The sequence below is a fragment of the Choloepus didactylus genome, chromosome 6 (assembly GCF_015220235.1).
Source record: "Choloepus didactylus isolate mChoDid1 chromosome 6, mChoDid1.pri, whole genome shotgun sequence".
Taxonomy (NCBI): Eukaryota; Metazoa; Chordata; class Mammalia; order Pilosa; family Megalonychidae; genus Choloepus; species Choloepus didactylus.
In genome coordinates, this window is record NC_051312.1 from 12,565,224 (window position 1) to 12,637,312 (window position 72,089).

Sequence of the window (72,089 nt, forward strand, 5' to 3'; positions counted from 1 at the left end):
TCCTCTCTTAACTTCTCTGGAGCAAACGTCTGCTTTCAAAGGCCATCTCCAAAACGTTTCTGCATCTCCTCTCTCAGCTCCTGTGCGTTCTTCAAAGTGTCCCTCTTGGCTGTAGCAAGCTCGCTCCTTCTGTCTGAGCTTATATAGTGCTCCAGTAAACTAATCAAGGCCCACACTGAATGGGCAGGGCCACACCTCCATGGAAATTATCCAATCAGAGTTATCACCTATAGTTGGGTGGGTTACATCTTCATGGAAACACTCAGTCAAAAAATTACAATCTAATCAACACTAATACATCTGCCCCCACAAGATTGCATCAAAGATAATGGCATTTGGGGAGACATAATACATTCAAACTGGCACATTGGTTAAATTTAAATAAACTGGTTAAATTTATTCTAGATGTTTCATTTTTTCAGTTGCTATAATAAATGGATTTTTTTCCTGATGTCCTCCTCAGATTGCTCATTATTAGTGTATAGAAACACTATTTTTGCATGTTGATCTTGTTCCTGCCATTTTGCTGAACTCGTTTATTAGGTCTAGTGCTTAGTTGTAGATTTTTCAGGACTTTCTAGGTATAGGATCATATCATCTGCAAGTAGTGAAAATTTTACTTCTTCCTTTCTGATTTGGATGCCTTTATTTCTTTTCTTGCCCAATTGCTCTTGCTAGAACTTCTAGCACAATGCTGAATAACAGTGGTGACAGTAGGCATCCTTGTCTTGTTCCTGATCTTAAAGGGAAAGCTTTCAGTCTTTCACCATTGAGTATGATGTTAGCTGTGGGTTTTTCATATATGCTCTTTGTCATGTTGTGAAAGTTTTATTCTATTCCTATCTTTCAAGGTGTTTTCCTCAAGAAGGGATGCTGGATTTTGTCAAATGCCTTTTCCGTGTTAATCAAGATGATTATGTGGTTCTTCAATTTGTTAATGTGGTGTATTACATTAAATGATTTTCTTGTGTTGAACCATCCTTGCTTACCTGGAATAAAATCCACTTGGTCATGGTGTATGTGCCGGTTTGGATATATTATGTCCCCCACAAACCCATGATCTTTTAATCCAATCTTGTGGGATATTTGGGTTAGGTTGTTTCCATGGACATGTGACTCACCCAACTATAAGTGATACTTTAATTAGATTATTTCCATGGAATTGTGGCCCCACTCATTCAGCATGGATCTTGATTAATTTACTGGAGTCCTTTAAAAAGAGCATCACAGACCCAGGCTGCTGCAGCTGAGAGAGACATTTTGGAGATGGCAGTTGAAATTAGACTTTTGCTAGTCCGGAGTTTGCCTGGGAGAAACTAAGTGAACACCCCCAGACACTTAGAGAGAAACATCCTGGGAGAAAGCCATTTTGAAACCAGAACCCTGGAGCAGAGCCAGCCACGTACTTTCCCAGCTGACGGAGGTGTTCTGGATGCCATCAGCCTTTCTTCAGTGAAGGTACCCTATTGTTGATGCCTTAGTTTGGACACTTTTATGGCCTTAGGACTGCAACTTTGTAACCAAATAAACCCCCTTTATAAAAGCCAATCCACTTCTGGTATTTTGCATAATGGCAGCATCAGCAAACCACAACAGTGTATAATTCTTTTACTGTGCAGTTGGATTCAATTTGCAAGTATTGTATTTTGTTGAGGATTTTTGCATCTATATTCATTACAGAAATTGGTCTGTAATTTTCCTATCATGCAGTATTTTTATCTGGCTTTGGTATTAGGGTAATGTTAGCTTCATAGAATGAGTTAGGTAGTGTTTCCTCCTCATTTTTTTGGGAAGAGTTTGAGCAGGATTGGTATTAATTCTTCTTGGAATGATTGGTAGGATTCACCAGTGAAGCCTTCTGGTTCTGGGCTTTTCTTGTTGGATTTTTGATGACTGATTCAATCTCTTTATTTGTGATTGGTTTGTTGAGGTCTTCTGTTTCTTTTGGAGACAATGTAGTTTGTTTGTGTGTTTCTAGAAAATTGTCCATTTCATCTAAGTTGTCTAGTGTTTTGGTGTACAGTTGTTCATAATATCCTCTTATGATCTCTCTTTTTTTTTAAATTTCTGTGGGGTCAGTAGTAATGCCTCTCTCTCATTTCTGATTCCCTTATTAGTTTTTTGTAGTGTCTTTTATTTTTTGCTAATCTCTTCATCCAAAAGTATCATCTCATTGTTAGAATAAAAATTTCAGTTCTTCATCACCAGGAAATTGTCAGTGATTTGTATTCGCAGCAAGTTCACATTTATAATCATAATACCATTTAATGCTGTATTAGTTTCCCTGGGCTGCTATAACAAAATACCACAAATGGGGTGTCTTAAAACAACAGGAATTTATTGTTTCACATTTCTGGAGGCTGGAAATCTGAAATCAAGGTGTCGGCAGGGTCATGTTTCCTCTGAAGGTTCTAGGGAAGAATCCTTCCTTGCCTTTTCCAGCTTCTGGTGGTTCCTAACAATCCTTGACATTCCTTGGTTTGTGGCTGCATCTCACCAATCTCTGTGTCTTCACCTGGCTTTCATCTCTGCATGTCTCCTCTGTGTCTGTGTGTCCAAACTTTCTTCTCCTTTCTCTTACAAAGACACCAGTCACTGCATTTAGGGCCTCCCCTAATTCAGCATGACCTCATTTTAACTTCATTACATTGCAAAGACCCTATTTCCAAATAAGGTCATATTCACAGGTACAGGGTATTAGGGCTTAAACGTAATCTCTTTGGAGGACATAAGTCAGCCCACTACCAATGCTACGTTTTCTGTTACTTAGTGACTTTTACATGACATGAGTAACTAATCAGGTCTCTACCCTTTTTGATAGGAATGGCGATGTGTTAATTTTCTCCACACCCCTACGGTTTCTTTTAGATATAAAACCCGCACATCTGGGGCCTTGGAGGGCCACAGGGGAATGACCTCTTCTCTGGAGTGGGTCCAATGAGCTTTTCAGTGCCACAGCCGGCCCTTCCACCATGTCCTTTCCTGCCACATTGTGGCCGTGTCCTAGAATGACGGTGCCAAATCGTCCAACCTGACGCTGCGGTGCATTCTTGGACCCCAGCCTCTGGGTTTCTCCTTCGATCAGCTCAAATCATGTCAGCTGAGGTGGTTGGTCTTGTCCTTTGCTTGGCTTTGATGATGTCAGGCCCACCTTCAAACCTTTTTCTGGTACCTCAGAAACTATATTACGGGGCTGGATCCTGCCTTAATTTTTTCTAACCTCACATATCACCGAGTACAATGTTTTCCACAGAGAAATGCATTTTAAAAGGGAAAAGCTCTAAGGACATTCAATTTCATGGCCATTTTCTCCCCCACCCCAACTTGATGTCATTTTAAAAATAAACATATTTAGAAATAATTTCAAACAGGGCAGTTGCAAAAATAATTTGAAATATAGAGAACTCCAATATAACCCCCACCCAGATACATGGACCTACCAACTTTTAACATTTTGCCACATCTTCTCTTTCCCCCTCCCTCCCTTCCTACCTTCCTTCCATCCATCATGTATTTATCTATCCCTTATCTATCTATCTACTCTATTTATCAATTCCTCTGTCTATTTTTTAAACATTGTGTCATTGGTTCTTTCTTCCAGTTGTTATCATCCTCTGTATAAAGATAACACCAAAACGGTGGCAGTGAAAGGATTTTTCTCCCTGAAAGTTTTCTCTGGGCATGGCTCTCTGTCACTAACAAGATTTCCCTTCTTCCTGTTTGACGGCCTCAACCTAGCTTATTTAGTACTTTAACATTAATCTCTGTTGACTGAATTGGAATCACCACCCAGAATGGATGGATTTAATGATCACTTCCTCCTAAAGTTTACCTTTTAGAGAGAGCATAGGATGCATTTCATGTTTGTTCAGTGTGCATTTAAAGGCGGTGTGACTAATTTTGGTGGTTTCAGATTAATATCTTATTTGAATTGGAAAATGATTTGCTTGATGACTTGATCTTTTCATTTTCTAAAGTAAATTGAAACTGAATTAGTTTCCTCCTCCTTTATTCAGTCTAGCTACTAAATAATCTTTGTTTTCTGATTTTAGTAATATTACTGTTATTTCTAAAACATTTTTTTGGCCACGAGTTACATTAATGGAACAGTGTGAGACTATCTATGTAGACAGCTTAAAACCATAGTTTTTTCAGAATAATTTCTTATAGGTATACACTGGCAAATTTGGCTTGGACCTTTTTCTTTACCTCTCGTATAGTCTAATAAATGCCACAAAACATGAATGGATGGTTTAGTGGTTTAGAGTGTTGGCTCATGAGTCAGATGACCATGGTTCAAATCCCAGCTCTGCCACTTTCTAGCTGTACAAGCTTGGGCAAGTTACTTAAGTAAGCTCTCTGTGTCTTAGTTTCCTCTTGTGTAAAATGGGGTAATAATAGAGTTGCTGTAGGGAGTTGACATATGAGTTAAAATAGTAAATTCTGTTTGTGTTTGCCATTATAATTCTATCAGTTGTTTCCAAAAGAAAAAACATTCCTTTCTTCTCTGATTATTTGGACTTAATTTTGAGTTTCTCTTTATAACTGAAAACTGAAAGTGAAATAGAAGGAAGAGTCACCGAATGCTTAACTACTCAAACAAACCCTTTTTGGGAAAGGCAAGGTCATTTTTGTAAAAGAATTCATACCTGATTAATCTATTAGAATTTTCGAAAATTTGTGGGCAAAGGAAAAAATTGGTGAGATGAGATTAATCTTATGTGCCTTAATAGTTTTCATGCTATTGGTTGTTAAAGAAATGCAAATACCATTCAATTGAAAGATTCATTCATTCATTCATTCATTCATCCATCCATGTTTTATCTCCCCAAACCGCAAACATTTCCAGAGTGCCTGGGACACTGTACTAGGCTCTGAGATGCAATGAAAGAGAATTCATTGTCCCAGTCCTTTGGAAAGTCTAATAAGGGATTTGCTTATTACGTATAGAGAGGAAAATTTTGACATCTATCTGAAAACTTGGCACTGAGAATACAGTCCATCGTTAAAGAAGGAAGCATGAATAAGATTATTTACCAGTTTGAAGCTGAAGGTCCAGACTCATTCCATTCGTCAACCTTTGAGTAACTGTCTCCTGAGGAGAAATAATTTCTTGGGATGACATTCAACTGGAGCCAACACATGAAAAGAACAGCCCTTTGAAGCTATCGGTAGCAATCATGTTCTCCATGGAATGGTTTCCACATTGCTGCCAGACAGAATACTGGAATCCTGAGACCAGGTGGGTTCTTCTGGATGGGACCTTCCCTCCTAGTTGACAGTGACATCTGGGTTTGAGATCTACCACCGAAGGCTTCCGGAACTCCTAGTGGATTCCAATATGGTGGGAGCCCTTGGCCCATGGCGTCCCGCTCAGGGCTGGGCAGAGAGAAGGCGCTCAGTGACAATAACCGAGGAGCCCCTGGTCCCAAACAAAGCCCTGCTTTCCCACACCTCGTTCCCTTTCCAGTACTAGCTTATGTTATCTCTTTTCTTCACCTTTTGTTATCTGTTCCTCAGGTTCATCTTCAAGGTTCACCCATGTTGTCATATGTTTCACGAGATCGTTCCTTCTTACTGCCGTGTAGTATTCCATCGTGTGTATATACCACATTTTATTTATCCACTCATCTGTTGAAGGACATTTGGGTTGTTTCCATCTCTTGGCAATTGTGAATAATGCTGCTATGAACATTGGTGTGCAGATATCTGTTCGTGTCACTGCTTTCCGATCTTCCAGGTATATACCGAGAAGTGCAATTGCTGGATCGAATGGTAACTCTATATCTAGTTTTCTAAGGAACTGCCAGACTGACTTCCAGAGTGGCTGAACCATTATACAGTCCCACCAACAATGAATAAGAGTTCCAATTTCTCCACATCCCCTCCAGCATTTGTAGTTTCCTGTTTGTTTAATGGCAGCCATTCTAATCGGTGTTAGATGGTATCTCATTGTGGTCTTGATTTGCATCTCTCTAATAGCTAGTGAAGCTGAACATTTTTTCATGTGTTTCTTGGCCATTTATATTTCCTCTTCAGAGAACTGTCTTTTCATATCTTTTGCCCATTTTATAATTGGGCTGTCTGTACTATTGTCATTGAGTTGTAGGATTTCTTTATATATGCAAGATATCAGTCTTTTGTCAGATACATGGTTTCCAAAAATTTTTTCCCATTGAGTTGGCTGCCTCTTTACCTTTTTGAGAAATTCCTTTGAGGTGCAGAAACTTTTAAGCTTGAGGAGTTCCCATTTATCTATTTTTTCTTTTGTTGCTTATGCTTTGGGTGTAAAGTCTAGGAAGTGGCCGCCTAATACAAGGTCTTGAAGATGTTTTCCTACATTATCTTCTAGGAGTTTTATGGTACTTCCTTTTATATTGAGATCTTTGGTCCATTTTGAGTTAATTTTTGTGTAGGGTGTGAGGTAGGGGTCTTCTTTCATTCTTTTGGATATGGATATCCAACTCTCCCAGCCCCATTTGTTGAAAAGACCATTATGGCTCAGTTCAGTGACTTTGGGGGCCTTATCAAAGATCAGTCGGCCATAGATCTGAGGGTGTATCTCTGAATTCTCAATTCGATTCCATTGATCTATATGTCTATCTTTGTGCCAGTACCATGCTGTTTTGGCAACTGTGGCTTTATAATAAGCTTCAAAGTCAGGGAGTGTAAGTCCTCCCACTTCGTTTTTTCTTTTTTAGAGTGTCTTTAGCAATTCGAGGCATCTTCCCTTTCCAAATAAATTTGGTAACTAGCTTTTCCAAGTCTGCAAAGTAGGTTGTTGGCATTTTGATTGGGATTGCATTGAATCTGTAGATGAGTTTGGGTAGAATTGACATCTTAATGACATTTAGTCTTCCTATCCATGAACATGGAATATTTTTCCATCTTTTAAGGTCCCCTTCTATTTCTTTTAGTAGAGTTATGTAGTTTTCTTTGTATAGGCCTTTTACATCTTTGGTTAAGTTTATTCCTAGGTACTTGATTTTTTTGGTTGCTATTGAAAATGGTATCTTTTTCTTGAGTGTCTCTTCAGTTTGTTCATTTCTAGCATATAGAAACATTACTGACTTATGTGCATTAACCTTGTATCCCGCTACTTTGCTAAATTTGTTTATTAGCTCTAGTAGCTGTATTGTCGATTTCTCAGGGTTTTCTAGATATAAGATCATATCATCTGCAAACAATGACAGTTTTACTTCTTCTTTTCCAATTTGGATGCCTTTTATTTCTTTGTCTTGCCGGATTGCCCTGGCTAGCACTTCCAGCACAATGTTGAATAACAGTGGTGATAGCGGGCATCCTTGTCTTGTTCCTGATCTTAGAGGGAAGGCTTTCAGTCTCTCACCATTGAGTACTATGCTGGCTGTGGGTTTTTCATATATGCTCTTTATCATGTTGAGGAAGTTTCCTTCAATTCCTACCTTTTGAAGTGTTTTTATCAAAAAGGGATGTTGGATTTTGTCAAATGCTTTTTCAGCATCTATTGAGATGATCAATTGATTTTTCCCTTTTGACTTGTTAATGTGTTGTAATACATTGATTGATTTTCTTATGTTGAACCATCCTTGCATGCCTGGAATTAACCCCACTTGGTCATGGTGTATGATTTTTTTAATGTGTCTTTGGATTCGATTTGCAAGTATTTTGTTGAGGATTTTTGCATCTATATTCATTAGGGAGATTGGCCGGTAGTTTTCCTTTTTTGTAGCATCTTTGCCTGGTTTTGGTATTAGATTGATGTTAGCTTCATAAAATGAGTTAGGTAGTGTTCCATTTTCTTCAATGTTTTGAAAGAGTTTGAGTAAGATTGGTGTCAGTTCTCTCTGGAAAGTTTGGTAGAATCCCCCTGTGAAGCCATCTGGCCCTGGGCATTTATTTGTGGGAAGATTTTTGATGACTGATTGGATCTCTTTGCTTGTGATGGGTTGGTTGAGGTCTTCTATTTCTTCTCTGGTCAGTCTAGGTTGTTCATATGTTTCCAGGAAATTGTCCATTTCCTCTACATTATCCAGTTTGTTGCCATACAGTTGTTCATAGTATCATCTTATAATTTTTTTAATTTCTTCAGGATCTGCAGTTATGTCACCTTTTTCATTCATTATTTTGTTTATATGGGTCTTCTCTCTTTTTGATTTTGTCAGTCTAGCTAGAGGCTTGTCAATCTTGTTGATCTTCTCAAAGAACCAACTTTTGGTGATATTTATCCTCTCTATTGTTTTTTTGTTCTCTGTGTCATTTATTTCTGCTTTAATCCTTATTATTTCTTTTCTTGTACTTGGTTTAGGATTGGTTTGCTGTTCATTTTCTAGCTTCTTCAGTTGATCCATTAGTTCTTTGATTTTGGCTCTTTCTTCCTTTTTAATATATGCGTTTAGTGCTATAAATTTCCCCCTTAGCACTGCTTTTGCTGCATCCCATAGGTTTTGGTATGTTGTGTTCTCATTTTCATTCGTCTCTATATATTTAGCAATTTCTCTTGCTATTTCTTCTTTAACCCACTGATTGTTTAGGAGTGTGTTGTTTAACCTCCAGGTATTTGTGAATTTTCTATGTCTCTGATGGTTATTGACTTCTAATTGTATTCCATTGTGGTCAGAGAATGTGCTTTGAATAATTTCAATCTTTTTAAATTTATTGAGGCTTGTTTTATGTCCCAGCATATGATCTATTCTGGAGAAAGTTCCATGAGCACTAGAAAAGTATGTGTATCCTGGTGATTTGGGATGTAATGTCCTGTATATGTCTGTTAAATCTAATTCATTTATCAGATTGTTTAGGTTTCAATTTCCTTATTGGTCTTCTGTCTGGTTGATCTATCTATAGGAGAGAGTGATGTGTTGAAGTCTCCCACAATTATTGTGGAAGCATCAATTGCTTCCTTTAGTTTTGCCAGTGTTTCTCTCATGTATTTTGTGGCACCTTGATTGGGTGCATAGACATTTACGATTGTTATTTCTTCTTGCTGAATTGCCCCTTTTATTAGTATGTAGTGGCCTTCTTTGTCTCTCAAAACATCCCTGCATTTGAAGTCTATTTTATCTGAGATTAATATTGCTACACCTGCTTTCTTTTGGCTGTAGCTTGCATGAAATATTTTTTTCCATCCTTTCACTTTCAGTTTCTTTGTGTCCCTGTGTCTAAGATGAGTCTCTTGTATGCAACATATTGATGGTTCATTTTTTTTGATCCATTCTGTGAATCTGTATCTTTTAATTGGGGAGTTTAATCCATTTACATTCAACGTTATCACCGTGAAGGCATTTCTTGAATCGGCCATCTTATCCTTTGATTTATGTTTGTCATATTTTTCCCCTCTGTCTATTAATATCCTTTATTGTACCCATACCGAATCTCTTTAGTACTGAACCTTTCTCCAAGTCTCTCTGTCCTGTCTTTGTTTCTCTGTCTGTAGGGCTCCCTTTAGTATCTCCAGTAGGGCAGGTCTCTTGTTAGCAAATTCTCTCAGCATTTGTTTGTCTGTGAAAAATTTAAGCTCTCCCTCAAATTTGAAGGAGAGCTTTGCTGGATAAAGTATTCTTGGCTGGAAATTTTTCTAACTCAGAATTTTAAATATATCGTGCCACTGCCTTCTTGCCTCCATGGTGGCTGCTGAGTAGTCACGACTTAGTCTTATGCTGTTTCCTTTGTATGTGGTGAATTGCTTTTCTCTTGCTGCTTTCAGAACTTGCTCCTTCTCTTCTGTGTTTGACAGTGTGATCAGTATATGTCTCGGAGTGGGTTTATTTGGATTTATTCTATTTGGGATTCGCTGAGCATTTATGATTTGTGTATTTATGTTGTTTAGAAGATTTGGGAAGTTTTCCCCAACAATTTCTTTGAATACTCTTCCTAGACCTTTACCCTTTTCTTCCCCTTCTGGGACACCAATGAGTCTTATATTTGGACGTTTCATATTATCTATCATATCCCTGAGGTCCATTTCGATTTTTTCAATTTTTTTCCCCATTCTTTCTTTTATGCTTTCATTTTCCATTCTGTCATCTTCGAGGTCACTGATTCGTTGTTCAACTTCCTCTAGTCTTGTACTATGAGTGTCCAGAATCTTTTTAATTTGTTCAACTCAGGTTCATCTTCTAGGCAAGGGATATGATGGGGGTTAAAGGTAGGGCCTCCGTTTTTTTTTTTTTAATGTGCCTATAATAGGCATTTGAGAAATGTTAATTGATTCAATGATTTGATGAGTGACCCAGCAATAATCTTTGTCCTTGTTATTAGAATGCTCCACGGCCATCAGCAGTGGAAGCCAAAGACCCGAGTAAACCTGAGGATGCCAGCAGCCAAGCCAGGGCAGTTTCAGTCTCCACCCCAAATGCAGGTGAGAGAAGGTGGTGGTGACTGAAATAATGTTAACCTTAATTACAGTGATGATCCCCTCCATCCAGACAGGAGGCTCCCAGGGGCGTCCACAGCTGAGCATGTCTTCCTGGGCATGGAAGACATGCTTCTGCAAGGGGCTGGCCCAGGACCCCACACACCCAGCCCTGCCCTTCCTGGGGCCCAGAAATTCAAGTTCCCCTTCTCTCTTTTCAGCTTTTTTGAAAAGCTTGTAGAAAACTCATTGACTACAGAAAGATTATTTACCTCTTCAGAAGGATTCTGAAGGGTTTCTTCACACATAGGGCAGCTGTGGGACTTTTAAGTGCTTATAGGACAGTTATTTTTTAAACTCAGAGTCAAGCCTAGGGTAGAGACTAGAGTCATAGAATTAAAGGGTTAAAATCTACTTCCAGTGACAATCTATTGACGCTTAGGAAAATTTTTTTAAAAATTTAAATACAATTTTACTATGGTAATATATATGCTATATATATATAACATAAAATTTGCCATTTTAATCATTTTTAGGGGTACAGTATGTGGTATTAGTGACATTTACAGTGGTGTACCACCATCACCACCATCTCAAACACCATCTCTGAACCCATCAAGCCATAACTCCCCCTTCTGCCTTCTCCCTGGCTCCAGGTAACCTCTAATCCACTTTCTGTCTCTAGGAATTTGCTTATTCTAGATATTTCATAAATGGAATCATACCGTATTGTCCTTATGCGTCTGGCTTATTTCCCTTGGCACAATGTTTTCGAGGGAAAAGGTGTTTTCGATCACATAAAGGAAATGCTTTCTCAGCCCTCACTGGAGGGAGACGCCCACTCGACAGGAAGATGTAGCGCGGCTGGGTGGAAATCCTGAAACACAGGGCGCTAACCGGGGGCCCATTGACTCGGTTGGAGTGACCGCCATGTTTTTATCCTGCACAAAAATCCAACCTCTTTTGAGGTACTTGCAACCATTTAAAAATCAGGGGGTTTCACTGAAAATGTTGCAAGTGTGGCTGGTCTTGAAGACTTGGCTGCCTTGTCGCTGGGGAAATGCATCATGTCAGCTCCCTCCCCCTCCCCACCTCAGGGAACCCCTTGCCTCTAGGCCAGTGTCTGACAGTCATCATAGCAGGGGTCCTGTGGGTCCACTTTCCTGGCCACATTGCTCATTCCTTCTCTCCCCAGCACCCCACCTCTCTCCCGGCACCTCCCTTCAGCAAATACATATGCACAGGTCTCTCCCCACTTTAAAGAAAACAACTTTCCTCAACCCCACCCCCACTTGCTTGGTGCTACCCTTTTGGGGTCACCCATCGTTTCAGTCCCAGCCCCTGTCCCCTGGCTTCCAGCCCTCCACCAAGCTGTTCTTGCTTCTATTTTCTTCTGCCCAAAGCCATCTCTGGGCACTTGATGCTGTTGCTCTCTCCCTCCTTGAAACTTTTCCTCTCTTGGCTTGGGGACGTCTCTTCTGACTTGATGTCTCCATGATTAGGAAGACTTTGCCCTTCCCAGGCTCTTCGAGGGCTCCCTCTGGATTCTTCTCTCTGGGCAACCTCTTGGGGCCATTCTCAAGCCTGTTCTCCAGCCAGCCTTCTCTTCCCAGCTCCAGGCCTGCACATCCGGGGCAGCCCTGGGCTTACGTCCGCCCCTTTCTCCCCGGCAACCCCAGCCCCCTCCTGCATTCTGGGCCTCTGATCACCTCTGCAGACCATCACCACACCACTCCCCCAGCTCCCTAACCTCTCCCGTAGCTTAGCCTTTCATTACTCACCGCCACCGCCACCGCCTTCTCCCTGGTCTGCCTGCCTTAGCGATTTCCTCCACCACTGGTAGAGCAAGTTTTATGTAGGGGTCTAACATGAAAATCAGATCATGTTACTCCCTCGCCTGAAATTCTTCAGTGGCTCCTCTCGGCTTCCAGGGTACAGTTCACACCCCTTAGTTTAGCACCCAGGGCTCTGTGGTGTGGTCTCCATATCAGCACCCATATCTTCCCACACGCAGCCTTCACTCCAGCCGAACCAGAGTGTTTGCATGCCCCAAATTCATCATGCTGTCCTGGCCCCTGTGTCCTCACGAGGCTCTTCCCACGTCCTCTCTCCTCCCACCCACACTCCTCTTTACTGGGCCTTTGAGTTACCATGCCAGGCCCATCTGAGCCTCCAAGCCCGGGCCTCGGCGCCTTCTTTGGGCACCCCTTTGTCCCCTCCCACAGTGCTGGGCTTCCAGATTCATCTGCCTCCCTTGCTGGACGTCACACCCAGTTGAGGCCCTGGAAAGTCCCCAGCACGGTATGCCTGGCACGTAAAATGGACGGATGATGAATTTGCTTATTCTAGATATTTCACATAATGGAATCATATTTGTCCTTTAGTGTCTGGCTTTATTTCACTCAGCCTCGTGTTCTGAAGGTACATCTATGTTTTAGCATGTATCAGAATTTCATTCCTTTTTACTGATGAATAATATTCCATTGTATGGATATGCCATGTTTTGTTTATTTGTTCTCTGATGATGGACACTTGGGTTGCTTCTACCTTTTGGCTGTTGTGAATAATGCTTCTATTAATATTTATGTACAAATATCAGTTCGAGTCCCTGATGTCAGTTGTTTTGGGAATATACCTAGAAGTAAAATTGCTGGATCATATTCTATGTTTAACTTTTTGAGGAACCCCCAAACTGTTTTCCACGGTGGCTGCACCATTTTACATTCTCATCAACAATGAACAAGGGCTCCAATTTCTCCACATCCTTGTCAACATTGTTATTTTCTGTTTCTTTTTTTTAAATGATAACCATTCTAGTGGGTGGGAAGTGATATCTCTCAATGCAGTACCTTTATCTTGTGCAATTTAATTCAACGTTTGTTAACTTAAGTGTCTTGGGATTTAAAGATGGTTGGAATTTGACTCCATTCCCTAAAGAATCTGTTTACCCTTGGAACATAACGTCTTTTCATTCATCTCACAAAATGCCCATGAAGATCCAGGCACTGAAGAGATTGGTTACAGCCAGCAACGGATTCAGAAAGCTGCAGAGCTCAGAGGAACTTGCTGTGGTTTTTTTTTTTTTTTTTTATCTCCACGTGGTTTGGTTTAAACTGCCAGAGAAAGATTACAGTGATCCTTGCCAGGGACTAGTCTACAAACTATGTCACAATCCACCCCTCCCCCCCGGCCTGATTGTGGACGTTTCCTTAGAAACCAACTTGCCTGTCATCCCTCATTTTCATGAACTTTGAAGCTGGAGTTTCATGTAAACATAACTTTGTAGAAACGCCAGAAATGAATCTTTCCTGCCCTAGCCGTTAGCCCCCCAGCTTTCTCTAAATCAGCTTCTCAAGGGGATCACAGCATTTCCCTTAATATTTAAAAGCATGTGAACAGGACAGAGCTTGCATTTGTTTTCTCACAGCGTCACTGCGGTCAGCTGTCGTCCTAAAGGGTCATTTTGGTAAATAAGAGGAGAAAAATCGATGGGTCCTTGCTGGACTTTGTGATAAGGCTGTGCAGTTCAGACCAGCGGAACTTTCAAAAAAAGCTTCTGCCTTGTCACACCATACCCTAAATGCTCGAGCCATGTTGAGGGGTGAAATGGTGGAAAGGTGAATCTGTGAGTGCAAACCCATAAAGTCGAATCTGTGCTTGTCAACCCGAAGTCAGATGTCCCACAGCCTGGCACCGAGAGCCGGGGAGCCTGCCGTTGACCGCCCGGGCTCTGCAGGTGGATTGCCTGGGTTCAAATCCTGTCTCTGCTCCTACAACCTTGGGCAAGTTCCAGCTTCCGCACCTGTGAAATTAGGATGAGAATAGTCATTTCCCTTATATGGCGGTTGTGAGAATTAAGCCAGTGGAAGTTCCCGACACATAGTAAGTGCTCAACAAATGCTAGTTGTTGTAGTCATGCCCCTTTCCCAGCGTGATCGCAGTGACTCCCTCTTGCTCACCAAGGCTGTCATCGGATCTTCCCCAGCAGTTACGGCCCACAAGATTCCTGTTCTCATTATTTCAACCCCTTTTGCTTCCTTTGCTTCCCCAACTATCTTATTCCCATCCTGTCCTGTCCTCTTTCATACCAGAATAGGCTTCTGATTTTGCAACTGCCCCTGACTCCATGATCTTCCTTTCCCTATTCTAAAGCCTTCTTGGTGGACTAGAATCATATTCCTGGAGCTAAAAGAAATACTCTAGGACACTTTCTCATTTGTGTTTGTATTCATACATTTCTAAAGCCTTATATGGCCCTTGTTAGTGGGCTAACATGTGCACTCTTCATCTCTTACACCATGTGGACCTGATAAATCAGGAAAAGAGTTGGGCACCTGCTGGGAAAATTCTGTCTTTATCCTACCCTTCTGGCAACCCCCCACCCCCATCCCTTCCTGCCTATCCCTTCCCCGCCCCCATGCCTCCTACAGATTTTATCTCAATGAATGTCAGCCCCACCCTCTGGGTTGTTCAGGCTAAAACCTTGGCGTCATCCTGACCCCACTTGTTCTTTTACATCCGATATTCACTCCATTAGCAATTTCCATCGGCTCCACCTTCCATATCCCGAATCCAGCCACTTCTCCCCGTCTCCACCGCCACCACCCTGTTCCGAGCCTCCAGCCTCTGTCATCTGGATCACGGCAGTTGCGTCCTCACTGGCGTCCCTGTCTCTGCCTTGGCCCCTGTGGTCTCTTATTAGCCCAGTAATAAGATTGACCCTTGTCAAACGTTAGTCAAAGAATGTCATTCCTCACTCAGGAGCCTGAGGCCAAGCTCAGGTGCCTGCCGTGGACTAAAGGCTTCTGTGAGCTCTGGTTCTCACCGCCCTTCCCACCCCATCTCTCCCTCTCTCACTGAGGTCCTGCCTGAGTGTCCCCTGCTGTTCCTGGGGCAGTTAAGCTCCCACCTCAAAGCTTCTGCATTTGCTGAGACCAGTGCCTGGAAGGTTCTGCCTGTATCTATATATCTATATATCTCTACATATAATATGTATCTGTCTCCGAGATATATTAGCTTCCTAGTTTGTTCATTTCTTTCTCCCTCACTTGAACAGCAGCTCTGGGATGTAAGGGTGTTTGTTCTGTTTCCTGCTGTGTGTCCTCAGTGCCTAGAACAGTGCCTGGCACCCGGGAGGTGCTGTATTAGTATCTGCTGAGTGAATGGCTGGATGGATGGTGCTTTGGGGTGTCCACCCTAATGACATGTTTCCATGTCTCCGACGACTACATAGAGGTATCCAGGCCCCACTTCTGTCAAGACCCAGTGCCATCCTGGTGGCCCAGGGTGGCTTCAAAATGGAGGGAAAACTGGCGGATCCGACTTGCAGCTCCTTTCAGCCTTGGTGTTCTCTGTAAGTGCCCCTGCTGGCTGCAAGGATTTATCCTAAAATAAACAGTCCTCCAGAGACGTGTTCCATATGTGGTGTTTCTCAAACTGGGCTCTGTGGACAATTTCTCAGGGACTCAAGAGTTCTGCAATAATTTAGAAGTTGCTTTTACATTTTGGTGACAATCTAAGAGAAAGAAAAAAAGAATAAAATCCTAGTTTTGGTCTTTCGATGACTGCTTGACAACTGAGGAGTGCCACATCACTGGCTTTAGTGCTGTGTTTGCACTGATGTGCATTGTGTTGTTGCCCCGATGCCCCTTAGAATGATGGTCTTAAACTCTTAATGCTGCATTGCTTAGACTGGGGAATGTAGATGTCTTCTTGCAAATCTATGATACTTTCTTTTTTTCCTGTAAGAGGTGCCTGAATAATAAATACTCAGACTCTATCACCAATAGCCACAGGCTGGTGAAGGCCCTAATGCCACACCAGGAGAGAAAGCTTCAAGGCTCTAGGCAGGAGTTTTGCAAGGGTCTGAGACAGCCTGGGGCAATGGGGTACCCCGTGGGGTGAGACCATTATTGGCCTTAGAATCAGGAGACTGGAGTTTCCATTAAACTCTGTCTCTAAATGAACTGTGTGACTCTGGCTTGGTTGGCTCACCTTTCTGGATCTCAGTTCTTTATCTATAAAATGAGCTAGAGAACCTCTCAGTGCCCTTCCAGCTCTGGCATTCTGTTTTGTGAGATTCCTTGGGCAGAGAATCCCATCTGGACACTGAGGAGAACACTTTGTTAGTACCAAGCTCAGACAATGAGGATTCATAGTGAACACTTTTCCCGAGGTCTCCGTTCAGCACTCGCCTTCTCCGAGTGACCTTCTCCAAAGACTCTTCGTAAAACCACACACCCATCTCCATCTCATTTACCCAGCTTGATTTAAAAAAAAAAATTTCTTTTTAATTTAATTTAATTTTATTGTTTTATTATTATTTTTTATCAGAGAAATTGTAGGTTATGAGAAACCCTGCTCGATTTCTCTTTATGTTTTTCTCTATGCTTTGAGGAAGACTGATTTTTATTTAATATTGGTCTGTAATTGCTGAGAAAACCGAGGCTTCTCAGAGTTACAGAACTCGCCCGTAGGAGCTGGGGCTTGAGCCCGGGTCAATCTGCCACCTCACTGTTTGGAAGGCTCCATTACAAAATCATAAGGGCACAGATCATTTATATTGAAGCTTCTGTTGGTTTTTCCTCCCTTCTTTCTAACACTGTCCATGGGGGAGGAGAAAATCAAACCCACCGAGTCCTCCTTCACTGCCTTTTTCTTACTGTGATTGTACAGAGGATGCACTGGGCACATCATTTTGGCACAGAGCAGGATTTCAGAACTGGGTGGTTTATTAGCCAAAATCCTCTGGTTTTACCCACTCCTTTCATTTCTTCTTTTTTTTCTATGGGGGTAAAATGTATATAACAAACTTTACCACTTCAACCACTTTTAAGTGTACAATTCAGTGGCATTATGGATATTCCAGTGATGTGCAGCCATCACCACTATTTCCAGAACTGTTTCACCATCCAGAACAGAAACTTGGTCCTCATTAAGCAACACCTCCCCAGTGCCCCTTCCACCCAGCCCCTGGTAACCTCTATTTATCCCTTTGATTTTAAAGCTGAAGGTGGGGAGGCCTGAAAAGGTTGAGTGCCCCGTGACTCCCATCTTGAGCGAGAAACTGCCTGATTCTGGAGCCTTCCCCGTTCTGGGTGGGAAACCAGAAGGCCCGTGGCAGGAGTGCCCAGAGCCCACCGTGCATCGCCCACCACCCCACCCAGCCCCGCCCTGACAGCAGCCGCCTAACGGCCCTCGGGCCCACGGGTCCTGGGCATCCCAGGTTTCTGTAATCTGGGTGCTGTTCGACTTCAGCAGATGCTGGCAGAGGTTCTCACCTCCTCCAGGCAATGATTCTTGACATGAAAACCATGTCTTTGAAACTGTCGTCTTCTTGGCGTTCCAATGCAGCAGGAGGATGGGTTTCAGGACCATTCTGCGGAGATTTCCGTGTCTTCCTGTTCCTGATGGTTTGTCTTTTCCCTCCTAGGTCTCTGAGGGGTTAAATGCTACTAGGAAGAAGTGGGGCAAGTTCTCCTGCTGCTTCTGCACACTAGGAATGAGGAATATTTCACATTTATGACTAAGCAGTTGCTTCTTGATGTCTCGATTACAGATCAAATGTTCTGTTCCTCTTCTTTAGACGTGAAACAGCAGCGAGCAGTACAAGATGAACTGTCACTAAGTGCTTAAGTGGTGTGGTCCGTACTGCACTAGGTGCAGAAGTTCAGGGGGAAGGAGTACTGGGGAGGGACGGCAGGGTCAGGGAATAATACAAATACAAATAAAATAAGAACTAATCCTTTTCGCACACTTTTGCTGTTTCAGGCACAACACAAATGCTTTATGCATCTTAATTCATTCCACCCTCTTGATAACACCATAAGGAAGGTACAATCCTGTCCCCATTTTACAGCAGAGGAACCCGAGGCTCAGAATAGTTAGGCCATTTGCCCAAATTTGTAAAGCTGCTAAGCAACAGAGCCAGGATTTGAATTCAGACCTGCTAGCTCCTCTGACCTGGAGGAGGCCTTTGCAAAGGAGAGACTTGAGCTCGTCTTTGGGATGAGCTGAATGATGGCCCAGGGGGTGGAGTGGGCAGAGGAGACTGGCCTCGCTGGGCAGAGGGTGTGGTAGGGAAGAGGGCCGGGTAGGGAGTTGGGAACTACACCGTAACGGGTCTTATTGCCCAAGTGGAGGGTTTAGACTCAGTCCGGAAGGACACAGACTTTGAACAGCATTGTAGGATGACTTGCCAGAAGCAGGAGTTCGGGGAGGCTTTTGGGTGGCGGTGGTAAGTCTGAGGGGGAGGCACTGTGGAGATGGGAATGAGATGCCGATGGTCTGGATTGGGAAGGAGCAGAAGCAGTGGAAGAAAGGGAGAGTGGTGCATGAGAATTCACAGAAGGCATGGGCAGGTGGGAGACGGGAGGACAATGTCCAGTTGGCCTCGAGAGTCTGGCAAGAGTGACTGTGTTGGTGCCGTGGAACTTTGTTTTTGGCTCAGACTGATAGCACGTCGGGGCGAGTCCACGAAGAGTTAAACATTTATTACATAGTTGGGTTATTGATCTTAAACTCTTAACTCTTTGGGTAGCCTAATAAGATAGATTCTTTTCTACTGGTTGTTATAGCAGTTGGGATTTGATCAGAGAAGTAGAACCACCATGAGCGATAGGGAACAGCATTTTATTATAGGGATCAGACTTCTCGTGCTGGTGGGAGCTGGTGGAGCCGTCTGGGTAAGGTGCCCTCTCCGTTTCTCTGCTGGCCTCAAGTCCGCTGGGCCGGCTCAGGGAGGAAAGATGGATGTGAATGGAGAAGACAAGGACAGACTGGAAGCACGTCCTTCTCTGGTCACCCACAATCTCAGTGATGCAGGTGACCTGAGGATAAGTTGGCACCCTTCCCTCCAAACCTACACACAACTGACCCAGGATTTGGAGAAGGTGGAGGAGCTGTGGGCCCCGGGGCCGCCTTGTGCAGACAAGGGGAGCTGGCAGATCAGCTCCAGGGTTCGTGGGCTGCTCTCGCCTGCCCTAGATCGACCTGCAGAGCCGGACAAAATGGCTGCGGCTTCACTTCCACCTTCCAAATCTTGCAACATTCTCTTGTGCCTACCCTCCCACCCCCACCCTAACCCGGGACCCTCCAAGGAAGGGGATCCTGGGAAATATAGCTGCATCGAGCCAGCACGAAGCCACCATGGTTGTCCACATATTTAGTAGATCGCTTTTCTTTAATTGTTGTTTCCCTCCTCAGCTACCTGACGTAAAGGGCTTCCAGGGATGTAGCATAAACTTTCTCAGCAAATTAGACATAATCTGAGTATCTCCCCATCTTCCCTGCAAGTTCGTCATAAATCTCTGCCCTTCTCTGAACTTCGAAGTCAAATTTGTTTCTGAAGATAGAGTGAATGGGGCAGGTGACTTCCAGCCACAGAATACATTATTGGCTTTTAAAAGAATTGATGAAATGTGGTGTGGAGATAAGCTCTTGGCTCCAGGCAGGGCTGATTCTGGACAACAGAGGGCTCGGACCATCTAGAACCCCCTTCCTTCTCATCCAAGTTATCTCACAGGAAGGACCAGTCCCAGCAACTGTACAAGCTGCTCCTTTCGTACATTCTTCGTTTCGTGACTCATGGAAGTGTAGCTCTGGGCTTGGTTTGGGAAGGTTAAGGCCATATTTTCCTGAGGTCTGTTTTCCTGCTGATGGCTGTCCTTGCTGGCTTTATGTGCCTCCTGCTTGATCAGATCAGAAAGCAGCAAATCCAGGTTTTTGTTTTTTTTTAACTTGGCAGAATTCCTTGCATAGCCGAGAGCTCAGGAAGGAAGGTCTCCTTCAGACGCAGAGTTCAGGGTCTTCTGAGCCAGGATCAAGCCCTGCTGTGCTAATCCCAACTTGGCTTGATCAACCTCAGAAATTGATGTATCTGGAATGAACTCTGTCACGACCGATACTTTAACCCTTGAGCTTTATTTTCTCCCACCCCTAAAGCACCAGCTGCTAGGGGAAGTTCGCACTGCGTGGAGGCGAGATAGTAAGGCTGGCAGGGGTGGGGTGAGGCGGCCGCGGCTCCCTCTGTCCAGACCAGCTGGCTGCAGGGTCCGGGCTGCACCCACAGTGGGCACAGGTGGGAGACACAGGGCTGACCCGCCAGGCAGGACGCAGGTCTGGGGGAGGCGCCCCGAGCCCAGCCTATCAGGCTCACAATGGTGGGGCAGACGTGTGACACCCTCCTCGAAACCCGGCACAGTTGAGCGAGAAGGGGCACTCAGCATCTCGCCCCCTCTACCCTGGCTTCCTGCTTCTGGTGCCAGCCGAATTGGCCTTCACTTTTTTTTTCCCTCTCTCTTTTTTTAAAATTATATTCAGTTTTATTGAAATATATTTACATACCATACAATCATCCATGGTGGACAATCAACTATTCACAGTACCATCATATAGTTATGCATTCATCACCCCAATCTATTTTTGAACATTTTCCTTACGTCAGAAAGAATCAGAATAAGAATAAAAAGTAAAAGTAAAAAAGAGCACCCAAATCATCCCCCCTATCCCACCCATTTTTTCATTCAGTTTTTGTCTCCATTTTTTCTACTCATCCATCCATACACTGGATAAAGGGAGTGCGATCCACAGGGTTGTCACAATCACACTGTCACCCCTTGTAAGCTACATTGTTTTACAGTTGTCTTCATGAGTCCAGACTACTGGGTTGGAGTTTGATAGTTTCAGGTATTTACTTCTAGTTATTCCAATACATTAAAACCTAAGAGGTGTTTATTTATATAGTGCATAAGAATGTCCACCAGAGTGACTTCTCAGCTCCGTTTGAAATCTCTCAGCCACTGAAGCTTTATTTCATTTCGCATCCCTCTTTTGGTCAGGAAGATATTCTCAATCCCACAATGTTGGGTCCAGATTCATCCCTGGGAATCATATCCTGCGTTGCCAGGGAGATTTACACCCCTGGGAGTTGGGTCCCCCATAGGGGGAGGGCAGTGAGGTCACTAAAAAGAGAGAGAGAGCCACACATGAGCAACAAATGTCTCAGGGGAGACTCTTAGGCACAATCATATGCAAGTCTAGCCTCTCCCTTGTAGTAACGAGCTTCATAAGGGCGCGTCCCATGATAGAATGGCCTTCACCTTTTATTGCAGCGAAAAACAGTCCCGAGATATGAATATTCCCAGAAGCCACCTTGGAATACTTTCAGGAACAGTTTCAGAGCAAAACAGGGAGAAGGACGAGACTGCACGCGGGGCCAGCTCACCCACGTGGATTCTAGAAAGAAGACTTTGAGTTGCTGCCTTATCTGCTTCAAGCGCAGGGGACGCGAGGAGAGGAAGGCATTCGGCCGGGGCGGGGCATGGAGGTCTGGTACTTGTCCAGAATTTCTCGCTCTAGACGGTGACAGGCTCTTAGAGAAACATCTTCATAAAAAGGGCCAGGAGCATTCTGGCAATTACCCACATCCCCTTGTACCCAAGACAAAAATGCTGGCTTGATGAAAGTGTTTGGGTAATTTTCTAGCCCATTTACCACTTTACAGGCCCCAAACTACACAAGTAATGGATGTCTTAAAAAAAAAACAAAGCTATTAAAAAATTTGTCCAACTATCTCATTACCATCAGGTTTTGAGTAGGCGTATTGTGAAATCTTAACTGTGTCGACATCAGCGAAACACTCAGACGCCCAAAGGCCTGGAGTTTATTATCTTCCAGTGAGTTCTGTAATAGTGGACGTGCTTTTCCTCTTTTCCAAACATTGCTGGGGGGAGGGGGAGCAGATCAGTTTGGGAAAAGTAAAAAAAAAAAAAAAAAAGAGGCACTTTTCCACCAAGGATGCTTTCCTGAGTCCTTGCAAGTGCTTGGAATGGCCCCAGGAGAGAACTGTAATCTAAGTGTCCTGGGTGTGTGGGGGCTAATTTAGGGAAGGGGTCTAAGCCTTTGGTAAGAAAAGGCCTCAGGGGCTGCTCCCAGCCTGCCCAGCTCCTGGGCCCTGGCTGAGAAGAATGGAATGTGTAGCACCCACCAGACCTCCAGGAGAAGGTGGGAGGAAAGCACAGCCAGGGGTTCCAGGACTGGCCTGCTGAAAATGGTTGAGGAGATAAGAGGCCAAAGGCTTTGTTTTTATTCTTAAGATAAGCCTCCCAGAGAGGGGAATTCCCAGGAGCAGAGGCTGCTGAAAGACAGACTATTTTTTAGAACACTTTTAGGGTTACAGGGAAATTGTGCAGAAATTAAAGAGCGTTCCCATCCCCCGCCCAGTTTCTCATATTAACATCTCGCGTTGGTACATTTGTTACATTTGATGAACCGATATTGACAGATAATTATTAACTAAAGTCCAGAGTTTCCACTAGGGCCCTCTCTGTGTTGTACAGTTCTGTGGGTTTTGACAAATACAGAACGTAATTGCACCCACCATTATGTTATCAAACGGAAGAGGTTTAGCACCCCAAAAATGCACTGTGCTGCACCTCTTTACCCCCGCACCCTGCTTCCCCTGGCCCGGTGGCCACCACTGATCTTTCTACTGTCTTTGTAGTTTTGCCTTTTCCAGCATGTTGTGTAGTTAGAATTCATATGGGATGGGGCTTTTCCAGACCGGCTTCTTTCACACAGCCATCTGCACATTCGGTTCCTCCTTATCTTTTCTTAGCTCAAGAGCTCATTTCTTTTTATCACGGAATAATATTCCGTGGTATGGATATGCCACACTTTGTTTATTTATGTCAAACCATTTTGCATGAGGGCCCCAGCAGCCCTGCCGTAGAGGTTTTCTGATGGGGCTCGAGAAGAGGGTGGGAGACGCTGTCCTGGTTTTTGTGGGTGGTGATGGTGTGTGGGCAGAGAGGCAGCCAGGGCGATGGTGACAGAGGGGCCCTGGGAGGGCCGGGCTTGGCTCCCGGCAGATGTTGACCCAGGCCCGGGAGCTCAGGATGGAAAAATGCCAAGGGGCAATTGTGCAGATTGGTCAGCTCAGCGAGTGATGTGAGCCGGGGGCCCCCGGGCTGGGGTGAGGAGCGGACAAGGGAGGGTGGAGAGGGCCTGGGTTTGGGGTGCAGGATTGGGGTGCACCCACGTGCTCCTGGGAGCATAGCAAGAGGGGCAGCTCAGAGGGTGCGGCCAAGTGGAGCTCTGCCTCTCTGCTTTTCCACCCTCTCTCCATCTTTCCCTCCCTTAATTTATGCTCTTCCTTTTATTCGCACATCCCCTTTTCCTCTTTATTTCTCTCTCCCCCAACAGCCTGAAAATTTATGGATCGCGCCTGGGTGGAAACATCCCGCTCCAGGGACCCCTGTGTCCCCCACCCCTGCAGCTGGCTCTGCCTCCCATCAGCTGCTGCATGTCTGAGGACAGGTCTCGTGGGGTCTCTGGACCTCCCTGTCCCCATTTGTAACCTTTGCTGCTATCAAGAACCAACTGCTTAGGGATGTCATGAGCATTAAAAGGGAGAACTTGTGTAAAGTGCTTAGAACGCAGCTTGGCACAGGGTAGGATCAGTAAGCAGTGCCCCTTATAAACTCACGGAGGTCTTGGGCGAGGGGGTGGGTTCCCCCGACTCTGTCTCTCCCCCAGTAGAGATCGGGAAAGGAAGCAAAGGACTTCTACCCACGGGGGAGCAGGAGGGTGCTGAAGTTGGGATGTGGGCACACCCTCTGCTGGCTTTCAGATGTCTCCTGTGGGAAGGTGGGGCAGCTGCTGGGGATGGAGGATGGAGGCGTTTTCTAGGAGACACGTCCTCTCAAGGGCAGAAAGATCCATGCGGTGCCCCCTTGGCCTCAACCATTGGAGAGTGTTCCGATTTGCTAAAGCTGCCGGAATGCAATATACCAGAAATGGGTTGGCTTTTTCAACGGGGATTTATTAGGTTACAAATTTACAGTTCTAAGACCATGAAAATGTCCAAATTAAGGCATCAAGAGGAAGATACCTTCTTGAAGGAAGGACTGCTGACATCTGTGGTTCCTCTGCCACGTGGGAAGGCACATGGTGATCTCTGCTTGTCCTTCTCTCCTGGGTTCATTTCAGTAGCTCTCTCTCTCTCATCTGGAGGCTTTTCTCTGGATTTCATCTCTTAGCTTCTCTGAGCTCTCTGAGTTTCATCTGTCTTTTATCCAGCAAGGGGATTAAGAGCCACCTTGAATGGACTGGGTCACATCTCAATTGAAATAGCCTAACCAAAAGGTCCCACCCACAATACAGTTGCCCCCATGAGAATGGATTAAAAGGGCATAGTCTTTTCTGGGGTGTGTAACAGATTCAAACCAGCACAGAGGGTGAGGATGGTTCTCAGCTCTGTCTTCTGGTGTCTCACATTTGGGTCCTATGGAGGCGAGAGGTTGCCATTCATTTTATTGAAGAGTGGGTTCACCGATGAAGCACTGGGACCAAGAAATGATGCTTTCATAACTGCCAAGCCAGAGGCAGGGAAAGAGGCATTTGCCTGCCTGGGCATGGAGGACGGGGCGTCTTTGGTGCATCTGGGGTGTCCTTTGCTTGCCCAGGAAGCACAGTGTGGCTTTGGCCCTTCATGCACATTGACAGCAGTTGCAGGCCTGCAGAGCAGAAGTGCCCTTGTAGGTAATGAGGTGGCGGAGGTACCAGCCCTGCCCAGTGGAGCTCATGCACCTGCGGAGGCGGCTGGGGTGGGGGGCCTGGCAGACCCTTCTCGGGAGCAGCTGGTCTGTGCATGGGGACATGCGAACTGCTGTGTGAGGACTTCTAGGTATACTTGGTGGGGAGGAAGGAGCTTGCAGGAGGTTGGCATCGCACCCCTGCTGTCAGAGGCAGGAGGGTGACTGATGTCAAAATGGCCCCGTCTGTAACCCCAGGCTAGGGTGGCCCAGGCAAGTGCAAGTTATACCTTTATTAATAAATGATTCTGTTACCTCTTCTGATTTCAAACTGAAAGCTTTCCCCCTCTGCCAAAGTGTTAGATGTAAGCTGCTTTTTACTTCATGAGGTCCTTGATGCTTTCTCTGTGGGTATGCAGCTAAATCTAGATTCTGCAAATGTTTCCCTTCCCCCAACTTAAAGCTGTTACCCTCTTGCAAAGGAGGGGCTCGGAGGAACCCCCCAGGAAGGGTCATGACAGGGCTCTCATGCACCCTGGACCACGGGACTGCCACCTCTGGTGCCACAGGAGCCCTGGCTCTCCTGCCCAGTCCCCACTGTGCCTGACCCCTCTGCTCCACTGTCCAAATCACATCGGACCTCTCCCCGCCCATTACCCCCACTTTGTCCTCTATGAACCCCATCTGCTCCCGTGAAGGGTCTGCCAGGTCCCCCATATCAGTGGCTCTCAATGGGGGAGGGGTGCAATTTTGCCCCCATGGACATTTGGCCATGTCTGGAGACATCTTTGGTTGTCCCAGCTGGCCCGTGGGGGCAAGCCCCTGGCATCTAGTGGGCAGAGGCCAGGGATGCTGCTAAACATCCTGCAATGCCCAAGATCTGGGGGCTGCTTGAACTGTGTTTGCAGACAGAAAGTGCTCCTCCCAGCCCTCCAGGCCTGCCGACGGCTCCAGGCACCAACAACCCTGCCCCACCCCTGCAGCTGCAGGGGAAAGATGTGCTTGCTGGGCAAAAATCCCACCCCGGACCCTCCTCCTGTGTAAGGGTAAATAAAATTGGAAGTTCTTTCAGCCTACAGTGGTTGACCCCAGTGGATGAGGCATCTGGGTTGTCCAGCAGGGACTGTTAGGTCCAGAGGGATTGCAAGAGGACAAGCATCTAGAATTGTCTATTTGTTCTAATAAATTCCCCAGCTGGGTCAGCATTGGATCATTGTGAATGATTTGGCTGTTTGGAAGTTTTGTTTTGTTTTCCCTGAAAGAATAAAGAAGTGAGAGCTTCAGGTTCGCTGGAGAGGACCTGATGTAAAATGTCATGCACAAACATTGACGCTGTCCACTCGAGGGTGGTCACCTGTCAGACTCTTTGATCAGTGCCCAGCCTGTTCTGCGGCTGTGAGGCCGGCCATCTGGGTGATCTGCTGTGTTTTCAACTTTTGTTGTTTTGGTGGCTCCAGTTACAGGAATTATTCCATAAACTCTATGAGGCCTTTTTAAAAAATTTGTATGTAATATATTATATATATATATACATTTATTGATATTGTTCACACACCATACAACCATCCAAAGATCCAAAGTGTACAATCAATTGCCCATGGTATCATCATACAGCTGTGCGTCCGTCACCAGAATTGATTTTTTTTTCAACTTTTAGAACATTTTCATTACTCCAGGAAAGAAATAAAGACAAAAAAAGGAAACTCAAATCCTCCCATACCCTTAACCACCCCCCCTCCATTATTGATTCATAATTTTGGTATAGTACATTTGTTACTGTTGATGAAAGAATGTTAAAATACTACTAACTAGTATATAGTTTGCAATAGGTATATATATATTTTTCCTATATTGCCTGTCTCTTATTAACTTCTAGTTATAGTGTCATAGTTTGTTCTAGTTCGTGAGAGAGATTTCTGATATTTGTACAGTTAATCATGGACATTGTCCACCACAAGATTCACTGTTTTATACATTCCCATCTTTTATCCTCCAACTTTCCTTCTGGTGACATATGTGACTCTGAGCTTACCCTTTCCACCACCTTCCACATCTTTCAGCACTGTTAGTTATTCTCACAACATGCTACCATCACCTCCGTCCATTTCCAAATGTTTAAGTTCACCCTAGCTGAACATTCTGCTCATAATCAGCAACTGCTCCCCAATCTTTAGCCTCGTTCTATATCCTGGTAACTTATATTTCATGTCTTTGAGCTTACGTAATATAATTAGTTGTTTATTAGTTGTTCCAGGAGGACTAACTAGCTTCCACTCCTCTCTATGCCACCATCTTAGATGTATGTCATATATTTTTAAAAAACTTTTAATTTTGAAATAATTTAAAACTTACAGGAAAATTGCAAAAATAATACAGAAATGTTACATAGAACTCCAATGTACTTCCCAACCCTATCTATCTATCTATTTATCTATCATTTATCTATCATCTAACTATCATCATCATCTATCTAAATTTTCTCTCTCTATCATCTATTTATCTATTTCTTAAACATTTAAGAGCAAGTTGCATACATCTGCTTCTCTATATGGTTGTCCCACATAATTTTTGGTTTATGATCCAGCATCCATAAATGGGTATACCGTGCTTTCTACATTTTCTGTCTTGTGCAATTTGCAAACTCCCATTTCACACATCACCTCCTCTGCCCTGGCACCTCTCTCACTCATGGAATTCCTTGCCCATTATCCACACACACTTCTCAACCATAGTGCCTTTTATTGTCGGGTACTTGAATATAACCCCAATATAATGAATAGAACTAGAAGAATCATTCCCCAATAGAAGAATATTCTCAAGGGCAGGGACTATGTGTCGTTTCTTCATCTTTGGGCTCTCAGCACCAATGCTGTGTCTGATGTGAGAACAGGGGTGAGGAAGTGTTTGCTGAGCTTAACTGAACTTCAGAGAAGTGAAGCATAAGCAGCAAGTTGACCAGAAAACTTCAAATTTGGGCCCTTGATATATACTGAGGACAGGCATAGCTGTAAGTTGCTAGCAGGGTATGTTGGGAACTGCCTGAGAACAACTTCTGATATTCTTCCACTGTGCTCTCCTCACTGTCAAAAGGCTTAAGTATTTCAAAATGCATTTTTTGGAATGCTAGGAGACCTGTGGCATAGTCTAGAAGCACCAAGAATTTGAGGTATTTATAGGATACACTTCCTAATGAGAACCACTATAAAAGTTTGAATCACAGAATATGCAAATATGTATTTTCTTTAAAATAATGCACTTTTATTACTTTCAAAGATATACTTTAAATATATTGAACTAGGCTGCAAATAAGGTTCTAGGCTTTGTATAATCATTAAATAAGCCAGGTCTTTTAAAAGCTAAACTTGCTACCTTCATAGATATACAAATGATTCATAGTTAACAGGTAAGCTGTTTGTAAAACACCTTATTATCCTATGTAGTTAAGATGCTTCCTCATCTTGGTGTTGTTAATTGTTTAGTAGCCTCTGTTTTAGTGATCACACATTCTCAACCACGGGAGTCTGAGTTGATAAGGTTTTACTGCATCCATCCATCTAGCAAGCATTTATTGAGTGCCTATTATGTTCCAGGCCTTGGGGAGAGCAACAAACCAGATGAAATCCTTGCCTTCCTAGTGAGTATTCCTAGTGAGGCAAGACTTGATGGTGGTTGGCAGAAGAGGAGGAAATGTTTTTTATTTTTGCTTTTTTTTTATGGTGAACTTTAATGTATATATATAACAGTGATAACTGTCAAAGTACAGTTTCACAAGTAGTTAGCAAATTTCAAAGAATGTCATGGGTCACAGTTCCACAACTTCAGCCATTTCCATTACTGTAAAATATAACATCCATGTAGAAAGGTGTCATCTCTCGATGTATAGCTCAACAGGCAGTCATACAGGTAATTTCAAAAATTGTTTTGGGTTACAGTTCCACAGTTTCACTTCTCTCTTTATTATGCAATACAAGGTATATGCCGAAAGGTGAAGACCTTCAAGGCACAATTCAATGAGCAGCTATAGAGCAAATCCCAAGGGATGCTATAGGCTATAGTTCCACCATGTCATTTACCTCCTTCCAGCCATCCCCACACCCCAGCATCCAAATATGTATATAGAATTATATAAAGTTTCAGTATTCATAGACCTTTGTTAAATCTTATCTTGTTTGTTGCTGCTCCCTTCTCTCACTTAATCTCTTTCTCCCTCTTCAGGGGTGTCTAGGCAGTGAGTACCCTAACTTGTTCATATTGAGGAGGTGTCAAAGTATGGGGAAGGGGCCGCACTGATGGTTGAACTTAAAAAGCCTGTTGCCTCTGGATTTTAGGACTTGCTGGTATAGGAACACTCTAGTGAATCTAAGTTTCTGAAAGATAAAACTTAGTGAGTGCATCTTTTGGTAAGGGCCTGCATACTGTGGCCATTTGGGATGTCTAGCTGGAGCTTGCATAAGAGAAACCTCCAGGATAGCCTTGTGACTCTATTTGGGATCTCTCAGCCACTGTGACTGCAGCTTGTTACCTTTCTTTTTCCCCCTTTTGGTCAAGTAGGCATTTTCAATCCTGGAAATCATGTCCCATGATGCCAGGGAGATTCATTCCCCTGGGAGTCATGTCCTTCATGGGGGGTGAGGGGATAAGTTAATTAATTTATTTGCCAAATTGGGCTTATATAGAGAAAAGCCACATCTGAGCAACAAAGAGGTTTCCTGGAGATGCCTCTTAGGCATAACTATAGGAGAGCTCAGCCTCCTATTCACAACCCTAAATTTCACAAGAGCAAGCCTCAAGTCAAGGGCTTGATTTATTAAGTAGTAGGTTCCTAACTTCACCTATATATTCTATTCCAAAATAAATGGTCAGTGTCTTACATTATCTTCACCTAATTGTACAATCATCATCACTCTCAACTTTAAACAATTATCATAACATAATATATCCCAGAGCTTTTAGCAGCTGCTAATTATTCATCCTTAGTATCAGTGTAGAGTTGGTAAGATACTCCTATTAAATATAGTCATTAATATGTAAAGGGTAGTTTTTCCTTACCACTCTGCTGTTAACCCTCTGCACCAGTGTCATACCTTGTAAGTATATCATGCTAATACTTATTCTAGGCAAGGGTTACCTGCCTTTAAACAACCATATATGAACATGTTTGCCTTTAATGTGTCACTGATACTTATTATCCCATTAACGAGCCATAATCACACCTGACCATTCCCATATCATTAAGATCACCCTCATTATCATATCTGTACATATTAGATTATCATTCCCCCGGCACTAGCTTCTGACTATCTCTAGGTCCGCTATATTCTACATTATAAGACACTTATTTTACATTTTTCACAGAGTTCACATTAGTGGTAACATATAGTATCTCTCCTTTTATGTCTGGCTTATTTCGCTCAGCATATGTCTTCAAGGTTCATCCAGGTTGTCATATGTTTCAAGACCTTGTTTCTTCTTACTGCCGTGTAGCATTCCATCATGTGTATATACCACATTTTGTCTATCCACTCACCTGCTAAAGGACATTTGTTATTTCCATCTCTTGGCAATTGTGAACAATGCCACTATGAACATCAATGTGCAAATATCTGTTTGTATCACTGCTTTCAGATCTTCTGGGTATTTACCAAGAAGTGAAATTTCTAGATTGTAGAGTAACTTGATATCTAGTTTTCTGAGGAACTGCCAAACTGTCTTTCAGAGTGGCTGTACCATTATACAGTCCCATGAGTAATGAATAAGAATTCCAATTTCTCCACATCCTTGCCAGCACTTGTAGTTTCCTGTTTGTTTGATGGCAGCCATTCTTATTGGTGTGAGATGGTATCTCATTGTGGTCTTGATTTGCATCTCTCTAATAGCTAGTGAAGATGATCATCTTTTCCTGTGTTTTTTTTTAGCCATTTGTAGAGGAGGAAACATTTTGAAGGTAGAGTTGATGGAGACTGGTTCTGGTGGGGGGTTGAGGGTGAGAGAAGAATCAAGGATGACTCCTAAAGTTTTGGCTTGAACAACAATTGAATGGCTTTGCCACTTACTGAAGTGGAGGAGAATGGGGAGCAGAGGGTCTAGGAGAGAAAAATCAAGAGTTCAGTTTTAGACATGTTAAGTTTGGGATCCTTAAGAGACAGCCAAGGGGAGATGTCAAGTAGGAAGTTAGATACAAGTCTGGCCTTCAGGGGTGTGGTTGAGGCTGGAGATATAAATTTGCGGCCATTGGTTTGTAGATGGTATTTAAAGCCATGGTAGGGGTTGGCGGCATCAACCAGGGTGAACATAGGGCTTAAGGATTGAGCCCTGAGGCTCTCCAAAATGTGGGAACTAAGAAAAGGAAGAGGACCCTGGAGTAGTGCTCTTCAAAGAGTGGCTCTCCGGATGTGCCTGTCTGTGGGCTGTTCGTCACTGGTCCATGGCGAGGCATGTATAGAAATGGAGGGTGGAGGTTTAGGAACTTTTATGGCAATCTGTCATTGCCGCATCATCCAAGTACAGACTTATTTTTTTAGCTATTCATTTTTCTTCTCTTTTACGAAAGTGTTGGCTGGTAACTAACTGGAAATAAAAGTAAAAATCTTGGTCCCTCAACACAGGTTGAGAATGATGAGGACACAGAACTGGTCTTGGACTTGGCAGTGTAGATGGTCTTAAAAGTAGAGGTTTTATGGAGAATGGCAGGTTAGGAAGGGGATTCAGTAAGTGTGCACAGAGATTTGCTGAGAAGGGCAGAGAAAAGGGTTGGTAGGAGGGGAGAAGGGTGGGGTCAAGGGAGACATTTTTCTTTCTTTGAGGGATATTAGACCTTGTCATGTGCTCAAAGGGATGACTGAGTGGTGAGGGAGAGGTGGGTGATGCAGAAAGGAGGAAGAAAACTGCAGGATGGGCACCCCTTAAGTTGGTGATGGGGGTGGGGTCCTGTGCTCCCCAAGAGTGGGCCTCAGTGGGAAGGGGCAGGAAGAGCTCATCCAAATTTAGAGTGACTTCTCTAGTTTTAGCACTGAAAGCATCATGTCCTGGAAAACCCTTCATTTCAGGGACCCCCTCAGTCTCAAGCAAATGGGGACAGCAGGACTCCCTACCGATGGAAGAGGTTGGATGCAGGGAGGTTGGAAGGCTTGATGGAGGGAAGATGAGGTGGCTTTTCATTGTGCCTTCTATTTTCTTGGTGACATGAGGTGAGATCATCAGTGAGAGGTAGGAGGTGGGGTGGGGGGAGGCTGGAGGAGATAGGAGGTGTGGGATGGTCATCTGGGAAAGGAGGAAAGGGAGCTCGCTAACCAATGTGGCAGAGATCTGTGGTCATGAATTTAAAGACTCACCAGTCAGCATGACTGTGTGGGTGTACCCTCTCCACAAAAAGCCAAACTTTGTTATTATCAAGTAGTTGGAACATAAGACATTGTTGTGCTGTCCATGAATATCGTTAAAATGGATAACATTTTGGGATAAAGATGGAGAAAATAGCCAAATCTCCTGAGAGTAAATAAATACTGCCTTCACCCTCACCTTCAATTTCTTCCATTAGGGGCTGCTAACGATTATAGTACAGACCCAGTCATGCAGGTCTAACCCCTTTATAACCAGATCACGCCTCTTCTCATCTCCTGCGGAAACCCAGCAGTGGTTTGATGCACTATCAGTGGTTATTTTGCACCATCAACATTTTAACACTAGCGGAAATAAAAAAATTCATTGCCAGGTTTGCCTTCCTGCTGACATTCACTTGAAGATATGTACCTGGATTGCCAACTTTTACTTATTGTGCACATTCTGTTGGCAGAGTTTAGAAAATGGATACTTAATCAAGGCAGATGCTTCAGGAAGATGCAAGATGCCTGGATTTGGAGTTAGAAGACCTGGATTCAAGTTATCCGGCCGTCATTTATCAGTCAGGTGACCTTATGGAGCACATCTAACCCGTGAACCTCAGTTGGGTCATGATATGTGGCTAAACATGCTGGCTACTTCAGAGAGTAGGAAGAATTCATAAAATAGATAAATGAATGGGTCTTGTGTCAAATGAATGTTGACAGGCTGCTGTGATTATTTGCTGCCTGCCTCTGTGACTTTCTTCAGTCGTTTCCAGTTCTGTAGCTGTAATAATTTGGGAAGAGGAAACTGCTGACCCATTGGGTGTGGCAGTGGGGCTTTAACAGACTGTCAGTAATGAGGCCGGATGAGGTGGTGGGCGAGGTGCCAGGGATAGAATGAGACCGGAGTGCCTGGGTGGTGGGAGTGAGGCGTGGGAGGGTGGCAGGGTGGGGGATTGTGGGAAGAGGGGGAAAATTCTGAGTTTAAGATAGAAAGTGGAGTAGTTCCAGGTGTTGACAAGCTCTATCTAGGGTGCAGCCTCAAAATGGGATTGCTGAAATTATGTCCTGTGTGCTCTGTTTTAGAACACATGGGGCGAAGAGGCCATTTTATAAAGACTTTCAGTGTCCATCCACAGAAAGCTTTCACCTCCAGCTATTCAGGAAATTCTCCTCTATAAAGTGACTCATTCATTCCCTAAGGGTTCCGCACAGCCAAGGGTTGTGTTGGGCTAGCCACAGGGACGTCATTTTTGGAAGATTGCTCCCATTTGTCATGTGCTATAAATTGGAGGCAATATTTTTGAATTCCCAATTGTGCAGAAAGCAGAATACTTTTAAGAAATTAGTTCTAAAGTCCTCTTGTGTGGTCCTTCTCTTACTATTGATTATGACAAGTGGACAAGTTTTATGAGCCCCAGATTAAGTTTAGATTTACTCTTAATTGATTGAAGAGGCAACTTGGATTCCAACTCTATCTCCTTATGCTCCCTCACGGGACATCCAAGGCCACCTTATCTTCAGATCCCAGAGGGACCCTGTGTTCTTCTCTTCTTAATCTCAGCAGTTGACTCCCCCTGCCTTATAACTCCAGTTCTTGTCTTTATCTCTCTGTTCTCCAAGGTTCAGTCTTTGGGCCCTGGTTCTTCTCTCACCATATGTTAAAGAAAGGCATTTTTTTCCTCTTTAATCATTTTGTAAAGAGATAAAAAAATAAATTCTTATAATCAATTATTTCATGCAATTCAAAACTACTTTAAAGTGGAAACTAAGACATGTCTTCTGACCCACTCCCTGGAAGGAACCCCCCTGTGCCAGTTTTGATGTATTATGTACCCCAAAACATCATTATCTTTGATGCAATCTTGTGTGGGCCAACAAATTAGTGTTGATTAGATTTTGGAATCCTTGGGTGTTTCCATGGAGATGTGATTTAATCAACTGTGGACAAGACCTTTGGTTGGATAATTTCCATGGAGGTGTTGCCCCACCCATTCAGGGTGGGTCTGAATTAAATTACTGGAGCACTATATAAGCTCAGACAGAAGAAGCAAACTGGCTACAGCCAAGAGGGACACTTTGAGGAACACACCGGAACTGAGAGAGGAGCAACTTCAGCTTACAGAGACATTTTGGAGACGGCCTTTGAAAGCAGACTTTGCTCCAGAGAAGCTGAGAGAGGACAAACGCCCCAAGAGCAACCAAGAGTGACATTTTTGAGGAGCTGAAGCCTAGAGAGGGATGTCCTGGGAGAAAGACATTTTGAAACCAGAACTTGGAGCAGATGCTGGCCACTTTCCTTCCCAGCTAACAGAGGTTTTCCGGACACCATTGGCCATTCTCCAGTGAAGGTACCCAATTGTTGATATGTTACCTTGGACACTTTATGGCCTTAAGACAGTAACTATGTAACCAAATAAACCCCCTTTTATAAAAGCCAATCCATCTCTGGTGTTTTGCATTCTGGTAGCATTAGCAAACCGGACACCTCCTTAGGCCTGGGGTCCCTGCACTATCTCAGAAAGCTTGTCAGGCTGGGGCTTCGGGGGTCATACCTGCAAATCCAGGTCTCCAGTTCCACCTCTTGGGGCTCGGATCCTTCTGCAGGGCACAGTTTTGAGACTCTCTCATTTCAGTTGCTGCAAATCTTCAGATCGAGTGACTGTGCCCACTTCTTAGCTCATCTGGATGGGCCTTAAGTGCCCTGTAAGAGGGGTTTCTTGTAGGCATCCTTGGGAAAGATATTTGACCTCTGTGTGCCTTAGTTTCCTCATCTGTGACAGCAGGGGGCTTAGAGCACCATGATCCCTTAAGCATGTTTCTGCTTTGACCGTTGTTCCTCTAACCTCCTTCTCAATCTATAGCTCTGGTTTCCCTTTCAGCTCTTGTCACTTGTCATTTCCCATCCCCTGAGCAGAGGGTTTTTATAGAAGTGTGGAAGTTAGGAGAACTGGATCCACCTTTTGTCTGGCTGGTGGTGTGACCCTACCCAGTCACTTGGCTCTTTGATCCTTCAGCTTCTTCATATGAGAGATGAGGGACCAGGACTGTCTGATTTCCAGGATGCTCTCTGGTTCTGACACATCATGATTCCCACGCCTCTTCCCATGTGATCCCTCTGATCCCAAGTGGACAGTCTGCTCAGGGTAGGTGTTTGCTGCTTTCTGCACAGGATGGCGCTAGTAGGTCTTGGGCAGAAGACAGGCTGGGGAAGTTGGTCCCAGTTCCAGCAACCCTGAGTCAGTTCCTTGTGCTCTGACTTCATTTTTTCAGTGGAAGTGTTGTGAAATCCTGGAACATCACTCACACCCACATTCAACTATGAGCACATCTGTGGTGCATTCCAATGCAAATTTGAATGATTTGAAGATGATCTCTCACCTGTGAACTTGGGAACCCTTGCCCCCTCCCTGTGTGGGAGGATTTTTGAGGAGTGCTAGGGTGGTCAACCATCCTGGTTTGCCCTGGGCTGTCCTGGTTTTTGCATTGAAAGTCGTGTCCCAGAAAACCCTACAGCCCTGGGCAAACAAGGACCTCTGGGCAGCTACCTCTGCTCCAAATCAGGGCCTGGCTGACCTCCTTAGTGGGATGGCCCACAGTTAAATCAAGGAGCCAGCAAGACAGTGAAACTCAGTACCAGCAGGGGGCTTGATAAATGCAGATTCCTAGGTCCCCCTAGAGAGTTTGATTCAATAGATCTGGAACAGGGCCTAGGAATTCACATTTAATAATTAGCTCAGGTGTGGCTGAAGCAGGTGGTTCAGGTATCACACCTTGAAAGAGACTGTGCTGGGGGCAATGAAGATAAGAGAGCCAATGTCTGCCCTCAAGGGTCTTACAACCCAGACAGGAGAAGCCAGGTAGGGAGCTAAGTGCCTCTGATATACAGCAGAATGGAGAGAGAACTATAATATGGTACCAGCCAAATTATTTTCCCTCCTCTCACCTCCAAAGCAATCTTGTGCTTATAAAGCTTGGCTCTGTTCATTACAAGAGTTGACTTTGTATTTTTCAGGCAGGGGACCTTAGGAAGGAGTGAGTCACAAAAAGGGACCACTCTATGTGAATATATCTCAATAAAATGAAGATTAAAAAAAAACAAAACAAAAACTAAAGGACAAATGGGGTGGGATGGGGTGATGATCTGGGTGTTCTTTTTTCACTTATATTTTTTATTCTTGCTCTGGTTCTTTCTGATGTATGGAAAATGTTCAGAGATAGACTGTGGTGATGAACACATAACTATGTTATCGTACTGTGGACAGTGGATTGTATACCATGGATGATTGTATGGTGTGCGAATGTATTTCAATAAAACTGAATTTAATTAAAAAAAAAAAAAAAAAAAAAGGGACCACTCACTCACTCCAGCTTGTATCAGACTCCCCTGTCTCCAAACAACCACTATTCTTTCTACTGTCCCGTGTGGCCCGTCTGGTGGGGGAGACCCAGCCAGGCCATTTCTGAAGTCCACGGCAGCTCCGACCTTCTGATATGGGGGTGACGTCTGTGTTATGAGTTGAATGGTGTCCACCAGAGATATGGGGCTTCTGTGAATGTGACCTTATTTGGAAATAGGATCTTTGAAGATATGATTAGTTAAGATGAGGCCAAACTGGGTTAGGCTTGCTCTCATCTGATGTGAGTGGTGTCCTTATGAGAAGAGAAAATTTGGATATGGACATAGACAAATATAGGGGAGAAGGTCATGTAAAGCTGGAGGAAGCAGAGATTGGAGTGATGCATCTACAAGCCTGGAGGGCCAAGGATTGTTGGCCAACCACCAGAAGCCAGGCAAAGCCAAATTCCTCCCCTAGAGATTTCAAAGAGAGGCTGACCCTGCTGAAACCTTGATTTTGGACTTCTAGTCTTCAGAACTGTGAGACAATAAATTTCTGTTGTTTTAAGCCACTCAGTTTGTGACTTAAACTGAGCCCCAGGAAACTAAGACACTGACAAGTCCCTTGAGTTCCTTTCTCCATCCTCTCTCTCCCCTTCTCCTCCACAAGCCCCACGCTCTTCTCTTCTGCTCCACCAGGGTCCTCCTGAGGTTACTTGGTGGATCTCCTCATTGTCCCAGCAGATCTGTCCCCGCAGAACCCTGGAAGTCTGGGGGTTCCTGTACTTGGCATCTCTTTACCTCTCTACCCTACTCCCACTTTGCTAAAGGTGGGGCTCCGAGGGTGGCATCCTGGGAGAATGTTGCTGGAATGACAGTCAGATGTCCCGGTCCTCATCATGAAGCATTCTAGTTCCTGCACCTTCACTTCAAGGCTGTCTCAGTGTCAGCTTCTCATCCCCATCTCAGGTTGCTTTTTAAACTGCTTGGTCTTTGATCAACTCTCTGTTCATCGGTCCTTCTCAGGGTGCTGGGGATTATTTTCAAATTCTTTGGCAGCCTTATAATTAACTAGAATTTCTGACTGTGCACATAGCCCATGTGTTTAGACATAGTCTTCTTGTTGAGATGTGTTTTTGGAACAGAGCCTGCTACATCCAGACCTGGAATGCAAACCTCACCTCCAGCTTCTAGCATCAACTCATGGAGAGTCTCTGGGTGAATGGAAACACCCTGGAAGTCTCTCTCGGCACCAATGGATGCGAGATTGTAGCCTTCTTTGAAGGTAGTGGTGTGGTGCTGGGTTTGAATCCTGGCTCTGCCATTTGCTAGCTGGGTGACCCGGGACATTTCTAAGCCTCAGGTCCTCCTCTGTTAGTTGTTGGAAGGTTGAAATGAGATACAGTACCTGACACACAGCACGTGCACAACAAAATGTGGCTAATTCTTGTAGTTATTGTTAACACTCATTTGGTTTCCTCACCTCAAATGGTTGGAATGAGGACAAGGTGGGTAAAAGTTCCCTGGAGCCACAGTGGTCAGGGGAAGCTGAGGAGCACAAAGACACGCAGGGCACTAATGGGTTAAATGTCAGTCTGAATGGTATGCTAAAGTGGAGACAATTTACACTATCTTAAGCACTCCTTCTGACGCTTTAAGGTAAGGCTATCTACACCCTTGGGAAAGAAGTACATGAACAGGATGCCCCTGGGACATCCAAATTTGTTTGGGGCACAACTGGGCTTTCATATAATTCTTGCAAAATTGGCTGAAAGACCTTTTACAACGTCACGTGTCCCCTTTGTGTGAGCCTAGGAAGAGTCAGACTCAGGTTGAGGAGTCTTAGACGGAGGCCAAGATAAAAGGATGCCCTGACCGTGACGTTGCACAGTGACATCTCTGACAATTCCCTTCTACTCTCCCCATGCCCCAAATAGCAGTAGCTAGAAAGAAACTACCGGAAATCCAATGGACCCCCGTCCAGTCTCCTGCCATGGAATCCCAGCCGCCGTCTGCGGGGAATGCAATGAAATGGACAGTGTGGGGTAGTGGTCGGGATTTCTGGCACCCAGAGATGGGTTGCCTGTATGCAGTCCTGGCTCCCCCACTTACTAGCTGATCCACCAGGGCTTTCTCCCTTCACCTCAGTTTCCCCCTTGCTAGAAGGGGATAAGAGCGTGATGTACGTCATAGGGTTGTTATATGGAAAAGAGGAGAGTCCAAATGTCAAATACTCTGCCTGTGGGCAGTACACAAAAAATGTTGTGTTATTGTTATTTCTTGATTTGGAGTGCTATTTGTGAACTTCCAGCCAGGTTGCTTAAGAATATTTCGCTAATTGCCTATCAGAAGCCTTGAAGGAGGTGCAATCATTTGAGATTAATTTGTGTTTTTTTTGAGACTAAAGGCTTTTGATCTTCAAGAGAATCTTATTAATAAGCAACCATTCCAAGCAGTGACTAGCAAATATCCTGCCTGGCAGCTGGCTGGGCATAGGGTGAGTGTGTGGCAGTGACGAGGGCCCTGGAGGGGGAGGTGGAGCTGGAGGACAGCCCTTCTCTGACCTGACAGCTTGCCCTGGGCTCGCACTGGTCATTGTGTGGTTGATTTGCTTTAATATGAAGTCCCACCTCAAGGATTGTTCTGGAATTTTGGTGGAAAAGAGAAGTGATTGAGGCCTGTGTTGGGCATGTGGAGATAGTGCTGCTGACCTACAGCCAGAAGGGCAGGCCTGAGACGTTCGCCTTTCCCGGAATCTTGACTGAGCTCCCTGCCAGCCTTCCCCGTGACTGCTTTATAAAACTCTGATAAGTTCTCGGTGTTCACCCTAATTGCACCCACAGAGTGCCTGAAGCTGTGCTCAGCACCCAGAGAGCAAATAGGGGGCAGCTTTCCCAGGCTGAAAATTCAATAAGCCTTAGGCTGGTGGGCCCTCAGATTTCTCAGCCGATGGCTTCCTCTCTCCTCCCTGGGGGAGAAGGATGAAGGGTGTTCTGGGCAGGGGGGATGGCAAGAGTAAAGGCTGCGAGATGTAACGATACCTGCTGTCTTCAGGATGCAGCGGGCTGCCTGGCATGGCTGGAGAAACAGCTCGCACCAGTGGGAGGATTGTGAGAACAGTGAGTCCTTATCTTTGGCGAGTGGGAAGCCCCTGGATGTTTTCATATGGGGAAATGACCTGGTGTGACTTCGTTTTAATCATAATCATAACAGCAATTACAACTATAAGTATCGAGCACTTTCTTTGGACTAAGCATCAGCTAAATGCTTTAACATGAGTTATCTCATTTAATCCCAATTTACAGGTGAGACTCAGAGTTCACAGAGCCCACTCAGAGCAGCAGGGCTGGGATTTGAACCCAGGCCTTCCCATCCTGAAAGCCTATGCTGTTAACTGCTACTTAACCTCTTGGAACCTCAGTCTCCTCATCTATAATACTGATCTTAGAGGGTTGTTTTATTAAGTTAGGGAAGACATGTAAAGTGCTTAGCACAGTGGCTGGCACATGGTAAATGCTTAATAAAATGTCAGTTGTTATTGTTATTTCTGTTGCTGTGGCTATTATCTGTCAAAGAGAGCATCCCCCGGCGTGCCAGGCGTTGGGTGGTACCTTTAAGTTCAAAGCCGCTTGGGCTAGCTCCAGGCAAAAATGGGTTAATAAAGCCACCCCCGCCAGCATCAGCCTGCACCCTCCCTGGTTGCCGTGGCTACCGCTCTCCCTGTGGCTGGTGTCTCCCAGCTCAGGTCTGGGTGACACTGTCCCCACCTGGTGTTGTTCCACATCTGCTTCTCTGATGCTGCCTCCTGCCCTCTGGGGTTTCAGTTTTGCTGCAGCCGAGCAGGGACACACCCCACAGGTGGCAGAATGAAGGCTGGGGAGGGACCAAAGATGGGAGGCAAGATACCGGCCAGGGGAATGGAGAGAGAGGACAGGTATAAGAAGTATTTGGGAGTCAGAATGGTAGGATGGGATGACCTGACCCTGCAAGGAGGAGAGAGGAAGTGTTAAATAAAGGATTATTCATTTGAATGGAAATTAAATGACCTTGGAAAACCCATTGGCCCTCTTCTTTCCCCTTTCTATGTTTCACCCAGTTGATCTCACCCATTCCCATGGCTTTAAATACTGTCTATGTGGACAATCCCCCAATTCCCAATTCCCCAAGCTCAAGACTTGAATACAAAACCACCCCCTTACCCTCTTTACTCAGATGTTTCTCGGGTATTTCCAACTCAGCACTTCCAAAATGGAACTCTGGATTTGCCTCTTCTATCCCCAAACCTGCTTCTCCATCTCAAAATATGGTGGTACTGTACCCTGGTGTTCAAGCTAGAAAACGTGGGCAGTGCCTTTGATACCCACCTCTTGCTCACCCGTCACATCCCACCCATCGTTTCTACCTTGGACATTCATCACAAAGGTAGCCCCCTCTCTCTGTCTACACTGCCACCATCTTAGGCTAAGCCGTGACTCTCTCTCACCTGGATGACCCGAGTCCACACTGGTCTCCCAACTGCCACTCTTGCTCCAAATTCCTGCCACGGAGATCTTTCAGAAACACAAACTTGATTGTTTCCTCTTGCACAATGACCTCCAACTGCCCTGAGCCTAACTGCCACAGTTTCCCATGTGAGCTCCGAGCTTCATCTGATTTCCAATGTCCCGATTGCTCACTTCTCTTTAGCCCCTTCAACACGCCAAATCTCTCCTTCCTTGGGCCCCTTACCTGGGGCTCATCATTGTTTCTACTGAGGAATGTTCTTTCCTCATCCTGGCAAGTCTGGGTCCATCTCATTTTTCAGACTTCATCCTAAATGTCCCCTCTCATGTCCCTGCCCATGATCTAAGTAGGTTCCACATCCCATTCAACATCCTCTTATTTGGCCATTTTGTTCAGAGGGGTACTGATGGCAACTTGTAATTTTTAATTTATTTGTTCATGTTGGGTATCACCTCCTCCACTGAATTTAAGCTCTCCGAGGGCAGCCTGGTGTTTAGAAGCTGCCAATAAGTATTTGTTGAATTAGTGAACTGGTAGATGATGGGGGCATGAACCCAGAGGGCACAAGAGGGCCAGGAGGACACTGACATTCAAGGGTGAGGAGAGGGCCCGTCATGGAGACTTGAGAACGAGTGGCAGGAAGGTGGTGTCAGGGAACAAGGGAGGAGTGACACATTAGCTGAGGCTGTTTATGGCTGAGAGAGCAGCAGACCTGTCCAGCAGTGGCTTACACATCAGCGGTTATTTTTCTCACCTTCTGGACGCTCAGCAGCAGGAACTCCAGGTCAGTGTTACTGAAGTTCTCACACGACTGAGTTCAAAGGCAGGAAACAGGGAGCAGGGCAGGTCCGAGAGCCACCTCATGTCCCTCCCTCTTATCTGGGACTGGGCAGCTCACCCCCAGAGGTCCCTAGCCGAACTCCCCCTACATCCCGCTGGTCAGAATGGACGCGTGCCCACCCTTGGCTCAAGGGCTGCTCCCTTCTTGCTGAGAGCAAAGAATCTCTTTCCTGTTCCTGAAAAACTTGGGGTTCTGCCAGCTAGGGAGAAGGGGGATGGCTTTTGAGTAAGCAAGAAGCAGTGCCTGCCACAAGCACATTTCACAAAGAAGATTCTTTCTGCTGGGTTAATGGCTGCAGGGAGGTCAAGTGGGATGGATACTGAGAAGTGACTGCTGGACTTGACATGTAATGGGCTATTTGTAGCCCTTGGGAGAGTAGTTCCCATGCAGTGGCTGGGTGGGACTGCAGACTGCAGGGGGCTTAGGAATAACCGGGTGTTAGAGGTAAGGGGAGAGGCGGGACAATTGCCTGTGCAGGTGATGGACACGAGGAGGTCTTTTCAGTTTGGGGCAGGCTTGAAGGTGTTTAACCTGAGCACAAGAAGCCAAGTGAAGCGAGTGTAAAGATGTTGAAGCAAGCTGTGCTAGTTGATTCCCACGCCCTGAGCAGCACAGGGATGGGATTTAGTGTGCAAGAAGGGGTGGCAGGGTCTGGAAAAAGCAGAGGCTTTTCTGAGACGACTCCAACACCTTCTGAGACAGGAGGGGAGGTGAGCCGGGTGGTGAATCGTGAAGATGCCAAGCTGGGACCTTTTGTTCCTCTTGTTTTCCCATGTGTGACAATGGGCTCATTTAGAGTCTGAATCAATGGCCTTGACCTTTCCACCACCTTCATCTTAACATTCTGATATAATAGACCCTAAAAAAAAAAACAGAAAAAAATATTGCAGTTGTGTGGTCCTCCACTGGAAAAGTCCAAGGACAAAGCCTGATCCTTGAGATTTTCTTGTTCAGATGGACAGAGCCACTCTGTACACAGTTTTGGGAGTGGCTGTCACATGATGCAATCCAGAGGGTGTGGGGTCACTTAACAAAGAGCGGGGAGCAGCCAGATCCTGCAGAGCGGGGCAGGCAGCACAGCGGAGGGGGAGAGCCTGAGTTGGGCAGAGAGGACTTGGGTTCTGGGTGCAAGCCCGCCACTGGCAGGCCGGGATTCGTTGTTCCTCTCCGAGCCTGTGATTTCATCTGCAGAGGGCTGGGTTGTGTCAGCTTGTCTCCTCCCTCCTCCCCTTTCTGCCCACAGAGTTATAAAATGCACCGGCTCTCCTAGGGAACCAAGTAAATGCCTTTTTGTGCCCCCTATGCCCCCGTCCCCGGGAGCTTGACCACGCTCAGTGCCACCGGCATGGGACAGCGTCTTCCTTCCCCATCAGCCCCGGTCCCTCACTTCTGGCATCTGTTCCCCTTCGTTTTGGGGAATGACAGTGCGGGGCCCAGTTGGTAGGGTTGGGAGCCAAACCCCTCTCTGTTTATTCAGATTGTAGCTATGGATGCAGCAAAAAAGCAAACAGACGTTTGCCTGAATATATGAGCTCTAGATTCCACAGCATTTAAGGCTGGTGACTACTTGCATAGAAGGCACAAAACACAACATTCTGTTAAAATAAATCATAGCCCCAACAGAAGAAAAATGCATCTGTAAGAAGAAGTTCTTAGCAGGAATGTTCAGATGCCGAGTTGGCCCGATTGGCACTAGCTCTGCGGGTTCCTTCTCAGTAGCTCCTTCATGTCCATGTCACCTGCTGTCTTGTGGGTTGTGAGTTCTGAAGGGGACATGTCTTCTCTTAGGCTGCCCCCCTTATACAGCCCAGAAGAGGGCTCTGTGCATGCCACACAGTGTTGTTGGGGTAAGGCTGATGTTGGTAGGAAGTAGGGAGCAGGTCATTTGGTCCCTGAAAGCTGTCTCAATCAGATCAGTCGGCCCATTGGCTGGGGTGCCTGGACCCCACTTCATCCATCTCTAAAATGGGGCTAGTAATAGTTTTCTCCCTTGTAGGACTGCTGTGGAATTCAGAGTTCATACCAGTAAAATGTTGGCAAGAAGTAAGCACTCTCCTCATGCCATTACATCTGCCCAGATGTAATCAGTTAGTCAATCAACAAACGCGGAGTGCCTGTAACTTGTCCATACTGTGCCCCGAGGGAAGGAAGCCCCTGCTGGGCGCATGTCTGCCCTCATGGGATCGGCATCTGGCTGGAGAAAGAAAATGGACACTGTGGAAATAAATAGAGAATAAGCGAGGCCTCGAGGAGTAACCCTTCCCCATGGCGCAGACATCCTGGAGGACGTGCAGCTGCTGGGTGGGGCGGTGCTGTCTGCCAGCCCTGTTTCATCTCCTGGCAGCCAAGGCAGGGAGAAAGGAGAATCTGGTTTTCATTGTGTGGTTGCTTCTAATTTCCTTCTGCTTTCGAGATCCTCTTCTAAGGGAGAACAATGTCCTAAACCATCAGGCTTGGGCTGCCTTGGCCGGGCATCGGCCCTGCTGTGGGGGAGCCCGGGAGCCCGAGTGGACACAAGGGCTGATGGCGTCTCGTCTCTCCCTCTGGGAGCCTCTGGGGATTCAGTTGCGACCTACCATGTATCTGGTCTATCCTGGGGACTTTGAGCGAGTCCCTCCAGTCTGATGTCATAGTATTATTTTTTAAACTTTCCTTATTTGCCAAGGAAAAACTTTCCTCCCTGTGCCACTAGGGTACAACCCATGGAGCTACCTTGGGGACTGTAATTCTGGAACCAAGAGGCTGCTCTGTGCCACTGAGTCCCCAGCAGGAAGGGACAGTGCTGGCTCCTTGAGAAACTTGGCCCCCAGCCCTGTCCGCTCACAGCCCAGTGCCTGGGAGGGTCTTCCACCTCCGGCTGGGGTCCCTGGCAGCTGACATTTCCATAAGGCCTGCTACGGGGCAGAGGGCCCAGGGCTGTGTCCCAGGAATGGGGCGGGATTTCCTCCTTCCTTGCTGGCTTCATACTTTGCTTTTTATTTGTGATTTCATAAACATGTCAGCCTTACTGGGTTTCTCTTTCATCACCAGAGAGCAGAGTGAGGGAGCCACGAGCCTAAAGGAGTAAGAGCAGGCCAGAGGGCTGTGTGACCATAACCTTCAATTGCATGGAGGTTCGTTGAGAAATTGGCATGTGGACGGCAGGTGGGAAGGAGAGGAGGGAGGGGGTGTCACAGCCCGGAAAGGGGTGTGTAGCAGGGGTTAGAGGCCTTTAAGATGCAGTTCAAGTGCCATCATTGCAATTTTAGCCACGTCCACACAACATCCGTACTATTTGCTTAACATTTTTCTTTAAATAGACATTAAAAATTTATTGTGGTAACAAACATATAGCACAAAAGTTATTACAATACTTTTAAGTGTACAATTCAGTGGTATTAAGTCCACTTAATGGACTTAATGTTGGGCTACCATCACCATCATCCATCACCAAGACTTTTTCATCACCCCAAACAAACTCTCTTCCCATTAAGCATTAACTTCCCATTCCCCTCTCTGACCCCAGCCCCTGGTAACCTCTAATCGATTTTCTGTCACTATGAATTTGCTTATTCTAGGTATTTCACATAAGTGGAATCATCCAGTATTTGTCCTTTTGTGTCTGGCTTATTCCCCTTAGCACAATGTCTTCAAGGTTCATCCATGTTGTAGCATGCATCAGAACTTCATTCCTTTTTTACTGCTGAATAATGTTCCATTGTACAAAATTCCAGTGTACAAAATACAAAATATAAAATTTGTTTATCCATTCATCTGTTGATGAACACTTGGGTTGTTTCCACATTTTGGCTATTGTGAATAATGCTGCTGTGAACATTGGTGTAGGAGTATCTGTTTGAGGCCCTATTTTCAATTCTTTTGCATGTATACCTAAGACTGGAATTGCTGGGTCATGTAATAATTCTATTTTTAACTTTTTGAGGAACTTCCAAACTGTTTTCTACGGCAGCTGTCCCATTTTACATTCCCACCAACAATATATGAGTGTTCCAATTATTCCCATCCTCGCTAGCACTAGTTTTTACCCAGTGCACCCCACCTCAGTTTTAAATAATAGCCATCCTTTGGGTGTGCAATGGTATATCATTGGGCTTTTGATTTGCATTTCCATAATGATGAATGATACTGAACATCTTTTCATGTGCTTACTGGTCATTTGTGTATCTGCTTTGGAGAAATTTCTCCTCAAAATCCTTTGTCCATTTCTTAACTGCGTTTGTTTTTTGTTGCTGAGTTGTAGGAGTTCCTTATATATCCTGAATATTAAACCCTTTTCAGGTATATAATTTGCAACTATTTTCTCCCATCCTGTAGGCTGTCTTTTCACTTTCTTGATAATGTCCTTGGATGCACAAGCATTTTAATTTTGATGAAGTCCAATGTATCTAGTTTTCTTTCTGGTTGTTTGTGCTTTTGGTATACATAGACTGATTTTTAAAACCTTAAATAAATTTAATTAAAAAGGAATCTCTATGTCACTACCATAAATGAAACACAGCACTTTTCTAATACACATTGAAATAAGTACATGACTGTTAAAATAAAAATATTCATCCATGTACCACTAAGAGTGCCTTGAATGCCACCCCTTGCTTTGTCTAAGTTCTGGATGTAGGCTTTTGCACACAAGGGGTCTTCATGAATGTCTGACAGTTGTGGGTGAGCTTGATGTTGGCAAGAAGTAAGCAGTAGGGTTATTTGTGCCACTGTGTGGCCCCATCAAAGTTGCTCCAGGAATAAGAGCCCCGCTGTGTACCCAAGGATTTCCTGGGCTCCATCTCAGCATCTTTAAAATGGGAGAATGAAAGTATCTCCTTCAGACAGCTGGGCAAGGATTGAGTTCATATATTTACACGTGTAAGGTATTTAGAACAGGGTCTAGTGCATTGTAAGCACTCAACAAATGTTATCCCCACCATCATCTGGGAAACTCTGGCCGAGGGCTCCCGGCTGCCCTGGGGATCTCATCTTCCACCTGCTTGGAGCTGGGTGGGGACTGACACGGTCTCCAGGCTGCCCCTGTCTCTCCACGGGTCTCTGTTGCTATCTGACTCCTCCACTGGGGTAGGGCATGACCATCACTTCCCTTATAATTAAAAGATTAAAATAAGATGCAATTGTGGCATTAGTCATCACGAAACACGATGTTTTGTAAGCAGAGGTTATCTTTGTCCACTGGAGGCTCTGGAATGGGCTCCAGGGATGGACATGCATTAAGCACATTCTGAGTCTGGGGTCTGCTGGTTCCTGTACTTTGGCCCCACCTGATGAGCCACGATGTGTTTCTGGAATGGGACTCATGGTTTGGAGGGAGAAAGGAGTTATGGGAAGCAGTCCCAGGGGGCTGGAAATTCTGCCTCAGGCCCTGGGATTTTGACTTCCTGTTTGGCCTGGCACTTGCGCTCTTTCATTCTTGGCTCTGACACATCCTCTCCCTCCCCCTCTTGGGATCCGGTTCCTCCTCTGTAAAGTGAGGGGGTTGCACTAGACCATATCGAAGGCCCCTCCAAGCTTGCGAAAACTAGGCTTTTGCTTCTCAGCCACCCCCTCACTTCTCCCCTAGGTCTTTTGATTGACAGTTAAAAGAGAGGTAGGAAGAGGGAATGAATGAGAGCCCCCACAACAGAGAATTATCTGGTCCAAAATGTTAATAGTGCCGAGGTTGAAGAAACCCAGTTTTAGGGGAGGAGGTACAGAAGGGAAGAAAAGTTCTAAAAGGCAAACACATAAATGCCCTAAATGGTTAGATGATAATAGAAGAGAAAATTCAGGGAGAAAAGTAAACACATGGGAAGAGGGCTTATAAAGGGGAATAGGAAATAAGATGCTAGGATGGGGAAGGATGTGTTTGCACAATGATCACAGCTGGGAGGTAAGAGTTAAGCTGCTGGCCTGTACAATGGGTACAAGCCAGTGCTGGGGTTGGCCAACATCCTTCCCTCGCCTTCCTGGTTCACTTTGGAAAGTGCCATCTTCCTGTTAGGGCCCCTTCCTATGGAAGTTTAGCAATGCCACCAGGTCAGAAATGGTTCCTGTCAATGTCATGTAGCAGCCTCGGGAGAGCAGGCTGGACATCCAAAGGCTTGGCTAGTCATTATGATTTGAGCATTATTATGTGAGATATGATTGGATTTTCTGGGCGACATTTGCTGCTTATTGAAATAAAAACCAAATCGTTGTCTTTAACTCTAGAGCAAATTACCATATAAAGCAAGATTAAAAGAAACAAACATAGAATATCTTCATGAACTTGGGGGTGGGCAAAAATTCCAAAACAGGATGCAAAATACACTAATAATGAATGAAAAATTGATTAAGTTGGACTTCATCAAAACTAAAAGCTTCTCTTCATCAAAAGGCACACTAAAAGTGTGCAAAGGCAAGCCTCAGTTTAGGAGGGGATATCTCCAATACACATCTCTGACAAAGTACTTGTTTCTAGAAATTATGAAGAACTACCACAAATCAATGAGAAAAAGATGATTGAGTCAATAAAAAATAGGCAGAAGACTTGAACGGATTCTTCACATCATTACTCATCAGGGAAATGGGAATTAGAACCTCGAGGAGCTTCTACCACTCACCCCCCAAATAGCTAAAATGAAGACTGACAATAGCAAGTGTTGTTGAGGATGTGGAGTAATTGTAACTGTCATATATTGCTGTGTGTGTGTGTGTGTGGGGGGGGTGTAGAAATGGTACAACCACATAGGACAATTGTTTGGCAGATTCTATTAAAGCTAAGTATATGCCGACCCTGAAATCCAGTAAGTCTACTCCCAGCTATATATTCTAGAGATATGAATGCATGTCAACAAAAAGATATGTACAAGTATATTCAAAGCAGTTTTATGCATAATACCTCCAAACTTGGAAACAGCCTAAATTCCCATCAACAGAAGACTGGATAAATAAACTGTGGTGTATTCATACAACGGAGTACTACAAACAATAGAGAGGGTGGACGGTTATACAAGTGCAATATATAAATAAGTGCACTTTATTGTATGCATGTTATATTTTGATTTAAAGAAGTGAAAAGAAATACAGATTATGTCCAAGGGAAGTTCTAACAACAATGATAATTTATTGAACCTAATATGAGCCAGTTGTTTTATGGAGATTATTTCACTTAATCCATCCAAACACTCTGTCAGCTAGGAATTATTCTCATTTTATAGATGAGTAAACTGAGGTGTAGAGAAGTCAAATAGCTTGTCTGATTTTCAGCTGGTGAGTGCAGGAGCCGGGACTTGAACGCCATGAACTGGGGTCCTGCCATTTGACTTGGGGGCTTCAGAGTGATTCCAGATAGAGCGTCAAAGCTTTCTGCTCTGCCTGCCACTTTCCCTAAGAGTCAGAGCCTTAGATGTCATTCTTCGAGGAGAGCGTAGTCAAATATCCCGATATTCCAGCAACCCCGATCCCTTTTGCCATGTTAAAAAAAAAATGGAACGGGAAACCCAGCCCCTTTACACACCCTTTCCATGAATTTGTTCCAATGGGGAGAAGAGCCAACCTCATTCATCTGAAGCTCTCCGTGTTGTAAATTCTCTGAGAATGCAAGTGGGCAGGAGGTAGCAGTCAATTTGATGAGCCAAGCTTGAATTCCAGCTCTGCTGCTCTTAAACTGTGGGGCTCTTGGGGAGTCACTTAACTTCTCAAAGCCTTTGTTCCCTTGTCTGTAAAAAGGAGACAGTGGCACTTACCTTAGAGTTTGATTGTGAGGGTTAAATGAGGTCCCACGTGAATGTTGGGCTCACTGCTTAATAAATGGTAGAATAAAAACATCAAAGCATTCACTTCATTGATACCCAACTCCTTCCATGTCTCTTAAATGGACTTAGCACCAGCCCCTCCTAAACAATTCAACACATATTTGAAAAAAATCTTACGCTAATAATTGCTCCACTCTATGTGCACATCTGAATAAATGTAGCTGAATCTCATGTTTCAGGAAGGGAGGTGGGGTGTGTGTGTGTGTCATTTTGAACTAGAATGGTCAGAGAGAAAGTATGATTTGGGATGGACCTTCAAAAATGGGTAGGATTTAGTCACAGAGAGAGGACCAGGTTATAGGGCAGGCCTTCCAAACTCGGGGTGGGATTACCTAGAGAGCAAAGGTGGAATTTGGGAATGGTGAACAGGCCATTTTAGTTGGAGTCTAAGATTTATGTAAGAACTAATGGAAGATAAAGTTGGAAAGGAAGACTGGCTCCAGATGAAGTCTGGCTAAGAAAGCAGAACTTTTTCTTTTGGAAAAGAAGTCGTTGAATGTTCTCAAGCTTTGGAGGTACATGATGAGGCCCTTATGGGAGGCGAAATAAAGCAGGCTAAGAAGGCCAATGAGGAGAGAAATTGTGCAAGTTCAGGGGAAGGTGAGTTGGCACAAATGGAAAGGAAGGGGTAGATAGGCGAATGGAGATGGGGAAGGAAGGAGAAAGACTCCTTAAGTCTCGAAGCTGATTGCTTGGGTTTATGAAGCAGAAAGAGGGAAGTGAAGAGAGAGGTGAAAATGAAAGGGATTTCTTAATGGCTAAGACTGGAGATGGTGTATTTTTTCTCTTCATGGTTCCTCACCTTCTTCAGTCTGCTATTTGGATTTTCTCAAGAGCACTTTGTCCTCTGCTGGTCTCGGACTTATTCGGAGCACTCAAAGGACAGACACTGGCTTTCTAGAAGCTTCCTTTCCACCCGTGCGGCATAAAAACCACACAGAGGGAGGCGTGTCAAGACCGAAACAAACCCAACAGCAGAACAGTTTCCAAATCTACCCCTCCCAAAGACAAGACTTTGTTTAGATATCCTACCAAAGCAATGGGGGTGGGGAGGCTCTTTTTCAGCTTGTGCAAACCTAATGGTCTTCGGATTTTATGGAGAGAAGCAAATATGTTCTGAATAAAAGTCCCTTTGTTATTGTTGTCTTACAGGGCTGTAGCAGTGGCCAGGAAGAAAACCACCCCCTCTGAAGTCTGTTTTTGTTGCTGTTCTTTGGAGCATTGTTCTAAAATGGGAAATTACGTATTGCTGTGCCAAAGGAAACAAACACCTGCAGTTAAAGGCATACCTTCCAGGAGGTGGCTTTTCAGAACACGCACCATTATAGCCCTGGCCAGTTTGGGATGCAATTCGATGCCTTCCTTCATTTCCAAAGGGATTGGGTGTGGGCTTGCTTGTAATTGGAATGGGCTTTCCCAACTATGGGTTTCAGGTGATTTTTCCTTCACTCGTTCACCCAATAAACATTTATTGAGCATCTATTCTGCACCAGCCCTGGTAGTTTTCATTCTATTGTCTTCCTTGGGAAAGCTGACTACAGGTAGGCTGTTTTTTCTTCACTTTTTTAAATTTTCAAAGTCAGCGCACAACTGTTGCCTTCACGTGGCTAAGAAGCTGGAAAGAATCTCAGCACATTCTCTCCTTCCCTTGTCCCTCTTTTTTCCTCCCTCTCTCCCTCCCTCTCTCCCTCCCTTCCTTCTTTCCTTCCTTTCTTCCTTCCTTCCTCTTCCATTTTTCTCCATTAGTCTAATAACTAAAAATTTAAGTTTTAACATGTCACTCAATATATTTCTTTGGTCACATGACTTTTCAAAGTTTCCAGTCACTGGGTACAGTCAGAAATTCTTGTTTTATGGTGCTAGATATTAAAAGACAATTTTATGGTTATCTGGTTAATGTTTAATACTTATCAACACTGATCTATTTGCAAAACAATAAGGTCTTGAAGTGTGAAATTAATATGTTTAGGATGGATTTGTGGTGTAAAAAAAAAAAATCCCATTTCATAAACCTATCTCCTCTTTATCTAGAAACCGGAAAGAAACAGGCAGCAATGGGGCACAGTGAAATATAAACTTTCTGGAGAGATTTGACTTTGGTTAGAACTTCCTGCCCACGAAGCTCAATGCCTTCCTCAAATGGATAGCACAGAATGCGATGGGGGTTCTTCTTTGGGAGTCAGGATCATCTCTCCGGGCTTACTGGAGTCCCACCTGAAAAAAGACGGAGGGAATAAAAAGGGCCTCTCGCTATAATTTACTTCCTTTGCTATCTCAGTTTCCACATTGGTTTCGGCTTTTCCAATAGAGGCTCAAAAGCAGGATCTGGCTGGGATTGAGCTCATGATGTGAATTCCCATTTGAGTAATTTCTTTTTCTTTTGCTTACCTGAATTTTCCAATTTTTCTACCATGGCTGGCAAGATAACAAAAAAGTAGATCTTGCCCTCATGGGGCTCACATTCTAGAAAGGGAAACAGATATAGGTAAATGGAGCTGGTATTAGGTGTGACGGGAGTGTAGGGGTGGAGACAGCCCCTGATCCTGAGGGCTTGGTGAGGGGTGAGGGGAGGCAAGACTGACCTTTTAGAGACAAATTAGGAGGCGTGGGAGGCAGGAGAGCTCCCCCCCATTCCCCCAAATATCCACTTCTTAATCCCTGGAACTTGTGACTGATGTTAGGTTACATGGCGGAGGGAAATTAAAGTTGCAGATGGAATTAAGGTTGATAATCATCTGACTTTGAGATGGCCCTTATAAGAGGAAGAGGGTGGCAAAAGAGGAAGTTGGAGTCAGAGAGAGAGATTTGAAGATGCTACGCTGCTGGTTTTGAAGACGGAGGAAGGGACCATGAGCCAGGCAATGAAGGTGGCCTCTAGAAACTGGAAAAAGCCAGGAAATGTAGTCTCCCATAGGGTGCCTGGAAGGAACACAGCCTACTGACACGATACCTTGATTTTAACCCAACAAAACAGATTTTGGACTTCTGAGCTTCAGAACTGTAAGACAAAAATTTTTTGTTCTTTTAATGCCACTCAATTTGTGGTAATTTGTTGCAGCAGCCAATAGAAAACACATACAGAGGCTATCTGCAATAATCCAGGCCATCCATGGTGAAGACCTGGTAATCGGCAATAAGGGTGGCGAGAAGGGGACACACTCAAGGTAAATTGAGAAGAGACCGATTTAGCAGCTGGAGGCAGTTCTTTAGAGGCTCAGGGGGATGCTTGTGCCCCAAGGTCCTTTCATCCACTCTCCTGCCCCCAGGCTGCTCCCACGTCGCCTCTCCCTTTCCTGGAGTCCCCGACCTTGGGCACTGCCTGATAATCTCCATTCTGTCCTGGGGCCAAGAGAGTACCTTCACAGGAGGGCCCAGCAATTCCTGGCATTCCATGTGGAGATTCCAAAGGAATCTTCTAAAGCTATAGAAGCTCACCATTCCCCAAGGTGGTTGGGTGTTACAAGTATGTAACTTGAGATAACCACCTGGTGTTTAGGATGCATCCACGTGCATTGCTGATTCAACGAGAGGACAGATCCCAGTTCCAAATCCCCCGCAGCTGATCCATTCAGAAACTGGTGGCTGTGGGCTCAGCTGAGTCTATTTGCAGAATAGTTTTTGCATGTACTATAGTTTCGTCCTTTCAGCTTGCTCATGGAACCATGTTGGGTGACTGATGAGTCATCTTCACATTTTCCCCATGTGCCTTTTGGCATCTGCTGTCAGCTCTGGGGAGGAATTACAAGTTTCAGAATGTGTTGTTTGCATGGCCCATCAGCACCAATCAAGGTTTTCTTTATAATCTACCTGAAGTCATTTGGAGCAGCAGACACCCTAAGGTGAATCCCTTGGTATTCACAAATAGCACGCCTTGCATCACAAATAGCTATAAACTAGACATAATTTTATCCACATCATCTTGATAAAGTCGATGAGGGCTAGGTTTGCTTCCTCTTCCTGCCTCGTGAGTCATTTATAGATGTTTCTACCAGACTAACTCTGATGGTCTCATGTAGAGAGGGCATAGACTGTGTTTTTCTTATTGAACAATTTATTCAGGCAATACATTGACATCCAATTAAGGGCCCACTTGGATTTTGCAATGCAATGATGCTGGGGAAATATAATTAAAAACAAAATCTGCTCACAACCCAGAAAACCTCTCCACAAAGGTAGAAGAGAAAGAAAATAAATTTTATTATTGAATAAGCATTAGGTCAGAACGTGATGCAATCCGCTAAAGAGATTACAAAAACAGAAGGAAAACGTCACCCTTTTTAAGCAGCTGGATGATACAACCGATTACTTGCATGTTCTCAAGATACCTTTATGATGGGAGGTAAGTTTGCAATTCGGAGCCACCTGAAATTAGGCCCCTCTCCTCCCAGGAAACCTGATGATTCCATTTCAGAGAAACTGACTACTGTCCTTAAGGAAACATTCTTAAGTTGTGTAATTTGCAAGGGGCTTTTATCTACAAAAAGATCACATCCACTTCAAAGAGACGGAGAATGAACTTACAGTGGCAAGGTTTCTAAAGTAAATGCTGAGAGAGGCAGGAGCAGGGAGGAATTCTCTTTCACTTTTTGCACCTGGGAAAATTAATTCTCTTCTTTTCCTTTTGTTTTGATTTGTATTTACTCTCACAATGGCAATGTTTGAGAACAACCTTGGCTTTTTTTTTTTTTTTTTTTTTTTTTCAATCATCATTTTATTGAGATTTATTCACATACCACGCAGTCATACAAAACAAATTGTACTTTCGATTGTTTACAGTACCATTACATAGTTGTACATTCATCACCTAAATCAATCCCTGACACCTTCATTAGCACACACACAAAAATAACAAGAATAATAATTAGAGTGAAAAAGAGCAATTGAAGTAAAAAAGAACACTAGGTACCTTTGTCTGTTGGTTTGCTTCCCCTACTTTTCTACACATCCATCCATAAACTAGACAAAGTGGAGTTTGGTCCTTACGGCATTCCCAATCCCACTGTCACCCCTCATAAGCTACATTTTTATACAACTGTCTTCGAGATTCATGGGTTCTGGGTTGTAGTTTAATAGTTTCAGGTATCCACCACCAGCTACCCCAATTCTTTAGAACCTAAAAAAGGTTGTCTAAAGTGTGCGTAAGAGTGCCCACCAGAGTGATCTCTCGGCTCGTTTTGGAATCTCTCTGCCACTGAAGCTTATTTCATTTCCTTTCACATCCCCCTTTTGGTCAAGAAGATGTTCTCCATCCCACGATGCCGGGTCTACATTCCTCCCTGGGAGTCATATTCCACGTTGCCAGGGAGATTCACTTCCCTGGGTGTCTGATCCCACGTAGGGGGGAGGGCAGTGATTTCACCTTTCAAGTTGGCTTAGCCAGAGAGAGAGGGCCACATCTGAGCAACAAAGAGGCATTCAGGAGGAGACTCTTAGGCACAAATACAGGGAGGCCTAGCCTCTCCTTTGCAGCAACCGTCTTCCCAAGGGTAAAACTTATGGTAGAGGGCTCAACCCATCAAACCACCAGTCCCCTATGTCTGTGGTCATGTTAGCAACCATGGAGGTGGGGTAGGCGAATACCCCTGCATTCTCCACAGGCTCCTCAAGGGGGCACTACATCTTTTTTTTTTTTTTCCTTGTTTGTCTTTTTTCTTTTTTTTAACTTTCCCTTCTTTTTTCAAATCAACTGTATGAAAAAAAAAGTTAAAAAGAAAACAAACATACAATAAAAGAACATTTCAAAGAGACCATAGCAAGGGAGTAAGAAAAAGACAACTAACCTAAGATAACTGCTTAACTTCCAACATGTTCCTACTTTACCCCAAGAAAGTTACATATTATAGCAACATTTCAGTGAACTTGTTCCTACTACATCCATCAGAAATTAACAGACCATAGTCATTTCTGGGCATCCCCAGAACATTAAATAGCTTATCTGTTCTTCTTGGATTATTGTTCCCCCTTCCTTAATTGCTCTCTACTGCTAGTTCCCCTACATTCTACATTATAAACCATTTGTTTTACATTTTTCAAAGTTCACATTAGTGGTAGCATATAATATTTCTCTTTTTGTGCCTGGCTTATTTCGCTCAGCATTATGTCTTCAAGGTTCATCCATGTTGTCATATGTTTCACCAGATCGTTCCTTCTTACTGCCGCGTAGTATTCCATCGTGTGTATATACCACATTTTATTTATCCACTCATCTGTTGAAGGACATTTGGGTTGTTTCCATCTCTTGGCAATTGTGAATAATGCTGCTATGAACATTGGCGTGCAGATATCTGTTCGTGTCACTGCTTTCCGATCTTCTGGGTATATACCGAGAAGTGCAATCGCTGGGTCGAATGGTAGCTCTATATCTAGTTTTCTAAGGAACTGCCAGACTGACTTCCAGAGTGGCTGAACCATTATACAGTCCCACCAACAATGAATAAGAGTTCCAATTTCTCCACATCCCCTCCAGCATTTGTAGTTTCCTGTTTGTTTAATGGCAGCCATTCTAACCGGTGTTAGATGGTATCTCATTGTGGTCTTAATTTGCATCTCTCTAATAGCTAGTGAAGCTGAACATTTTTTCATGTGTTTCTTGGCCATTTGTATTTCCTCTTCAGAGAACTGTCTTTTCATATCTTTTGCCCATTTTATAATTGGGCTGTCTGTACTATTGTCATTGAGTTGTAGGATTTCTTTGTATATGCAAGATATCAGTCTTTTGTCAGATACATGGTTTCCAAAATTTTTTTCCCATTGAGTTGGCTGCCTCTTTACCTTTTTGAGAAATTCCTTTGAGGTGCAGAAACTTCTAAGCTTGAGGAGTTCCCATTTATCTATTTTCTCTTTTGTTGCTTGTGCTTTGGGTGTAAAGTCTAGGAAGTGGCCTCCTAATACAAGGTCTTGAAGATGTTTTCCTACATTATCTTCTAGGAGTTTTATGGTACTTTCTTTTATATTGAGATCTTGGTCCATTTTGAGTTAATTTTTGTGTAGGGGGTGAGGTAGGGGTCCTCTTTCATTCTTTTGGATATGGATATCCAACTCTCCCAGCCCCATTTGTTGAAAAGACCATTATGGCTCAGTTCGGTGACTTTGGGGGCCTTATCAAAGATCAGTCGGCCATAGATCTGAGGGTCTATCTCTGAATTCTCAATTCGATTCCATTGATCTATATGTCTATCTTTGTGCCAGTACCATGCTGTTTTGGCAACTGTGGCTTTATAATAAGCTTCAAAGTCAGGGAGTGTAAGTCCTCCCACTTCGTTTTTCTTTTTTAGAGTGTCTTTAGCAATTCGAGGCATCTTCCCTTTCCAAATAAATTTGATAACTAGCTTTTCCAAGTCTGCAAAGTAGGTTGTTGGAATTTTGATTGGGATTGCATTGAATCTGTAGATGAGTTTGGGTAGAATTGACATCTTAATGACATTTAGCCTTCCTATCCATGAACATGGAATATTTTTCCATCTTTTAAGGTCCCCTTCTATTTCTTTTAGTAGAGTTATGTAGTTTTCTTTGTATAGGTCTTTTACATCTTTGGTTAAGTTTATTCCTAGGTACTTGATTTTTTTAGTTGCTATTGAAAATGGTATCTTTTTCTTGAGTGTCTCTTCAGTTTGTTCATTTCTAGCATATAGAAACATTACTGACTTATGTGCATTAATCTTGTATCCCGCTACTTTGCTAAATTTGTTTATTAGCTCTAGTAGGTGTATCGTCGATTTCTCAGGGTTTTCTAGATATAAGATCATATCATCTGCAAACAATGACAGTTTTACTTCTTCTTTTCCAATTTGGATGCCTTTTATTTCTTTGTCTTGCCGGATTGCCCTGGCTAGCACTTCCAGCACAATGTTGAATAACAGTGGTGACAGCGGGCATCCTTGTCTTGTTCCTGATCTTAGAGGGAAGGCTTTCAGTCTCTCACCATTGAGTACTATGCTGGCTGTGGGTTTTTCATATATGCTCTTTATCATGTTGAGGAAGTTTCCTTCAATTCCTACCTTTTGAAGTGTTTTTATCAAAAAGGGATGTTGGATTTTGTCAAATGCTTTTTCAGCATCTATTGAGATGATCAATTGATTTTTCCCTTTTGAGTTTTTAATGTGTTGTAATACATTGATTGTTTTTCTTATGTTGAACCATCCTTGCATGCCTGGAATGAACCCCACTTGGTCATGGTGTATGATTTTTTTAATGTGTCTTTGGATTCGATTTGCAAGTATTTTGTTGAGGATTTTTGCATCTATATTCATTAGGGAGATTGGCCGGTAGTTTTCCTTTTTTGTAGCATCTTTGCCTGGTTTTGGTATTAGATTGATGTTAGCTTCATAAAATGAGTTAGGTAGTGTTCCATTTTTTTCAATGTTTTGAAAGAGTTTGAGTAAGATTGGTGTCAGTTCTTTCTGGAAAGTTTGGTAGAATTCCCCTGTGAAGCCATCTGGCCCTGGGCATTTATTTGTGGGAAGATTTTTGATGACTGATTGGATCTCTTTGCTTGTGATGGGTTGGTTGAGGTCTTCTATTTCTTCTCTGGTCAGTCTAGGTTGTTCATATGTTTCCAGGAAATTGTCCATTTCTTCTACATTATCCAGTTTGTTGCCATACAGTTGTTCATAATATCCTCTTATAATTTTTTTAATTTCTTCAGGATCTGCAGTTATGTCACCTTTTTCATTCATTATTTTGTTTATATGGGTCTTCTCTCTTTTTGATTTTGTCAGTCTAGCTAGGGGCTTGTCAATCTTGTTGATCTTCTCAAAGAACCAACTTTTGGTGATATTTATCCTTTCTATTGTTTTTTTGTTCTCTATGTCATTTATTTCTGCTTTAATCCTTGTTATTTCTTTTCTTGTACTTGGTTTAGGATTGGTTTGCTGTTCATTTTCTAGCTTCTTCAGTTGATCCATTAGTTCTTTGATTTTGGCTCTTTCTTCCTTTTTAATATATGCGTTTAGTGCTATAAATTTCCCCCTTAGTACTGCTTTTGCTGCATCCCATAGGTTTTGGTATGTTGTGTTCTCATTTTCATTCGTCTCTATATATTAGCAATTTCTCTTGCTATTTCTTCTTTAACCCACTGATTGTTTAGGAGTGTGTTGTTTAACCTCCAGGTATTTGTGAATTTTCTAAGTCTCTGATGGTTATTGACTTCTAATTGTATTCCATTGTGGTCAGAGAATGTGCTTTGAATAATTTCAATCTTTTTAAATTTATTGAGGCTTATTTTATGTCCCAGCATATGATCTGTTCTGGAGAAAGTTCCGTGAGCACTAGAAAAGTATGTGTATCCTGGTGATTTGGGATGTAATGTCCTGTAGATGTCTGTTAAATCTAATTCATTTATCAGATTGTTTAGGTTTTCAATTTCCTTATTGGTCTTCTGTCTGGTTGATCTATCTATAGGAGAGAGTGATGTGTTGAAATCTCCCACAATTATTGTGGAAACATCAATTGCTTCCTTTAGTTTTGCCAATGTTTCTCTCATGTATTTTGTGGCACCTTGATTGGGTGCATAGACATTTACGATTGTTATTTCTTCTTGCTGAATTGCCCCTTTTATTAGTATGTAGTGGCCTTCTTTGTCTCTCAAAACATCCCTGCATTTGAAGTCTATGTTATCTGAGATTAATATTGCTACACCTGCTTTCTTTTGGCTGTAGCTTGCATGAAATATTTTTTTCCATCCTTTCACTTTCAGTTTCTTTGTGTCCCTGTGTCTAAGATGAGTCTCTTGTATGCAACATATTGATGGTTCATTTTTTTTGATCCATTCTGCGAATCTATATCTTTTAATTGGGGAGTTTAATCCATTTACATTCAATGTTAAAACCGTGAAGGCATTTCTTGAATCGGCCATCTTATCCTTTGGATTATGTTTGCCATATTTTTCCCTCTCTCTATTAATATCCTTTATTGTACCCATACCGAATCTCTTTAGTACTGAACCTTTCTCCAAGTCTCTCTGTCCTGTCTTTGTTTCTCTGTCTGTAGGGCTCCCTTTAGTATCTCCAGTAGGGCAGGTCTCTTGTTAGCAAATTCTCTCAGCATTTGTTTGTCTGTGAAAAATTTAAGCTCTCCCTCAAATTTGAAGGAGAGCTTTGCTGGATAAAGTATTCTTGGCTGGAAATTCCTCTCACTCAGAATTTTAAATATATCGTGCCACTGCCTTCTCGCCTCCATGGTGGCTGCTGAGTAGTCACTACTTAGTCTTATGCTGTTTCCTTTGTATGTGGTGAATTGCTTTTCTCTTGCTGCTTTCAGAACTTGCTCCTTCTCTTCTATGTTTGACAGTGTGATCAGTATATGTCTCGGAGTGGGTTTTTTTGGATTTATTCTATTTGGAGTTCGCTGAGCATTTATGATTTGTGTATTTATGTTGTTTAGAAGATTTGGGAAGTTTTCCCCAACAATTTCTTTGAATACTCTTCCTAGACCTTTACCCTTTTCTTCCCCTTCTGGGACACCAATGAGTCTTATATTTGGACGTTTCATATTATCTATCATATCCCTGAGGTCCATTTCGAGTTTTTCAATTTTTTTCCCCATTCTTTCTTTTATGCTTTCATTTTCCATTCTGTCATCTTCCAGGTCACTGATTCGTTGTTCAACTTCCTCTAGTCTTGTACTATGAGTGTCCAGAATCTTTTTAATTTGGTCAACAGTTTCTTTAATTTCCATAAGATCATCCATTTTTTTATTTAGTCTTGCAATGTCTTCTTTATGCTCTTCTAGGGTCTTCTTGATTTCCCTTATCTCCCGTACTATGGTCTCATTGTTCATCTTTAGTTCTTTGAGTAGCTGCTCTAGGTGTGTCTCTTCTGGTCTTTTGATTTGGGTGCTTGGGCTTGGGTTATCCATATCGTCTGGTTTTTTCATATGCTTTATAATTTTCTGTTGTTTTTGGCCTCGTGGCATTTGCTGAACTTGATAGGGTTCTTTTAGGGTTTGTAGACCAGTTGAAGTCCTTATCTCTAATTTATCAGATCTACAGCTTCGTGGAGTACACTTTCTCTAACTAACCAGCAGGTGGCGTCCACGAGCCACCTGTTCTCCACAAGCCAGATCTCCCCTGCTTAGCCTTTTTGGTGAGTGGGGGAGTGAGTCTTGTGGGGCCCAATTGGTGTACCAAGCTTGCGTGTGTAGTTGGTGTTGCCTGCCCTGTATGTGGGGCGTGTTTCTGGGCAGTCGGGGAGGGGGGGTGGCCCTAACAATCAAATCTCCCTGATGATCCTAGAGTTTTAAAGCTACTGCAATAGTCTAATCCTTCAGTTCAGTCCTGCCACAGTTTGTCTCTGCCACTGACCCACAAGTCTTTGGTATTGGCGTATGGCTCCTGAGACTTGCAAGTGGGCCCCTCTTCCAGGCTGTGCACCCCGGGTCCTCTGTTGAGGGATGACTGTGCTATGTCACAGGTGAGTGCCGTTCCCCCAGGGCAGTTCTGGGCTGCTGGGCTGTGTTGGGAGGCTCCCAGTCTGCTCAAATGATGGCTGAATGGGGCTCTGTTAATTCACACTGCTCCCCCTTCCCAGCTCTGGGACATTCAGCTGAGGTTGCAGGGAAGGCTAATGTCCACGCCCAGTTTTGTGGTGTGTGCCTGTTATTTGAAGCACTTCCGTCACACTGGGTTGTCTGGGGCAGCTCTGGGCTATGGGGCTGGCGATGGGCAGGAGTGTTTCCTGTCCACCAGGATGGTGGCTGTGAGTGGACACCCCCCTTTTCTTGGGAAGTTGTGTTGTTTAGTGAATTTTCTCAGCCACTGGATTATTGCCTTTTGTCTCAGAGCTCTCTTAGTTCTGCTCTTGACTTGACGTGCCCAAATTTCAATTCTTTGAAGCTTTCTGTATTGAGCTTCTTAGAGTAATTGTTTTAGAAAAAGCAAAAAGGATTTAAAAAAAAAAAAAAAAACAAAAAAACTGCCCTCCTCAGAGATCTAATGGGTTATTGAAATGCTAATAGACAAAGCAACCAGGGCCATTAAGGAAAGGTGCACAGGGCAGAGAGATCAGCCTTGCTTCGGGATTTGCATATGCGCCTCAAGGCCTGATCTCCGCCCTTCCCCTTTCTGTGTTCACCAGAACTCCAAAAATCCTCTGCTTTTATTTTGGAGTTTTTCGTGTTGTTTTTTTTCTATGCCTGTCTCCTCTCTGCTGGGCTGGCTGCTCTCAGAGTCTCTGGTGTCTGGTCTCAGTCTATCTATGGTTGGAGTTTGAATCAGTAGAATGAGTTTCCGATAAGAGCAGCCACTGCAATTCTCCCTTCTCCTTCCTGGAGCTGACAGCCCCTCCTCCCCCGGGACTGAGCCTGGCAGGGAGGGGCGCGGGTCCCCTGGCCGCAAAAACTTACAGATTTCGCTGATCTCAGCAGTTCCACGTTTTCATGAGTGTTGTATGAAGTATGCCCAAAGACAGATTGCTCTGTGGTGTCCAGTCCACGCAGTTCCTGGCTTTTTACCTACTTTCCTGGAGGAGTAACTAAAACATACAGCTCACCAGTCTGCCATCTTGCCCCGCCTGGCTTTTTGAAGTAAATGTTCCTTCTATTGAAGGTTGTGTGGGGTATCAGGTCAGAATCTTCTGAAAAGCAGATTTTCAAAGAAAATCTTCACCCAGATTCAGTTTTCTTGACAGTATGATAAAAAAACTGTGGTCTTTCTCCTGGGCTCCTCAGACATATGAATGCTGAAACTAGCAGAATGCTGAAATTATATTCCTTGTTTTGAATCTTTTTTGTTTTCTTTATTGAGATACATTTTAAGCTTCGCATAACATCTCTCAAATGTAGAAAGCTTATAACAACACACTGTCCTTGTGTCTGGAGTTTGGCATATTCAGAGTGAAAATGGCTGTTTAAATATTTCTATAATACAGGGGTGGACAAATATTTTCTGTAAACGACCAGATAGTAAATATTTTAGGCTTTGCGAGCCACATACATTCTCCGTCACTTCTCCTCCTCCCTCCTTTGTTTTTTACTATCTCAAAAATGTAAAAACCATTTTTATCTTGAGACCATTAAAAAATGGCCACTGCCCGGATTTGGCTGCCTGCCATAGTTTGGGAACTCTTGTTCTGACACATGGTTATCCATTGAGAGTAAACAACCACAGAGAGAAAAGAACCCAAAGAACTTTCCTTCATTTCTCTAACTTCCTTCTGCTGTCTCCAACAAGCCTCACCCAGATCTATGCCCTTCCTGTGGTTGTGATCAGTTTATCTTGCAATCTGCTTTTTTTTAAAAACAAAAACAAAAACAAAAAAATGTAATGCACATTGCTGTGTTGCCACAGCCTGTATTCCTGGGGATCCCCTACGGTGATTCCTGCAGTTATTGCCTCCAGCCCCCATGAGGCTGAGACATGGTGCAATCCAACTGTGCTTCCTTTTTTTTTCCTTAATGCACCCTTTATTTCTCACTCATGTAATAGTCCTATTTCTCATTCATGCAATAGTCCGGGTTGCCAGATTACTCTGCTCTACACAGTCTTCAGAGATCTGGGTTCTTTTCAAATTGCACCCTAGGGCAGTGCTTCTCAAACTATCTGTGATGAAGGACCCATTTTAAAATAGTTTTCAATTCATTACAGATCAGAATTCCTGTAAAAAAATAATAAAAATGAATTCCTGGGAAAATGACGGGGAGGGGGGGAGAAAGTCACAGGCATACAAAATACAAGCCCCTCATTTTAAATTACTTTAACGTAACTTTCCTAAATTGCTATGAAAGTTACTAAATACACCCCAGTCTCTGAACTTGTTGTCTGGTGTTGGAAAACCCATAGAGTGGCACTGGCTTGGGGCATGTCATCACCCACATGGCTGAAACCGGGTCACCGCCATGTCCGGGTGTCCAGGGGAACTCAGTGTGTGGAGGAGACCCCACTCCACTCCGTGATCATTTAAAAAAATATTTTAAATCAGGTTTATTGAGGTCTAATTTACAAAAGATAAAATCCACCCCTTTAAGATGTACAGATGTTAGAGCACTGACAAAAACATATCACTTCCACCATCAAGATAAAGAATATTTCCATCAACGGTGCTTCATTTACTCTTGGATACCTGTATTGTATTTGCCCTTGGTAAATATTTCCCTGGTTGTGAATAGGTCATTAAAATTCTGAACCTTTTATGGCCCTGGATCCTTATCCCTTTACACAATACTCACCTAAGGGGTTGGTTTACCAGAGGCAAAGTTACGTGAGTGAAGGATGAGCTGGATGTGGGAGAACCTGGGGTGGGAGAGGCGGGGGAGGAGACAGCCCCACCCCCAGCAAACAATCTCTTTTGGAATTGCCACCCCCGGCCCCCAGCCCTGCCCTGGAATTTTTACAACCAGAGCCCCTCCTTTGTGTAGACAATGAAGGGCAGGGTGTCCGCCCTTTACAGCGGCTTTCCTGGACTTTTCTCACTATTATCACTTTAGTTTATTGGTCAACAGGTTCTGGAGATTGTGGCATTCCTTTACAGATGCCACTTCTTGTAGGGCAGGGGTTCTGGAATCTGGGCTCAGCTTATCTGAGTGTGAAACCTCACCAGCCCTTCCTTGCCCTGTGGCCCTCGGGATATCTATACTTTTCTGAGCTTCAGTGTCTTTATATGCCCAATGGGGTCCCCAAATGGCTAAGGTCCTCAGGGTTGGCGGAGGGAGAAATGCCACTGAATAAGCCGCCCATAAAGATTATAGGTTGCGGTGCTAGATTCAGGCTCTAGATTCACCTGGGGATGGAACCACGGCTAGTACCAGAAGGGCCGCAGGATTCAGCCGGCAGCGACGTTGTTTGTGCGATGGCCCCTGCTTTTCCTCAGCATTCTGATTTGTTAAAACTCAAAACTCAGCTTTGAAGTCATCCAGATGATAAAGGATCCCTGCAAGGCAGCTGCGTTTCATCAGCCGTCCCCGGGGTGAGCCGGACCTCGGGGGCGCGGGGCTCCCGGGCGCCTTGCCCGCCACTGCCCCCTAGTGGCCGCCGGCCGCGTGTCCTTGTTCCTGGAGGTGGCGCGGACCTAAGGGCTGTTCTCCCTCTTCCGCCTCCTCCTCCCGGTGCCGTCTGCCGAGGCCCTTTCCATTCCTGCCTCCTCGCTGCACGCCCCCCGCTTTTATTTTGCAGCTGGGCATGGTGTGGGCTGGCCCGGGGCTGACTGCCACGGGCAAGGGGTGCTCTTGGGTTTTGATATCGACATGGGGCTCATCTTCATGATGAGTTCTGTTCTGTGGGCATTTTGCTCTTCGGCAATTTAAAAAACCAAACAACAGTGAATTCTAAGCAGCTGATGCTGTACAAAGGCCTGTACAAAGGCCCTGGAATGGGAAGGGGCTTGGCTTGTTTCAAAAACAAAGCATAGGCAAGGAGGGGGTGGGTGAGCAGAGTGAGCAAAGAGGAGAAGGGCTGGAGATGCCCGCCAGGGACGGTTTACATTCTGGATTTTGAATTTTGTGGTAAGAGCGCTGGGAAGCTTCGAAGGATTTTATGTGGGACGCAGGAGGAAGGGTATTTGCATTTAAAAAAAATTTTTTGGCTGCTGTGAGGTGGATGGATGGCAAGGGGGACGAGGGTGTGATCTGGGAGACGTGTTAGGAGGGCACTGGGGTTTGTGCAGGTGAAAGATGGGTGGTGTGGACGAGGATGGCCCTTCAGGACGTGGAGAGAAGTGGATGATTCCAGGGATGCTTTGGAGGTAGACTTGGGTGGCTGGACGGGCGGGTGCAGGAAAGTAAAGGGTCAAGGCTTCTGGCCAGAGTGATGGGGCGGATGGAGGTGGAACTTTCCGAGATTGGGACACTGTGAGTGAAGCAGACTGGGAAGGGGATCAAGACAAGTGGAGTCTGAAAGGTCAAGCAGATGGTAGGATACGAAGGGTTCTGGGCTCTGGGTGGCAAGCAGCAGAAACCTGGAGAAAAGGAGCTTTGGATCGGTCCCGAGTTTTCTCCTGGGGACCATGGGCAGGGCTCAGCAGAGTCTCAGGAAAGCCTTGGGGTGTGGAGGGAGCCCCCGCCTCCAGGCACACTCACCCTTGCTGTTCTCTGCGCCTCTGTTTTGTTCTTCCTTCTTACTCTCCTCCCTCTTCCCCAATGACTGGTTCCTTCTCACCCATCCCATCTCTGCTCAAATCCTAAGAAAGGCCCTCTCGGACTCCCCTGAGCTAAAGGTGGCCTGTCCAAGCTACTCTTGCTCATGTCACTCCATTTCTTTCTTTTATGGCTTTTATCACAGTTCTGTCCACCTGTCTGTCTGTCTGTCTACTTGTTTACTTTGATGGAGCTGACGGTCTTCCCCTCTTGATGGTCAGTTCCCTGAGAGCAGAGGCCGCTGTTTCATTCGCTCTGATCTACTTGGGCCTTAGTGAGGCTCTGGCAATACGTATTTGCTGAATTATTTGAGTGCCCAGCCCCAGAAGGAAGCTAGAAAGTGCCCAGTGAACACCTGGAGGTTCATTTCATGCCTGAAGACTTGTTTGCTGCAAGAAAAAGGGGGCAGCTGGGTTCTTGTTTTGCATGAAACTCCACTGAACAGGGACTCAGGGAACTGGGGCAAGTCAGAGAGGGACGTCAGGGTTACAGCTAGTGGATGTCAGGGTTACAGTGGTGGACATCCGTAACCAGGGACGCTGAACTCATGGCCAGGCTGGTCCAGCCATGACAACCTCCTGGGGAGTTTCTTCTGGGCAAAGATGCCCTTAAAACAAGACTGACGTGAACCGACAGTTTTAAATGTATGCCTCTGGAATTTAAGCCTGGAAATACAGTCTGGGATTGGTGACCAGTAAGGAATCCTAGAAAATGCATGAACAGAGGGTTTTTGCTGTTTTTTGCCCCCTTTAAAAAATATTCTGACAAATAATTTAATGTGGCAAATATGAATTGAGTGAGAGAACATCCCATAGTGTCTCTAGGGACCCCCTCAGGGTCTGTCACGACTCAAAGTCACCCCCAGACACCCTGGATCTATGATGACGGAATCAAGTCTATCTCATCTTCTAGATTTTGTTTCCCACATCCCCACATTTCTTACAGGAATTGGATTCCTTAATAGGTGGAGAGTACTGTCGTGTGCTCTCTGGGATTTGAGGGGCTCTGACACAGGGCCACCCAACCCTAAACAAGTCCTCACTGCGCTGTCGAAATGTTTGAACTGTCTGTTGTTCATCTTTGGGAGAGAGTAACTCTCCGGAAAGCTCCAACTTTGCTTGTAGGCAGGTTACTTGGGTGGTATAGCCAACTTCAGTGTTTCCTTTTCCATCCAGAGAGGGAGCCCATCAGGATTGAAAGAAACAGAGCAGTTAATGTCATCACCAAATGAATGGGAGTGGGTGGGTCAGTCTGAAATCGGCCTGCCACCCCAAACAACACCCCCCCCCAACCTTGGTCACCTTTGAGCTAGGCCTTGGGTGCATTTCCAGGTCCCCTCTCTGTGCCTGGAATGGACTGTGTGTCAGAAGATGCTCTGGCTTCCCATGGCTATTCTGACCTCGAGGTCTGCCTCACCTCCACTTTTCTCTTTGCCCCAGCAGCGGCAGACCCCCTCATTCTAGCAGGTAAATGCAAAAGAGGCAGGCTGTGGTGCCTGTAATTTATTGGAGCGAGCAAGGCCCCCTGGCCTGGGCTGGTGGGGCTGGAGTGCAGGAACTTTTGTTTTTAGTTGGTGATCTTTGGCTTCTAAATCAGTTGGGCTCTGGATTCCCACATCTTAGTACACTGTTGGCTTTTTAATATTTTTTCCTAAAAAAAAAAAAATCAGTGATAAACCTCAAAGTTAGATAGACATGACAATAAACAGAATCTTTGATGTTGAGAAATAGGGTGCAGTCAAGTTGGGGGAAGCTCCACTTGTAAGGGCTTAGATTGTTTTGCCCAAGTCTCTTTAAAAAAGTAAGGGGAAAATACCTGGGAGATGGCTGGGTCTGCTTCCCGGGGCACTGTGACTCTCCTGTCTCCACTCTGGACTAGAAAAGTTTGCAGAAAATGGGATGACACAGCAGCTGTGGCACTCAGGGAATCCACTTCTAAGAGTGCGAGCAAAGGAAGCTGTTTACCATGAGCCTCATGATTCTGACATCCAGCAGCGTCTTCACCTGGACCCCAGCATCTCTTGTGTCTGAATCAGGGTTGAAGCGTTGAACTGCAGTTTTATAATCGGAAATCGTGCCCATGAAGAGGGTGTTCATGACTGGAGGAAGCTTGGGCAGACCACTGCAGCAGCTGGGGTACAGAAAAGAGAAAGAGTATGTACCCAGGCCATTATCCAACGGCCAGGCCGGGCAGCATGAATGGCAGCTGGGTCTCTGGGGCCGCTCCAGGCAATTGACTCTTTTAGTGTTGTGCGAATACTTTCTGGGTTACGACCAGCTTTTTGTGGCTTGCCTGGGCTCCCTGGACTTCTGGGTTGGGGTGGGGCAAGGTGCCCTTTAGTCTTTCTGCTGGAGTTCTAGGCAGGTATTACCAATAGAAGCTGCTGGTCTGATTTTTTTTTTTTATGCTCTGTGGGGTTGGGGGCATCTGCAGAGGAAGCTCCCTGGGGGAATTGGTTCCCACCAGAAATTGCCTCTTACTAGTGGAGAGTGGTGGTCTGAGCTGCGTGTCACTGTGGGCACATGGCAAAGTCTGGCTCTGGCAGGAGGAAACACTTGTCCCATCCAGGCATGAGCCCCAGCCCTGGCCCGGGAGAGGCGTGTACACAGGAATGGTGGGCCCCGTGGCACGCTCGGCCCACAGCCCGGTGAGCCTCTTTGGTCTCTTCCTTGTCCTGCCGTGCTCCCTGCACCCTGAGTGCTCCCCGGACTGTGCTCCCTTCTTGGAGCTCTGCCCCCGGGAGCATGGGGGAGGCTCACCATTTCCCACCCCCTGTCTGCCCCCATTCGCCCACTGAGGCTTAGATGCACAGTGTCTGAATCCTCTGTCCTGTATTCAAATTCAGCTTCTCTGCTGGACTCCAGGGCCTCACCCAAAGTGGTCACTCCAAGTCATACCCTCTCCAGAACTTAGATTCCTGCTTTGTTATTTGCTATGTCATCAGGCAGGTTACTTTATCTTTCTGTAGCTCAGTTTTGTCCTCTGTTAAATGGGGGTAATATGCCTTTTTCACAGGGTTGTTGTAAGAATGAGAGATGATAAGTAAAAGAGAGCAGTGGTGGGCACATTGAAAGTGCTAAATAGCTTGTTATTGTTACTACTATATGTGTGCATACATGAATCTACAAATGCCTCCCAGACCAACCCTGAATGTAGTTCAGTCCTGTCTCACTGAGCCACCCACCTTTTTTCAGTCATATTTTTTTTATTGTAGGCTATAACATGTGACAACTTTCCAAGTGCAATTTAACAAGTAGTTAGAGAGCAAATTTCAAAGAGTATTGTAGGTTACATTCCACAGTTTTAGTTATTTCCTCATTATGAAATGTAACATATATACAAAAAGGTACGATCTTTCAAAGTATGATTTAACAAGTAGATATATAGGAAATTTCCAAAGTTATCATGAGTTATAGTACCATAGTTTCAGTTATTTGCTTATTGTGAAATAAAACATATATACAAAAAGGTACAGCTTTCAAATCACAATTTAACAAGTAGCTATAGAACAAATTTCAAAGGATGCTATGGGTTACAGTCCCAACATTTCAATTCTTTCCTTCTAACTATTCAGCCACCCACCTTTGTATACAACACTGCAATCTTCTAATTAACATGCTGTATTAGTTAGGGTTCTCTAGGGAAGCAGAATCAACAAGAGATATCTATAAGTATAAGATTATAAAAGTGTCTCACGCAACTGTGGGTATGCACGAGTCCAAATTCCATAGGCAGGCAGCAGACTGGCAACTCCAATGAAGATGTTTGATGAACTCCTCAGGAAATGAACTGGCGATTTCAATGAACTCCTTAGGAAATGCTCCGCTGGGCAGCCGAAGAACTGAAGGTCCTCTAACTATCTCGCTTAAAAGTCTTCAACTGATTAATTGGATTAAATCCAGCTGATTGCATTCTCTCATTGTGGAAGACATGCCCTTTGTTGATGTCATCAGTCACAGCTGCAGCCAATTGACTGAGGATTTAATAAACCAGCCTTCTGGTTTATTAAGCAGCCACAAATGTCCTTGCAGTAATGGTTAGGCTGGTGCTTGCTTGACCAGACACCTGGACACCATCACCTGGCCAAGTTGACACATGAACCTGATCATCACACATGCATTTCAATCCAAAATGGTATTATTTCCCTGGAAAAACAAATGAACTTCTCTACAAAATGGCTGTTCTTGGTTTTGGTTTTATAACCTCCCAGGGTCATAAAGCTTATCACCATGGGTGTAATGAAACTTTCAAAGTAAGTTAATTGGAATTTGTTTATTAAAACACACACACACACACACACACACACACACACACACACACACACGAGCATCTTCAGATGGGGGTGGAAGAGGCTGATGACGAGTAAAAAAAAGTCAGGTCACCCAATTCCCAGAAGCTCAGGGATCTTGGAGGGAGGTGTGAGAGGCCCAGACTTTCCTCCCTCCCTCCCTTCCTTCCTCCATTCTTTTCCCTTAGTGACAGCAGCAGCTCCTCAGGGACTCCTACTTCTTTTTGCAGAGAACAAAATGCTTAGAAAACTCCACTCTGGACTGGCCATTTCCTAAAGGGTAGACCTCGTTCTGGATCATTCTTTTTTGCCCAGAGTGGGAGACCTTGCCTTGGGTTGGGTTTCGCCTGGGGACATGAGACTCTGCATCCCCCTTTCCAGCCCCTTTGACTGCCGAGGTAGGTGAAGACCCCAAACCTGGAGGCCACACTGAGGGCTCCTGGCATCTTGGGGTTTGTCCAAGTCTGGGCTTCGAGTTGCTCATAATCCCTATTCCTTTGGTGATCGGACTCCCTCATCTGGATGGGATCTCCTGCATCCCTCCCTCCAGTCCACTCCATTCCCTGGAATCCTGAGGTTGTCGGTTATGGACGATGGGATCGTTTTCAGGATTCTCGACAGACTCAAAACTCTCTCCAAGTCCCCATGATGGGGTTGTTCACCAGTCCCAGCTTCCTGGCTCAGAGTCAGCACCCCTAGATGCTCCCCCAGCCACAGAGAGGACTCGGGCAGCTCGCCCCTCTCCTGAGCAGAACTGGGGGGTGTGAGAGATCCTGAGCCCAGGCCTGGAGGAGAGGGACCCTGGGCACTCACCCGGGGTGCAGGAGAGAGCCCGGGTGACCAGGGTGAACACAACAAGGAGCTTCATGGCGGGCAGGAGGCTGGGGGAGCTCTCGTCTGTCTCTGGGCTGGTGGGCCTGGATGGGACCTGCCCAACGTGGAGCCTTCTCATATGCTCCAGGCAGCCCCCGGCAGGGGGAGGCCAGGGCACTGCACTGTTTATTTGGACATCAGCCGGGCAGAAAAAGTAAATACACTCTTTTCTCAACCGGGTTTCTGTCCCCATTAAAACTGAGCTCAGACAGTGGGTCACCTGGGGAGACGTTGGTATTCCAGGGTCGTGCGTGGAGACCACGGGGGAAGCTGAGTCACGGGGCATGGTGACCTGGCAGCCTGCACCACTCTCTGACCCCAAGCAGTGGGGGCAGCCCAGGAGCAAGGTAAACAATTGTGGACCGGTCACTCCTGGAGAAACTGAGGCCCGAGGCCCCTCAGCAAGTGGCAGGGACGGGACTAGAACTCAGGCCTCCCGACACCCCGCTGGGCTCCTTCCACTGCTCCCTTCCGAGGAAGGCGAGTGGCTCACACGGTCCACAGCTTCCCTGTGTTCAGAGCTGGGGGAGACCCTGGACAGAAGCACATTGACAGATAAAGGGCTTTCCCCAAACAGCTGTCAGAACCCCAACCTGAACCCAAACCCAGTCTGGACGATGCCCTGCGCCAGGCTGGGTCTGTTCCCATGCTGAACTGCTTCCGAGCCCTGCCCTCCTGGTGGCCAAGTCCATGGCCACCTCTGTCCTTATCTTGCTTGACCTCTTACTGGCTTTTGACCTACTTGACTGGTTCCTTCTGGACCCTTCCTCCCTTATGGGCTCCCAAAGCTCAGTTCTTCCCTGTTTTCCTTACCCCGGCCATGCCTTCTTGCTCTCTTTTGATGTTTATTCTTTATGGACCCTGCTAAGGGTTGATGGTTCCCAGGCTTTGTTCTCAGCCTCCTCTCAAGTCTCCACGTCCTTTGGTTGCTCCCCCCCTTCACTGATGCCAATGCCTTGTCACATCTGGCCTGGCCTGGCCAAAATCACCTCCTAATTGGCCTCCCTACCTCCTGGCTTGCTTCCTCAGCCATCCTCTGACAGGCCACCAGAATAATCTTTCTAAAAGCCGCTGATCATGTCGTTCTCCTTGAAACCCTTCTAAAGTGTCCTTTTGCCAACAGGACAAAATTCAAGGCTGATTTACAAGGCTCTTGCCCACTGGCCTTTGCCTACCATTTAAGCCTCATTCCTCCACTGCCTTGTTTGATTTAACT

General features: G+C 44.7%; 1 long non-coding RNA gene across 1 annotated transcript; it reads left to right on the forward strand.

Annotated features, from left to right (window-relative positions):
• The first annotated feature begins 13,875 nt into the window (after nucleotides 1–13,875).
• On the forward strand, nucleotides 13,876–51,139 carry LOC119535811. The gene is made up of 2 exons (XR_005217300.1): nucleotides 13,876–14,215; nucleotides 50,803–51,139. It is a non-coding gene; the product is annotated as an uncharacterized LOC119535811 (long non-coding RNA).
• Nucleotides 51,140–72,089: the final 20,950 nt, after the last annotated feature.